Genomic DNA, 72,089 nt, shown 5'->3' with positions numbered 1-72,089 from the left:
AGTTAGTGTGGTTCCCCTGTCAGTATGCGGCCTGCGATTGGCCTCAACTCACCATAATGCCGGCTTCCCCTGATCTTCCTGACGGTCAGACGCCAGGTTCAGTGGCAGGTGGCATGCTGAGTATTCTCTTCGGGGTCTGCTAGGACTTCTATGTGTGCATCCTGGCTCCGTGGTCCAGCCATGGGCGCAGTCATGTTACTCCCTATCACCTGACTAATCCCTCATCCAGTGGTAGCCTTGCCAGCTCTCAGATGACTCTCTCCTCCAATGGATGGCTACCTAGGGGTATAAAGATGGACTCCATGTAACAGGAAGGGGCCTGTTCAACTTTGTTCACTCTCCAGTGTTTGTGGCTATTACATCGCTCCAGGCTCCATGATGAGATATTCTCTGGTGCTTCTCCCCCTTAGGATCTCCAGTGTGCTCATTCAGCGCTCACACTGATTTCTAGTGTCGTGTTTTCCAGCTCTCATGCTGGTTCCTAGTGTTCAGTTCTCATGCTGATTTCTGGTGTTCAGCTGTCACACAGATTTCTAGTATCTTATATTTCAGCTCTCACGCTGATCCCTAGTGCTATATTGTTCCGCTCACACGCTGACCCTTAGCGGTAAATTTACTAAAGTGAGAGTTTTTAAAAGTGAGTTTTAAAAGTGATGTTGCCCGTAGCAACCAATCAGATTCTACTTAACATTTAAATAGCACTGACTAGAAGATAATAGCTAGAATCTGATTGGTTGCTATGGGCAACATCTTTTCTAAAACTCACTTCTAAAAACTCTCAGTTTAGTAAATTTACCCCTTAGTGTTATATTATTTCAGCTCTCACGCTGATCCCTTGTGTTATATATTATTCGGCTGTCACGTTGATCCCTACTGCTATAGTATTTCAGCTCTTACGTTGATCCCTAGTGCTATATTAATCAGCTCACATGCTGATCCCTTGTGTTATATTATATCAGCTCTCACGCTGATCCCTTGTGTTAATTATTTCAGCTCTCACGCTGATCCCTTGTGTTATGTATTTCAGCTCTCACGCTGATCTCCTGTGTTATATTATTCAGCACACATGCTGATCCCTTGTGCTATATATTATTCAGCTCACATGCTGATCCTTAGTTATTCAGCTCACATGCTGACCTCTAGTGTTATATCTTTACTATCTCCGTGCTGGTCTCCTGTGAATTAACTCTGTACCCAATCCTGCGTCTTGATAAAAGTGCACGCAGTACCCTATTCTACGTTTGGATACCAAGTGCTCTCAGTACCCTATCCTGCATCTGGATACTAGTGCCCTCAGTACCCTATCCTGCATCTGGATCACAAGTGCACTCAATACACTTTCTCTAGTCTCAAGTGATTTTCCCCAATGTACCTCCTAGTTATTCTCCACTGGAGAATTGCACACCTACTGGGGGGAGATCATGTCAAACAAATCTTATTGACTTTTTTGACTGGGTGACTAATTAAATAGATAAGGGGGGCCATAGATATAGCTTATCTAGACTTTAGTAAGGCTTTTGACACTGTTCCACATCGCAGACTGTTAAATAAACTGGAAAGCATGGGATTGGATACAAAGATAGTTGAATGGATAAGATCATGGCTACAGGATAGGAAACAGAGAATTGTAGTAAACAGAGTGCAGTCTCAAGAGGGAAATGTTACCAGTGGAGTACCTCAGGGATCTGTACTTGGACCAGTGCTTTTTAATATCTTTATTTCTGACATTGCAAATGGTATTGAAGGGAAACTATGCCTTTTTGCTTTTGACACAAAGGTATGCAACAGGGTAGATACACCAGGAGGGGTAAAACAAATGATTGATGATCTAGGTAGACTAGAGGAATGGTCAAGAACGTGGCAACTACAGTTTAATGCCAAAAAATGCAAGATCATGCACTTGGGTCTCAAAAATCCAAAGGCTAAATATAGTATTAATGGCACTATACTGGAAACTACTGAAGAGGAAAGGGATCTAGGAGTCACTATTTCAGGTGACTTAAAGGCAAGTAAACATTGTAACAAAGCAATGAGGACAGCAAGTCAGATGCTTGGTTGCATAGGGAGAGGAATCAGTAGCAGAAAGAAAGAAGTGATAATACCACTGTATAGGTTGGTACGTCCTCATCTCGAATACTGTGTTCAGTTCTGGAGGCCATATCTCCAAAAGGATATTAATACATTAGAGACTGTACAAAGAAGGGCAACTAAAATGGGGCAAGGTCTACACCACAAAACGTGCCAGGAAAGACTAAAAGATCTTAATATGTATAGTTTGGAGTAGAGAAGGGAAAGTGGGGACATGATGGAAACATTCAAATATATAAAGGGTTTTAACAAGGTAAAGGAAGGAGACATTCTTCAAAGAAAGAGAAATATTAGAACAAGAGGACATGTTCTGAAACTGGAGGGTAGCAGGTTCAGGGGAAATTTGTGGAAAAATTACTTCACAGAAAGGGTAGTGGATAAGTGGAATAGCCTCCCATCAGAGGTGATAGAGGCTAAGACAGTAGAGCAACTTAAACATGCATGGGATAGACATAAGGATATCCTTCAGAAGAAGTAAGGATCAATAAGGGTTGTGGTAACAATATGTTTCAAAATGGGACAGACTAGATAGGCCAAGTGGTTCTTATCTGCCGTCAAATTCTATGTTTCTATTCCCTACGAGTAATCCTTCAGTGTATTTCCTACGTGGCACTCATCAGCGTTTCTTCTATGAGGTATTCTCTAGTGAATCTTCCACGTGCCATTCTCCAGTGAACCTTCTATGTGCAATTCTCCAGTGTATTCCCTACGTGTAATTCTCCTAGCCTCCAGTGTATCTCCTACGAGACTTTCTCCAGTGATACCCTTATGTGCCATCCTCTAGTATACCCTCTATAAGTCATCCTTCAAGTATATTCTCTACGTGTCTCTCACCAGTGTGTTCTCTACGAGTACTTTCCAGCGTGGGTAGTTATCTATCTCTATCCTGCCACCTTGTCTCATTGCTAGTTTCCGGGTACCTGACCTCAGGGCCACGACTTGCTCACTGAGTGCCGCGAAGCCCAAATCCGAATTGGAGGGGTCACTGGTGAAAACCACCAGTGGGTTAGACTCTGCGCCTCAGGTCAGGAGTCGCCAACACTCGGATCTAGCTAATGAGGAAGATATACCTACTTCCTCCTCATCTGCTGTCACTCGACACCGTAGTACTCTGACTTCCAGCCCTCTTTCCGAAGTTTCCTGTGCGTGGTCGTGACATCCCCTATTTGGATTTTGGACTGCGCTGCAGCCCCACCTCTGGTGTAGCCACTGGCTGTATACATACTGTATGTGTTTATGACACAAAATTAAGTAAATGTGCCAGTCTTTAACATTTGTAAGACACTGGACCAAATTAGCTAATTGCTTATCTGTCACATCTCCACTTCTAGTTGAATGAGCCTAACTGGGTGGCAAACGGGCATTGGCATATAGGATAAATAAAGTTGGGACATGTCGATGGCATGTAGACAGAACTGCAGGCTGTGATGAGTCCTGCTTATGCTCTCTTGCCCCATGATAAGGTTGATGCAAGTGTGCACTGAAAATAACGCCAACTATGAAACCAAGCGTATCACGAGGGCAGTGCATTTGTTTTGATGCAAACAACTTGGCACATGGTCAAATATACACATTTACTTCCTTGCATGCAATGGGCATGTAATTGTGTCCAACTTGTGTTCAGTTTTGGATCAGCCCCAGGTTTTGTGGAATGAGTTAATGCACATGAGCGCCTGCATCCGTATCTGCCTTTTTCTCTTCAGTACATCCCTAGCCTGAGGTAAGACTATTCATTTTGTTCATGGAAGGTATATTCAGACACACATAGGCTTTTTAATCAGCCAGAGACAAGCTGAACTATGTGGGATTAATGAATCAAACTAATGCAGATGCCTGTTCAAAAGGCTGTTTGAGAACAAAAATCTTAATAATTTAGTCAATGAAAAAAAAAAAAAAGAGGCAATCTTTCTCCTTTTATATCTATGGTGTGTCTTATGCCAAGTGTAATGTTGCTATGTATTCATGCTCCTTTCACCCTTGACAGGAACTGTTCATTTTTTGGCAGAGATAAGTAAGAGAAATTAAAAAGCTCCCAACATTAGACTATTGTGTTTTGTGCCAAATGATACTTGTACTGTCCTTCCCCTGGAACAGAGGTTAAGTAACACTTTAAAAACTCACAGAAATGTGCTATATTTTCAGAGTAGTTGCTATGGTAATTACTCTTCTAGGCTTATACTTGGTTAAAGGGAAAGTCTCATAGGAGATTACCGTAATTAGTATTATTTGTGTAAATGCTATTGATCAATATAAACCATGCACATTTGTACAGGGTTTAATGATATCATAAAAAATCTATTTGATCTAATTTGTTTAATTATTATATTGAAATTCAAGACTATTTGAGTTAATTAACAACTAGCTGCATTACTTTGCTGGTGATGTGTTAAGGACCAGCCTCACTGACTATTGAACACAACCGCATTTGACATGTATCGACTAGTGACTTTGGGGCCTATTCATCATACCTAAAGTTTCTCTGGAGGTAATTAGGTTTAGAACTCGCATGGAGTTCTACCTAATTACCGGAGGAATTCATCATTCCTCCTCCCTATAACTATCTATTCCGAAAAGCTGTCACTTTTGCAATGACAGAATTTCGGGAAATAGACACACTATATATATATACAATATCTACACTAACTTACCGCAGTTGGAATCCGTGCTTCGCATGCGCTGTTACATCTGTAAAACCAGCGCATGCACAGCACTGCCTACAGATGCGGTAATTTTGTGTCCCCCCCTCCGTTCACCTGCCCCCGCTCACCTCCCCCCCTGTCAAGCACTTACCTGCCCGTGCAGCAGCCTCTGGCTCCATCTGCTATGCTGACATTGGGCCTGATTCAGACCCACTCGCGAGCGGCTGTCCGCTCGCAAGTGGGTCGATGTTATGGACTGAGCATGCGCACGACGGAGGGAGCTCCGTCGTGCGCATGCGCCAGACGCGACGAGCGAAGGAAAGTCCTTCGCTCGTTGTGTCCGATCAAAGGGGGCGTGCTGTCAATGTTGATTGACAGCACGCCCCCTTTGGTGGGCGTTCTGGGGGCGTGCCTCCCTGATGGGGGCGTTCCCACGGGAACGCCTCCCGTCAGAAGCCGGCCCACTGACATCACTAGTGATGTCAGTGGGAGTGATTTTGGCTCTGATAGAGCCAAAATCACTCCGGAGCTTGCGGTTGAAAACCTCAACCGCAGGCTCCGGCTCGCAAATTCGATGGTCGCGATGGTCTCGACCATCGCGACCATCACAATGCACGCTCGTATAGCCTGTGAGTGGTGACCCACAGCTATACGAGCGTCCAGGAGGACGCTCCATGAAAATGGAGCCCGGCCCTCATTCAGAGCGTGCGCTCTGCTCAGAGCGTACGGCTCTGAATGAGGGCCATTGTGTTCTCCCAGCAGAGCACAGTGCTGTTTAGAAAAAAAAAAAAACTTTTTTTTCTAAACTTTATTGTGTTCTGCTGGGAGAACACAATGTCAGCATAGCAGACGGAGCCAGAGGAGAGACCAGAGTGCCTGAGGAAGACGCCGGGGGACCTGCCCAGCTGGAAGCAGGTAAGTGTTACCTACTATATGCCACCTCACAGTGGCGGATAGTAACACCATCAAATTCCGAAAATACATAATTTCAGAATTTGTTGAATGCCATAATTTCCATATCCCCATACTAATGTATGGGGAGTGTGGAAATTAACGCAGGGGGACTTAGCAAGGAGATATCAGTGATATCTCCTGTGCTAAATGTGTTCATGAATACTAAAATAACGTTAATTAAGGAAAATGTCCTTAAAAACGTTATTTTAGTGTTGATGAATAGACCCCTTTAACTTGAGAAGACACTTCATAGAACTCAACGTGCTTACTTGTGGGGAATGTAAATATATGGAGTTGCGATGAAAACTCTGTGCCACTAATGCTGGGTACACACTGGTAGATATATCGGTTGTTCCATTGAACAGCCGATATATCTATAGTACATCGCCGGGTGTGTACACCCAATATGTGGATCGGTCCTGCAGCACGGCAGATGTTCATCTGCTGGTGTGTATGGGCTACATGCCGATCGCCCGTACACATGCTGGGAGACCTGGCGGTGATTAATATCTCAGCTGGGCGGGCATTTGTGACGTCAAGCCTGGCACATTGGGCAGACGATTGGTAAGTGTGTGTAAAAAGCTGCGGCTGCTACATTGTAGCACTTCGTATACAGATTCAGGGACTCAGTCGCTCACAGATATACAAGTGTCACATATCAAATTAATCAGCACAGTGTGCTTGGGCATCCTAGTTGCATCGCATTGCAACTTAAAGTAAATGCATTTTCGGCAAAAATTATGCCCGGCTCTAGTGGAGTCTCACGGGACCTGGCGTGCCTAGAGGGTCTGTTTGGCACAACTGCAGCAAAGATGTGTAAGGACACAGCTGTGTAGGCAACATTTTTAAAATTGTTAAGCAGAAAATTCACCTTACCACATTAGGGATTAACATTTTGCATGTTTCACAAAGCATTGCCCCTGTTGTTTTTGGTCCATGCATTTAAAATAAACCCCAAAAATTTTCAAAAAAATGACCAATCACATATGAACAACAGAACGGAAATTATCCCAGAGTCTCTTTGAAAACCAACAAATCACAATTTTCCTAAACCGAACTCCTGGCATTGATCATTGTGCTTTGGTTGTTTTGGAGTGTGGTTGGGTCATGGGTCAGGGATGTTTCAAGTTTTTTTCCTACATAGACTATGACAGTTCAAATAAGAAGTTTTTCGGTTTGAGCATACCCCCCAACCGTCCTGATAGAGGCAGGACAATCCCAATTTCAAGGCTCTGGAATCTTGTGGGCATGAATCTGTAGTAGTGGGCAGGTGCTGTCTGCTGCGTATGTGACACTGAATGGTGCTTTCAGGAACGAGACAGGGGTAGTCCAGCCCCCATTATGTCTCACCGCGCCCCCTTCTCGTGCGCACAACACAGCTTTATTGTTGTGCATGCTCCCTAGTCTCGATTCGCTCAAGATTAGTGGTGTGGTTTGGGCATTATTTTAGTTATTCAATAAAACTTTAGTTGAAAAATGCGTATTTTTTTCTCTTCTGGTACAATGAGGTGTAGATAAATGAAAGAAAGGATTGGACGGTGTCCTAACTAAGCAGAATATAAAGGGCTATAGGCATTAATAACGCAAGTTTGTAATGTTGATCCAGGAAATTGTCCAATTGCCAGCATAGGATCATGCAGGAATAGTTCCCCTCTTAAGGTAAATTGGAATAAGCTTTATGGGGATTTTGCCTTCCTCTGGATTAAGTAATGTTTCCGAGGATGGAAGGTTGATCTTGATGGACGTCTCCTTCAACTTAAACAACTATGTAACGTAACGTAATAAAATAAGTGGAAATTGAAATCTCTGTTTGCTGTAGATACACAGATGTAGGCATTTAAGGAGGGAATGTATGAACATTCTTGAATATGTTGATATACAGGGTAGGTGATGGCTGGAGCTCAGGCATATATATATATATATATATATATATATCTTTGCCTTTGCCTATGATATGCTGAGCCATACCACCATCTCCCCACCACCAGTCACTCCTATCTGTATAAAGTAAGTTAATGGAAATGATTGTGCTCTATTTCATTGTACAATTATTTTGTAAATATTTAAATATTAATATACAAGATACAAACTCAATACGCATAGCAAAAAAAGTGTGCATTCGCCTAGATTTGTGCGCAAATGGCATTTGGCTTCACTTTTGTTCTTTCATAAATTACCATTATTATCTTAAAATCTAAAATCTTCTCAAGTTATCATAAATCCTCAAACTCTTAATACTGCAGATATGTACAATTGAGAAGTGACAATGTCATCTCCCTAGTATTTTAAATAGAATCTGCATCATATTATGGACATTTACTGAATTTGTGTTTAACTCTCTTTAGATGAGATAAAATACTTTTTTTCCCATTATTTTTCTCTTAGTGAGCAGTCACATCAGATGTTGTTTGAAGCTTGTATAACCCAAACTAAGAAGCCTCGCTCTGAGCCCTGAAGTCTGACAACACTCTGCAGGGCTTAGTTTCAATCCCTTCTAGGAAAAAACTAGATTTAAACATTTAATCTGATGTTGAGCCTTTAAAAGCTTATCAATTAATTCATAAAGCACTGCAGAATCCAGAGGTAAAGCTGCAATGACTTATGAGGAACAATACAGCTGAGTCAAGTTGTAAAAATGTGTCTTCTTGTGGGACGACCGAACGCATTCAGAGTGCTGCTTGGTAAGCCTCCATCTTCTTTGTAAATAGCCCTTGAAATTATAGTGCACCCTTCACAGTGGATGCATGTGAACCATTATACTGTGAACCAATATAGGAGAGTGCAGTCTATACATTTACTAGGACGTGGAACATGAATTTGTTTTGTCACTTAACTTTCTACTGATATTTTGCGATACACATATGTTATGATTTTAATCAATAGATTGGAGGGGAGATGTACTAAGCCTAGAAAAGTTTATTTACTAAGCCTTGGATGGAGATAAACTGGACGGAGATAAAGTACCAGCCAACCAGCTCCTAACTGTCATTTTTCAAACACATGTGACATGGTAGTTAGGATCTGATTGGCTGGTACTTTATCTCTGTTCACTTTATCTGCATCCAAAGCTTAGTAAATAGACCCCAAAGTACCAACCAATCATTCCTAACTGCCATTTTTTGGAGAGAGATAAAGTTGACAAAGATAAGTACCAACCAATCAGGTCCTAACTGTCACTGTACAGGCTGTGTTTGAAAAATATAGAAAATGGGCCTCAGATTGCACACCCTGAACATAAATATATATATACTTGGAGGTGCTACCTGTGGAGACAATTGATATATACACAAAAAGAAGAAATACAAATGCACAACTCCAAATTAACTGATTATATATAAATAAATACATTTTTCAGTAAATAGAGGTTTTTGGCATGATCTTGACCAAGGTTATGGGCCTACCCACCACATCCGGGTAACCTCTGTAGGGTAGGTCCCTAACATGCTAGGGTTCAAATCCAGAGTGCAGGACACCCCCAAACTAGCCCAGCTAAGCCACCCCAAGGCACCGCTATAATAAGAAAAGTGAAGTGTAAAGGAAATAATTAATAGCAGCCGCAGCTGCATATAAAGAATAAAAATAAAAAAGTGAAGTACATATATAAAAAACAGACAGTGAAGGGTTAAAATGTGTTATAAAGGAAAAATGTGTTATAATGCGGTGCCCTGAAGCAGATCGATCAAAGCAATCCGGGGGGACCCACGCCCCAAAAATGAACCAAAGCTGCACTACACAGTCTAAATATTTGCAGGACTTACCTATATTGTGCCCTGACTGGTGAGCATATTACTATGCCAGTCTCCATGCTCTAAACCAATGTGGTAGGGGTGCCTTGGCTGGGCTAGTTTGGGCGTGTCTTGAGCTCTGGATTTGAACCCTAGTATGTTAGGGTATAGTGGGTAGGCCCATAACCTTGGCCAAGATTATGCCAAAAACCTCTATTTATTGCAAAATGTATTTATTTATATATAATCAGTTAATTTGGAGTTGTGCACTTGTATTTCTTCTTTTTGTGTTTGAAGAATGACAGTTAGGAGCTGATTGGTTGGTACTTTATCGATTTTTGAGGCTTAGTACATCCCTCAATCTCTCTACATGGACTATTGTCCCCTCTTACCTATGTGCTCAATATTTTGTTTGTATTGATAAGAAAATGTTATGCGATTGGTGTATATTAAATAGGTACAATATCTAAGCTCATGTGCAGTCTCCCGTATTACAGAATTGAACTATCACCATTCAAGTATCCAACTCTCACATCTAGTCATCTTTAGCATACTCTGCATTCCACACTGCTCTGCCGCTCCATTGCTTATTAATATTTATTTATATAGTGCCGGCACACTCCAGAGTGCTTTACAGCTGGAATAAAGCCGTAATAAAACAAGACAGCATTAACTGGTAGATAAAGAGGTAAGAGTGCCTCAAGCTTATAATGGGTAGGCAAATAGAGGTTTAATACATAAGGTCAAGTTCCACATATTACATATTTGTCCAGCTAGACAGCAAAAGGAAGAAGTGCTTAGTGGGGCTATGTCTATGAACTAGTCACACTGCCATGCTGACTTGGGGATAAAATGATTGTTTGAGTATAGAAGGATTATAAATGTAACTTTGTGTAGAGGGTTGGTTAGGGGTGGTAAAAAGTACTATAACATCTGGATTCTTCTCTCCTGTTCTTTTTAGCGGTGGATATTTCATTGCTTGCACTGTATCAGACCTGCACTGCACGAAGTGCCAGATGGCCAATCCGGCCCTGGTATGTACTAGCCCCTGGCACCCAGAAAGGGTATATATGCATCTCTGTGCCAATCTAGATCTGTTTGCATTTGCAGTTACCCCCTTACTGTACTCACCATGTGTGACAATGCCCTTTCCCTCACCTGTCCCTCCCCTCACTAGTCATAAGTGGCCGCAGATTTGGGCAAATCTATTGTACTGAGAGGTGTAGTCTCTCACCTGAATTGCCCACATTCTGGTGGAATCAGGTCCCTCCAAGGAAGGCTAGAGTGAGACCTGTGCGTTCTGCATTAGCAGTGGAGGTGTGGAATACCAGGTTTTCACATTTACACAGACCCAGCTGGAGTAATCACTGGAGCATAGGAAGGGTTTAAAACTCTCACACACCTGTTGCTCATGGCTCCTGATGCTGGACAACCTGGCCAGGCGATAGGCTGGGGGTGATGGTTAGCATTAGGGTTCCAGGACTTGGAGATTCCACAGACATCAGTACAAAGAGTGCTGAGACTTTTATGTTTGTTTGTTTATTTTCTGTTATGTGCCTGTATGTGTGCAGGCCTAAACTCACGTATGCTAAGGTGCAGTGTTTGCTGCTATTAAAAAGTGGTGATCAGCAGTTCTTATTCTGAGGAATCCGAACCGCTCCGAACAGGTGGAATCCGAGTCCACCCGAACGCAAGTTCGGGTGTTCCCGCCTGACTCGGATTCCACCTCAAGGCCGAACGTCACCCGTCCGGCGTCGGATTCTCGCGAGACCTCGCGAGAGCCCGGTGACGTTCGGCCTCCATAAAAGGTGCGGCGCCCGGCTGTCGGCGCCATTTCACGTGACTGTATCCAGACGGAACAGTCACGCTTAGTTAGGTAGTGATAGAGAGGGGAAAAGCGAGACTAGAGTTAGATTAGTTAGAGAGAGTAGTTCTACTTCTTGCCACTGTGTGCTCCGTGACTGGGCTTAGCCCACTGTGTGTATTATACAAGCTCCGTGACTGGACTTAGCCCACTGAGTGTATTATACAAGCTCCGTGACTGGACTTAGCCAACTGTGTGCACTGTGTATTATGCAAGCTCCGTGACTGGACTTAGCCCACTGAGTGTATTATTTATATTATACAAGCTCCGTGAGTGGGCTTAGCCCACTGAGTGTATTATACAAGCTCCGTGACTGGGCTTAGCCCACTGTGTGCATATTATACAAGCTCCGTGACTGGGCTTAGCCCACTATGTGTATTATACAAGCTCCGTGAAAGGGCATAAGCCCAGTGAGTGCATACAAGCTCCGTGAAAGGGCATAGCCCACTGTGTCTATTATACAAGCTCCATGAAAGGGCATAAGCCCACTGAGTGTATTATACAAGCTCCGTGACAGGGCATAGCCCACTGTGTGTATTATACAAGCTCCGTGAAAGGGCATAAGCCCACTGAGTGTATTATACAAGCTCCGTGACAGGGCATAGCCCACTGTGTGTATTATACAAGCTCCGTGAAAGAGCATAGCCCACTGTGTGTATTATACAAGCTCCATGAAAGGGCATAAACCCACTGTGTGTACACAAGCTCCGTGACTTTACTGGACATAAGCCTACTGTGTGTATACAAGCTTCGTGACTGCTTGGGCCTTAGCCCACTGTATACAAAGCTCTGTGACTCCATGGGCCTTAGCCCTCTGTATACAAGCACTGTGACTTCTTGGGCATAAGCTCTCTGTGTATACAAGCTCTGTGACTGCATGGGCCTTAGCCCAATGTATACAAGCTCTGTGACTGCTTGGGCCTTAGCCCACTGTATAAAAGCTCTGTGACTGTAAATGACTGGAAATTAATGTTATTGAGGTTAATAACACTCTAGGAAGAAAAAAAAGCCCAATTTATGTGATTTTAGCTTTTTTTGCCAATTTTTGTAAAAAATCCAAATCCAAATCCAAATCCAAAGCCAGTCACCGCAGTTTGGCAAATCCAAATCCAAAGCCGGATGATGAATTAGAACCAAATCCAAATCCGGCAAAAATGGTCCGGCGCACATCCCTATTAAAAAGCCACTGCTTTACCAAAAATACCTGCCTGTCTGGAATTCTCATTTCAACTCCCCATGTTACACTGTATACACACATATTTGTGTGGCTTGTTTCTGGCCATTCGCACATCTATTTTATGTTACGCTATATGCAGGAAGATTAAATCTACATCAGTTGTGTTTAACTTTGTGCTTAACTTTGTGTTTAACTTTTTTCGGAGAAATTGCTTCTTTACTATAATTATGTTTAGTTTATTTTTTCATTATAAAGCAAAATGGTTACTCATAGTACCTTTTTAAATAGACTTATTCTATATGATTTGCATGGTATGTAATGCCGACTATCGTGATGCTTCCTGTCAAAATACCGACTGCGGCATCCCGATGGTTGGTATCCCGACAGGGGTCGGGTAAGTATACTTATCCTCCCCCCTTCTCCCCCTAACCCTCCCTTCTTGTAGCCTAACCCTAACACTCCCCACCCCACACCCTAACTCTAACCCGACCCGTTAGTGCCTAAACCTAAGTCTCCCCCCTTAGTGCCTAGCCCTAACCCCCCACCCAGTGGTGCCTAACCCCCCCAGTGGTGCCTAACCCTAACCCCCCCGATGGGTGCCTAACCCTAACCTTCCCCCCAAAACCTATCGCTAACCCCGCTATGATGCCTAAACCTAACCCTCCCCCCTGCGGCTAAAAGCTAAGACACCCTGGGCTTACCTCGTTCGGGCGGGTGTCTGTCTGTGTTCCGGCATCGGGATTAAGATAGGCGTCGGTATTTCGACGCCTATCTTTTTTTTTTTTTTTTTTAAATATCTTTTTATTTTAGTTTTTCAGACAGGAAAAAATACAAAGAAGTAACAAAATACTCGTGTAGGTATAACAGAAAGGAGTCATTAAATATGACTGAGAAAATACAAACATACTGATCATTGACATAAAGACATAAAAGTCGACCAGGAAATAAACAGTTATTACCAAGTATCTCAGACTGATTACAAATAAGTTCAAACAATGCAAAAAATAAGGAACTCTAAAAGAAGTTCCAATCTCAAAAATCACATAAAAACTGTAATGATTGAGAACCTCAAGGTTCCAGATTCTGGTATTCTATTACATAAAGACAATTTGTATACTTAGCTAAATAATACAAAATAATACAATAGTATAAAAACTAAAGTAAATAGAAATAGACAATATATATAATGAAGAAGAAGAAAGAAAGGGAATAGAATAGAGAGGGGGGAGATAAGTACTCATATTTCTAAGTGTCTCTAGGACTGAGTCTTCTATAGTAAAGACCTTTTAATAATTTAATACAGAAAATTTGAACAAAATTCTTCCAAATCTCTCAAGGAAAACAGACATAATATATGATCTAAACCAGTTTTTGGTGCAAGTACCATGATGTGGTTTCAAAAATGTTGTTAATATGGGATTGAGTGGTATTATCCAAATGTGAAATATATAAACCCCATTTTCTCTGGAAACGTTCTACACCCTTCTCTATATCCGGGAGGGTGTCACGCCGGTCAAAATAGAGTACTTGAAGCAACATGCATTTAACAACCCCAAGAAAAGGAGGGGTCTTTACCGTCCAATTTATGAGAATCGCTTTCTTAGCGATCGTCACTATTGTCGTAAGGAGCGGAATTACAGTTTTCTTATTATGTGGGGACACATTCCAATTACTAAAATTCACAAAAATTAAAGCTAAGGGATCTTTTAGTAGACGTAGTGATAGCAAATCATTTATAAAGCACATAAGTTTATCCCAGAATTTGCGGATGTGCCCACATTCCCATATATTGTGCCAGAAGGTGGCTTTAGAGGCTCTGCACTTCACACACTGTCCTGTCTCATCTAATACCATATGGGCTCTGCTACTCTGTGAAATATATTCCCTGTGTAAAATCTTCACATGGACTTCCTGTAGGCGCGCCGATTGTAAAATTTTCAAGGTGGTCTCATAATAACTTAAAAGAATTTCAGGAGAATTTATTGTGGGAATATCTACTGCCCATCTCACCGCGCATATATGCCATAGGGAGTTTGCTTTAGATGAAGTGAATTCAGTTGTCAAAAGTTTAATTTTGTAATTATTTTGCATTGTGAACGTAAATATGGAATCTAATGCATCTTTTGTACCTGGGTCTGTCAAAGCAGGAGGCATATGTTGAATAAAATGTCTGACTTGGAGATACATAAAAAATTGCGAGCTAGGAAGATTAAATTTATCTTTAAGAATTTGAAACGGAAGAAAAGTGCCCCCTGGGTCAAAAACATCTTTGACTTTCTCAAGACCTTTAGCCTTCCAAACAAGGAAGTGGGAGTTATCTAAACTTGGGCTAAACATAGGATTACCTAAAAGGGTGTTGTATTTAGTAGAGCAGGCGTTTCGGTTGAGTCTCCGGTTGATGTTCCACCACGCCTTGTAGGTGTCACGAAAAATTATATTATTTAAAATTAGATTGGGGAGTTTGGGTTTAGGTGTGTGTAAAAGGGCTATTGGAGCAAAAGGAGAAAGTAGTTCTGTTTCTAAAGACAGATCCATATAGACATTACGTCCAAAACACCAATCTAACACATATCTAAAAAATACCCAAACCACTCCTCCCCCTGTCGCTCTGAAGCTTAGCTAGAGCTATTCTGGTTTTCCCGCCACGCCACAAAAATTTGGAGGTTGCTTTTGAGTAAGCATTAATATCGTTTTGGGTAAGGGCAATAGGAAGCATTTGAATCAAATAAGCAATCTTCTGAAAGATTATACTCTTCAGGACCGCCACTCGTCCCATCAGTGACAAAGGAAGATCACTCCAATCCTCTAATTGCTTATTGATTTTCAAAAATATTGGGGAAAAATTACAGTTGTATATTTTAGTAGTTATTTCGGGAATGTAAATTCCCAAATATTTTAAAGTGTTCTGCGATCTTAAAAATTGGGAACAAACAGTGGGAAGGATAGAAGGGGGATCCGTTCCTAAATACAACAACTCAGATTTGTGAACATTTTCCCTATATCCCGAGAAGGATCTAAAGCGTTCAATATTTTCTAAAATTGAGGGTATAGAAGTCTCTGGATGGGAGACAAATAACAACATGTCGTCCGCAAATAGAGCCAACTTGGACTCCACTGTTCCTATCTTGATACCAGAGAATTGCTCATCATTCCTCAAAGTGACCGCCAGAGGCTCCAGTGCTAAGGCGGACAACAAGGGGGACAACGGGCATCCCTGCCTCGTCCCCCTACCTATCGTAATAGGAAGAGACAGATAACCGTTGCAGGCTATCTGGGTTGTTGGACTAGTATAAATAGCTGAAATTAGATGTATAAAATTATCAGGAAAGCCAAAACATCTTAGAGATTCGAAAAGATGATCCCAGATTAGTAAATCGAACGTCTTTTCGGCATCCAGAGAGAGAAGCAAAGGCGTCCCCCGGTTCTCCCTAAGTTCTAATCCCTGCATAATCGAAATAACTCTCCGAATATTGGTTACTGAGTGTCTACCCATGATAAAACCTGTTTGGTCTGTATGTATTACCGCTGGTAGGCATAGCTTAAGACGATCTGCCAAAACTTTTGTAAAAAGTTTATAATCCGAATTTAGTAAAGAGATAGGCCTGTAAGACCCTGGTTGTTCAGGATCTCTTCCTGGTTTTGGGAGCAATTTAAGAATAGCGCTGTCAAAATAAAGTGGCAAAGACTTATTTTGAAGTATATCATTATACATTTCTAATAGAGTGTCTCCACATTGGGGGAAGAGAATTTTCAAATACTCTCCAGTAAGGCCATCAGGTCCCAGAGCTTTATTGGGTTTGAGAGAGCGTATAGCTCTAGAGAGTTCCGATATCGTAATAGGGGTACATAGATTTTCTGCGGTTTCTTGACTGATCTGGGGTAAGTGTAATTGCTCCCAGAATCTATCTCTTTGTGTGTAGTCTATTTGACTGTTTGCATAAAGATCTGAATAAAATGTCTTAAGAGTTTCGGATATTTGTATACCGGTGTGAATTCTATTACCTTTTGGGTCTATTAGGGATTGAATGATATTTGTTGTACGAGGGCCACGTAATAAATTGGAAAGTAGACATCCTGTTTTGTTGCTGAATTTGTGGAATTTAAAATCTGAGACATATTGTGATCTATCATGGTAGTTTGACACAATAGAATCAAAAGTCAATTTTTTATCTAGGTAAATTCTTTTGTGTATGGGAGAAAGAGTCAATTTATATGTTTGGAAAGCGTCAGTTAGCTCTCGTTGGGCCTTATGGTAATTATTATAATAATTCTTCGTATGTTGTTTCACATATAATATTATTTCGCCTCTTATTACTGTTTTGGACGCTTGCCAGAACAGGGTAGGGTTCGTGAGCCTGTGTTCCTCATTATTATTTTTAAAAGATTCATGTTGCATACTAAATACATCATCCTCATCAAGTCGGGGGGAGAGGGGTGGGTTAGCAAGTGGAAAGAGAAGAGAAGAGGGGGAAAGAAGAAGAAGAAAAACATTAAAAAAATAATAACAAAATAAAGATACATATAATTAACCTCCAAAGGGAGGTAATCTATAACGGAAGCCCTCAGGCAACGCATGAAAACCTCTGATATGATTAGCGTCAATACCCAAAACCTCAGGCAAAGAAATAGAAAAAGAACAGAAAAAACAATATAACATATCATACCTTCACCCTGCCACGGCCCTATGATATAGGTGTTGACATTTAACATAAATAGCTAGAAGAGCGTTAAAATACACCAGTAAACGAAAAAACATTTATGAAAATCGTAGTAATTACCATATTCATTATGCACCTTTCATTGACATATTGAAGAAAGTCTCTAGGTCACCCCACTGAAGAGGCAGAGTGGACGGGTGGGGTTGCTTGAGCAGCATCACCCTCTTCCGATAGGAATGCCATCGCATCCGCTGCCGTGGAAAAATCTTGATATGAGGAGCCATCAAACAATCTAAGGCGTGCAGGGAACAATAGCGCAAATTTGTGACCATCCTTAATCAGCCGAGAGCATACTGGATTGAATTCTTTACTGGCTCTGGTGACCTCGGTAGAATAATCTTGAAATAAAAATAGCTTGGTGTTTTCCCACATTAGATTGCGCTTGCGGCAAGAAGCTGACCAGATGGCTTCCTTATGTGCAAAATGTAAGCATTTGAAGATGACCACTCTAGGTCTATTTGAACCTGTATCTCTGACCGGCCCTAGGCGGTGCGCTCATTCAATTACTAAATCAGAGCTAATATCATTCAACTCCAGCAATTCAGGAAGGGTCTGACGTAAAAAATGGTATAAGGCAGCTCCTTTGATAGATTCAGGAAGTCCCACTAGTCGCAGGTTGTTCCTCCTGGAACGATTTTCTAAGTCATCGATCTTATTGCATAGTTGATAATTAGATTTTTCCAGCATTTCACATTTACTTTTAAGGGTTTGTATGTCATGGAAGTTGACCCCCACTCTATTTTCAATTGTGTCCACAAGAGTTTCCACCCGTGCAACATTAGACTTAATGTCTGCTATAGCCTGTGTAAAAATGGTTGCTTGATCTTGCAACATCGGACCCATTGTGTCTTTTATAACCTGCACCATTGATGCATAACTTATAGGCTGTTCGGGGTTGGAATATATAGGCTTAGTAGCGATCAAGTCGGAAGCTTGTAAGTTAGAAACTTTCACTTGAGGGTCAATAACAGCGGCCATGGTGGAATCTCTGCGTCTGTCTCCCCGTTGTTTCTGACCTGATTTTCCTGGCATCAGCGGACGGAAAAATTTCTCCATACAGTGGAGACACTTAGCAAGAGATGTATCAAATAAAGAGGGGGGGAGGGTCACAGATACCTAAAAAGGTGATTAATATATGGTCGGGGTGGCAGTGAAGTTATAACATAGAACTATGCCATATCTCACTGGAGACTCAGGATTAGTAGAAAGTGTTTACTACATGACTGGAGGTAATAAACAGGCTGTATAATGTGTAGCAGGTTGGGTGTGAGAGTAAACAGCATGCACCATATGAGGATAATGACACTGACCAGCAGACACGTTCAGAGTCTGCCTCTAAAATAGGAAGAGTAGAGAGACTAAGAAATCCCCCTTCTCCAGGTTTTGAGATCTGTAGCCGTGAGCAGCGACCAGTGCACTGCTCGTAGCGCTTCTCAAAATGGCGCCGGTGTCTCCTCACAGTTCCCCTGTGCAATATGTTCCGGAGGGTAGCTCCGGATCCTGAGGACCGCCACAAGAAGGTGGAGGTAAGTCTCGGGCGAATCGCTGCAGGGCGGACGGCCACGGTATGCGGCGTGTGTGATAGCCGTGAGTCCCGACTAGACGCGGCCGGAAATCAAGGCCATGGTCTGCAAGGCGGGCGGAGGGCGCAACCCGTGGCAGTGTTAATACTCACTGCCCGATTCCACGGACCTCGCGCGCCCGGTGATGAGTGATCTCTTAGCGAGTAAGGGGAGTAGAAATCAGCCACCAATATGTGCCTTGGGTCGAGTAATCTCCTCAGTCAGTGGGAGCTCAGGCTACAAGCGTCCATCTTCCTCAAAGATCAGGCCACGCCCCCTCGACGCCTATCTTAAGTCCCGTGTCAGATTTCCAGCATCGGGATTCAGACCGGCGGCATGCCGTCTGCCGATCTGCTATCTACAGTACATCCCGTTTTGTATGTTTTTTTTATATAAAGCCTGTACAAAAGCCAAATGAATGGTCCATGTAACTCGTTTAGCCTTTAAAATTATTGATGTTTTAAACCTAGGAGTATATTTACTAAAATGCGGGTTTTTAAAAATGGAGTTGTTGCCCATAGCAACCAATCAGATTCTAGCTATTATCTTCGAGAAGGTGCTAGATAAATGATAAGTAGAATATGTTTGGTTGCTATGGGCAACATCTCCACTTCCAGGGACGGATTGGGCGTAATCTTCAGCGGGATAAATCCTGGTGGGCCGATTGGTCTGTGGGGCTGCTTGTTATCTGTGGCTCGGCCCCCGAATCACATCGCAGGATGCCCCCGCTTTGTGTTTGCATGACAGGCAGCTCGTCGGCTGCCTGTCACAGACAGTAAAGCGGCCCGCCTCTACCATGCAAAGAGGCTTTCCTTTTAGTCACCACCCAGGGAAGGGTGCTGTTTCTTACGCTGGGCACCACATGGGAAGAGCTGGTCTGTGGCCGATGGAGGCAGGTAAGTCACAGGGGGTGGGGGGGCTCCATTCCTGCCAGCTCTTCACTCTGTCCCCGCCCCAGTTTAACTTCACAGCCTGGGGAGAAGACAGAGTGGCGAGGAGACAATCGGGGCTGGCTGCCTGGGAGACTCAGGCAGGGACCATGTTAATTCAACTAGAGGGGAAGCCAGGAGAGGAGACAAACGGGGATAGGGGGGCTATTCTCTTTTTTAAAGACCTGTTGATAACTAGGGTTGGGAAATGGAAATCTATCTCAGGGGGATGGGGGCAGGGGGCTATTCTGTACTAATCTGGAGGGGTGGGGGAATGATGATCTGTCAGTCTGAGAGGGAAGGGGGTTATTCTGTTCTAAGGGGACATGTACTTTCTGTGGGCGAGGGGGCTATTTTGTGCTAAGGGTAGATGATGCACTTGGGGTGGCGGAGAACTGCTGTACTAAGGGGAGATGATGATCTCTCTGTGAGAAGGGGGGATCTGCTGCACGAGGGGTAGATGATCTGTCTGTGAGGGAGGGGGACAGGCTGTACTAGGGGGAGATGATCTGTCTGTGGGGCAGGGCTGGCTCTAGGGGTGTTCGACCAGTGCGGTCGCACAGGGGCGCCACCCGTACAGGGTGGCACCCCTCCCCAGCATCCCGATTTCAGCGGGACAGTACTGTACGCGGCAACCATTCACTGACGGGAGAGGGCTGGGGGAAGCCCAGCCAGTGATGGAGTGCTGGGCTTTACCCCCAGCCTGACGTTATTTGGAGGCGTGCCATGCGGGCACGCCTCCAAATAATGTCACACAGGGGCGTGGCCTATGGTAATTAGGCCACGCCCCCAAATTCTGTCGTGCGCGGTGAAGCCACGCGTGAGGTTAGGGTGCTCTTTCTAGAGCCAACACAGGGTGCTCAGAACTCTGGAGTCGGCCCTGCTGTGTTAAGTCGGCTATTCTGTGTTAAGGGGAGATGATCTATGTGTGGGGTAGTGGAGTATTCTATGCTAAGGGGAGATGATCTGTGTGTGGGGTAGGGGAGTATTCTATGCTAAGGGGAGATGATCTGTCTGTGAGAAAGGGGGGCTATTCTGTTCTAAGGCTGGAGTACACCACTGGGGAGAATCAGGATGATGGCGCTGCGGAGACGCAGCATAATGGCGCTGGATAGGCGCAGAATAATGGCGCTGGGGAGGCGCAGGATGGTGGCGCTGGTGGGGCGCAGGATGATGGCGCTGGTGAGGCGCAGGTTGATGGTTATGGGGAGGCGCAGGATTACGGTGCTGGGAAGACACAGAAGGATGGTGCTGGAGAGAAGCAGAGCGGTGGCACTAGAGATGGCGCTGGAGAAACACATAGGGGGATGGGCTGGAGACACACCAAGGTGATGGTGCTGGAGACACACAAATATGACGGTAGGACCACTGGTACTATTAGAAGAAAATACTGATGGACAGTAATCTTCAGTTAGACAACAATTCTAATGAAACCAAATTTTGATGCAAATGGTCCCAAATGACCAAATTTATTTTATTAATATAAAATTGTTTGATATGGGAAACTCCCATTTTGTCCTTCCCCAAAACTTCTGTTACTATTAGAGATGTGCGCTGACCCCTGTGTTTTGGTTTTGGATCTGGATCTACCCTGGTTTTGGATCTGGATTGGTTTTGCCAAAACCTCACCTCCGTGTTTTGTTTTCGTGTTTTGTTTTTTTAATCTGGATTTTTTTCATAAAAAATAAAAACAGCTAAAATCACATAAAATGGTCCTGTTTTTGTCCCTACAGTATAATTAACCTCAATAACATTTATTTGCAGTAATTTCCAATCAGTTTTGACCACCTCACAATATTATTTGCTTCATCTAGTTAAGACCAAAAGGTTGCATCCAGCTAGCTGGCTGTCTAAGCGAAGTGACACAGTGGGCGGCACTAACATGTGGCAGTTCAGCTTCTAATTTCCAACACGGATACAGTGTGTTATACAGTGTGGGTTGGATACACCAATAGTGCACTTACTGTGACAGCAGTGTCGGCAGAGCGGGGTTGCTGATGGTGTCCTCAGTACATGGAATGGCAGTGCTGCGGTGCTGGCAGTGTCCTTAGTGAAGGGTACCAGTGATGTCGGCAGTGCGGGGGTCTTTGGTGCAGGTTTGCTGGCTGTGTTGGCAGTGCGGGGGTGCCAGCGGTGTCTTTAGTGCAGGTTTGCTGGCTGTGTCGGCAGTGCGGGGGTGCCAGCAGTGTCTTAGTGCAGGTTTGCTGGCTGTGTCGGCAGTGTGGGGGTACCAGTGGTGTCTTTAGAGCAGGTTTGCTGGCTGTGTCATATCATATAGGTAAGAAAATACTCATTCACATGCTTGCTGTGCTTTTTCACTGGAGAGAGGGACTGTGGGCATGGCTATCATCATTTCACATTAGGCCCCACCCCTTGCAACTAGGCCCCACCCACTTTTGTGGATGCGCACTGGAAATTAGAGCCTCTTCCAGAGTTTCTTTCCTAGTCCACTTTCAATTCCCAATCCGCACATCTCCACTTCTAAAAACCTGCACTTTAGTAAATATACCCCCTAGTGTCTAAATCGCTCTGGAGTCTGCAAATTGCAAGCTATTACATTTCAGCCATACAGTAGGTGGTTATGTTATAGATTCAGAGATTACGGAACTGGAGGGATTTGGGCGAGTTTGAAGTTACATTTAAATCAGCAGTCAGTTATAAGACAAAACCAGCCTTATTATTGATTGACACATTAGGCATAACTACCATAGGTGCAAGGGTTGAAGCTGCTATGGGGCCCAGAGCTGAGGGAGGCCCATTTTTCTTGTCAAAGTTACTAGTGTTATATCCATTTTTCACCATTGGGTGGTACATAGGGGCCCTTACAAACTTTGCTATGGGGCTTTCAAATACATAGTTACACCTCTGATTGCCACTTTAAATTTAGCAGTACACTATCTGAAATCACACCGATTCCATAATCTTGGAGCCCATTACATAACCCCTATAGTTTCCAAAGCAGAGATGGCAGAAAGTTACCATTGGACAGTAACCTACAGTATACCCTTACCAAAGTCAGCAACTGACTGTATAGGAGGATGGCTGTAAGAATACTGACATTAAATCTCAGCTAGAAATAGAAGAGAATTCTATGGTCTGATGAGAACAAGACTGGGCATTTTGGCCTCAACACTAAGGGCTCTATTTACTACAATCCGCATATTGAATGCGGATTGTAGTGTGATATTACCGAGTGAATTCGCATTGCGAATTCAGGCAATATCACAGGGATTTACTATAAATCCCTTGCAGGGACAGAGCTTGCGATAAAGCTCTGTCCCTGCGGTTCCCATCCGCACTCTAGTGGCGGTATTTTCTGGAAAAATACCGCGACTAAGAGCCCGCACATGCGCCGACCCACCGTCGCTGCTACTCCCACCGATGCTAAGCCCCGCCCCCCGCGATCGCGGACCCCCGCGATCGCGGACCCCCGCGACCCCCCCCTCCCTTCATTACACTTACCTGCATCCTCCAGCCCTCAGGTGATCTTCTCCGGGCTTCCTGATCAGGTGATCTCCCATACTGCACTGGGACCCGATCACCTGATGACCGGGCAGCAGTGCACTGTGGGAGACCAGCTGACCGGAGAGGAGCCATCACCAGAGGCCCGATCACCGGTCCCTGGATTCCCAATTATGGGACATGCGATCTGCTTTACTAAAAATAAGTGATAATTAAGGGTTGGAGTAGAATTTTACTAATTCTACTCCAATTGCCCTGTAATAACTACAGGTGAAACTAAAATAATATGAAAAGGGTGTGAAAACACCCTTTTTCACTTTATTGTAGTAAAAATAATGTTAATAAATAGAGCCCTAAGTGATCTATTTGGCGCACACCTAATACTGCGCATCAAATTAGGAACACAGCCCCTACTGTAAGTCATAGTGGTGTAATCTAATGTACATCTCATTGCAGATAGTTCATATATCAGTAAACGGGTTGATTTCACAGATGCGGCAAAACAAATCCATAAGGATTTAGAGAAAAAAAAGAGAAATTGATTAAATTGGATTAAAGTGCTGAATGTTAAATGTAATACATCGAAATGTAAAATTATGTATGAATTTAGGGCAAAAATGTGAAAGGCCACTAACATGATGCATGGATTGCTCAACAAAACATTAAAGAGCTGGACCAGTACAGCCTGTACCAGAGAAGTCACAGAGGTGATATGGAAGAAAACATTTCAAAATGTCAAAAGTAATAATAGAATTGAGGAAGGCAGTATTTTCAGCAATAAGAAGGATTTCTTGAACCAGAGGACACGCTTTCAGATTGCAGGGTGGAAAACTGACAGGTAACCTAAGGAAGAACTTTTTTGTAAAATGGGTGAAGGATTAAGAAGGGTTGGTGTTTGTTAAATTAGTTCTACTGTTCAAAAAAATCATATTAAATTTAGAAAAATTAGATAAACTAAGATATTGTAGCTAAACTCGAGCAAGATTTTTGCGCTGCTTAGGGGTATTCCGTGGCAAACGCTAACCTAACACAATGGGGCTGATTCTGAGCGGCAATGCGTGCGGATCTCACAGATTTCAGCTGAAGGGCATGCGTCGGATATCCTCACACTGATTCCAAAAGCTAGTGCAGTTGGTTCCGTGAAATGGACATTTATGGGCAGTAACCGGGCTGCAACCTTGTGGTCGTACTGATCTCTTCTTACTCGTGGGAGTGTTGTAGGCATGTCAGCTGACTTCCATGCTCATTCTCAGTGCGTGGACAGAGATGGGACATTTATTTCAGCTGATTCTTTTGCACCCAGCATGAGGCTGGTGTAAGTCCCGATACTAATGAGGGCGGGTGCAGCAGAGGACGTAAAAAAAAAAAAGGTAACATTAGATAAACTATAATCATTTAAGTTCAAATTTAAGAATTGAATAGCAAAATTCAAACTTTGAACCATCAATAAACAGCTATAACAAAAGCCACCTAACTCCTGCAACCTTAAAAAAAAAAATCACGATTGTATTGGGAATAAGATTGAGGCCTAAAACTGGTCAAAGTCAATGAACTTTTGAATCTGTGAAAATAAGTTAGTGATCTCTATGGAAATATACAGTTGCGATGAGGACTCATGTACAGTAAAATAATATAAGAATACATGGAATAAACATATTGCTGTTGATTAGGGGTGTGCACCGGCCACTTTTCGTGTTTTGTGTTTTGGTTTTGGATCTGGATCTTTCTTCGTGTTTTGGATCTGGATTGGTTTTACCAAAACCACCCTTCCGTGTTTTGGGTTCTGGGTTTTGTGTTTTGGATCTGTATTTTTTTGAAAAAAAGCATAAAAACAGCTAAAATCACAGAATTTGTAGGTTTTTCTGCTCCTATGCTATTATTAACCTCAATAACCTTAATTTCCACTCATTTCCAGTCTATTCTGAACACCTCACACCTCACAATAGTGTTTTTATATCCAAAAGGTTGCACCGAGGTAGCTGGATGACTATGCTAAGCGACACGAGTGGGCGGCACAAACACGTGACCCATCTAGGCGTGAAACTGCAGTGGCAGACAGGATGGCAGTTTGAAAAACTAGGCCCCAAACTGTACATAATGCAAAGAAAAAAAAGAGGTGCAAGATGGAATTGTCCTTGGGCCCTCCCACCCACCCTTATGTTGTATAAACAGGACATGCACACTTTAACAAACCAATCATTTCAGCGCCAGGGTCTGCCACACAACTGTGGCTGAAATGATTGGTTCGTTTGGGCCCCCACAAAACAAGCTGGCAATTAATCTGTCCCCGCACAAACTGGCTCTACGGAGGCAAGATGTCATCCTCATCCTCCTCATCCACCGATTCCTCACCCTCTTCATCAATGTGTACATCCTCATCCTCACAGAGTATTAATTCGTCCCCGCTGGAATCCACAACCATAGGTCACTCTGTACGTTCTGGAGGCTGGTCTCCCTGGAAGAGTTGATAATTCATTTTATGAACATCATCTTCTCCACATTTTGTGGAAGCAACCTCCTACGCCTTTCGCTGACAAGGTTCCCGGCTGCACTAAACACTCTTTCAGAGTACACACTGGAGGGGGGGCAACTCAGGTAAAATAGAGCCAGTTTGTACAGGGACCTCCAAATTGCTTCTTTTTTCTGCCAGTACAGGTACGGACTGTCTGACATGCCTACTTGGATGCTGTCACCGATGTAATCCTTTAACAGACAGACGCACGCTTGTCGCTGCTGCTTTGAGGATGCAAGTGCGGCTACAGCCCACACAATTCACAAAGACAGAAAAAAAAAGAATATTTTTATTGTTTGTGTAGCACACTTTGAGGGTGTCACCACCCTTTAACAGACAGATTCACGCTTGTCGCTGCTGCTTTGAGGATGCAGGTGGAATCTAGACGGGATTTGGAACCGGGGACACACTACCTCCATCAATTGTCTAAATCCCACTGCACTAATGGCGGATACCGGACGCACGTCTAACACCAACATAGCAGTCAAGGCCTCAGTTATACGTTTTGCTTTAGGATGACTGCTGTCGTACTTCATCCTCATCGCTAGGGACTGTTGGAGGGTCATTTGTTTAGTAAAAGTAGTGATGTTCCTACTTCCTCTCTGGGATGATGATCACCTCCCAGCAGCAGCAACAGCACTAGGAGGAAGTGGTTCTTGATCTTTCCCTATTTTATTTTTATCGGAGAAAGTTTGGTCCTCCATTTATGTTATATTGATATATACGTGCGGCTAAAGCGCACACAAACACAGAAAATATTTTTTTATTTTTGCTGGAGAGTAGTGCACTTTGTGGGTTACACCACCCTTTAAGAAATGAGCCAGCCGGCTCTTTACTTATGGGACACAGGCGCACGCTTGGCGCTGCTCCTTTGTTGATGCACGTGCAGCCACAGTGCACACAATTCACAAACACAGAAAATATATATTTTTTTGGTTTGGAGTGTACTTTGGGGGTTACAGCACCCTTTAACGGTCAAGCCAGCCGGCCCTTTACTTATGACACAGGCGCACGCTTGGCACTACTTTGTTGATGCACGTGCGGCTACTGCGCACACAATTCACAAACACAGAAAATATTTTTTTTTTTGGTTTGGACTGGAGTGTACTTTGGGGGTTACAGCACCCTTTAACGGTCAAGCCAGCCGGCCCTTTACTTATGACACAGGCGCACGCTTGGCACTACTTTGTTGATGCACGTGCGGCTACTGCGCACACAATTCACAAACACAGAAAATTATTTTTTTTTTGGTTTGGACTGGAGTGTACTTTGGGGGTTACAGCACCCTTTAACGGTCAAGCCAGCCGGCCCTTTACTTATGACACAGGCGCACGCTTGGCACTACTTTGTTGATGCACGTGCGGCTACTGCGCACACAATTCACAAACACAGAAAATATATATTTTTTTGGTTTGGAGTGTACTTTGGGGGTTACAACACCCTTTAACGGTCAAGCCAGCCGGCCCTTTACTTATGACACAGGCGCACGCTTGGCACTACTTTGTTGATGCACGTGCGGCTACTGCGCACACAATTCACAAACACAGAAAATATATATTTTTTTGGTTTGGAGTGTACTTTGGGGGTTACAGCACCCTTTAACGGTCAAGCCAGCCGGCCCTTTACTTATGACACAGGCGCACGCTTGGCACTACTTTGTTGATGCACGTGCGGCTACTGCGCACACAATTCACAAACTCAGAAAATAATTTTTTTTTTGGTTTGGACTGGAGTGTACTTTGGGGGTTACAGCACCCTTTAACGGTCAAGCCAGCCGGCCCTTTACTTATGACACAGGTGCACGCTTGGCACTACTTTGTTGATGCACGTGCGGCTACTGCGCACACAATTCACAAACACAGAAAATTATTTTTTTTTTGGTTTGGACTGGAGTGCACTTTGGGGGTTACAGCACCCTTTAACGGTCAAGCCAGCCGGCCCTTTACTTATGACACAGGCGCACGCTTGGCACTACTTTGTTGATGCACGTGCGGCTACTGCGCACACAATTCACAAACACAGAAAATATATATTTTTTTGGTTTGGAGTGTACTTTGGGGGTTACAACACCCTTTAACGGTCAAGCCAGCCGGCCCTTTACTTATGACACAGGCGCACGCTTGGCACTACTTTGTTGATGCACGTGCGGCTACTGCGCACACAATTCACAAACACAGAAAATATATATTTTTTGGGTTTGGAGTGTACTTTGGGGGTTACAGCACCCTTTAACGGTCAAGCCAGCCGGCCCTTTACTTATGACACAGGCGCACGCTTGGCACTACTTTGTTGATGCACGTGCGGCTACTGCGCACACAATTCACAAACACAGAAAATATATATTTTTTTGGTTTGGAGTGTACTTTGGGGGTTACAACACCCTTTAACGGTCAAGCCAGCCGGCCCTTTATTTATGACACAGGCGCACGCTTGGCACTACTTTGTTGATGCACGTGCGGCTACTGCGCACACAATTCACAAACACAGAAAATATATATTTTTTTGGTTTGGAGTGTACTTTGGGGGTTACAGCACCCTTTAACGGTCAAGCCAGCCGGCCCTTTACTTATGACACAGGCGCACGCTTGGCACTACTTTGTTGATGCACGTGCGGCTACTGCGCACACAATTCACAAACTCAGAAAATAATTTTTTTTTTGGTTTGGACTGGAGTGTACTTTGGGGGTTACAGCACCCTTTAACGGTCAAGCCAGCCGGCCCTTTACTTATGACACAGGCGCACGCTTGGCACTACTTTGTTGATGCACGTGCGGCTACTGCGCACACAATTCACAAACACAGAAAATTATTTTTTTTTTGGTTTGGACTGGAGTGTACTTTGGGGGTTACAGCACCCTTTAACGGTCAAGCCAGCCGGCCCTTTACTTATGACACAGGCGCACGCTTGGCACTACTTTGTTGATGCACGTGCGGCTACTGCGCACACAATTCACAAACACAGAAAATATATATTTTTTTGGTTTGGAGTGTACTTTGGGGGTTACAACACCCTTTAACGGTCAAGCCAGCCGGCCCTTTACTTATGACACAGGCGCACGCTTGGCACTACTTTGTTGATGCACGTGCGGCTACTGCGCACACAATTCACAAACACAGAAAATATATATTTTTTTGGTTTGGAGTGTACTTTGGGGGTTACAGCACCCTTTAACGGTCAAGCCAGCCGGCCCTTTACTTATGACACAGGCGCACGCTTGGCACTACTTTGTTGATGCACGTGCGGCTACTGCGCACACAATTCACAAACTCTGAAAATATATATTTTTTTGGTTTGGACTGGAGTGTACTTTGGGGGTTACAGCACCCTTTAACGGTCAAGCCAGCTGGCCCTTTACTTATGACACAGGCGCACGCTTGGCACTACTTTGTTGATGCACGTGCGGCTACTGCGCACACAATTCACAAACACAGAAAATATATATTTTTTTGGTTTGGAGTGTACTTTGGGGGTTACAACACCCTTTAACGGTCAAGCCAGCCGGCCCTTTACTTATGACACAGACGCACGCTTGGCACTACTTTGTTGATGCACGTGCGGCTACTGCGCACACAATTCACAAACACAGAAAATATTTTTTTTTTGTTTGGACTGGAGTGTACTTTGGAGGTTACAGCACCCTTTAACGGTCAAGCCAGCCGGCCCTTTACTTATGACACAAGCGCACGCTTGGCACTACTTTGTTGATGCACGTGCGGCTACTGCGCACACAATTCACAAACACAGAAAATAATTTTTTTTTTGGTTTGGACTGGAGTGTACTTTGGGGGTTACAGCACCCTTTAACGGTCAAGCCAGCCGGCCCTTTACTTATGACACAGGCGCACGCTTGGCACTACTTTGTTGATGCACGTGCGGCTACTGCGCACACAATTCACAAACACAGAAAATATATATTTTTTTGGTTTGGAGTGTACTTTGGGGGTTACAACACCCTTTAACGGTCAAGCCAGCCGGCCCTTTACTTATGACACAGGCGCACGCTTGGCACTACTTTGTTGATGCACGTGCGGCTACTGCGCACACAATTCACAAACAGAAAATATATATTTTTTTGGTTTGGAGTGTACTTTGGGGGTTACAACACCCTTTAACGGTCAAGCCAGCCGGCCCTTTACTTATGACACAGGCGCACGCTTGGCACTACTTTGTTGATGCACGTGCGGCTACTGCGCACACAATTCACAAACACAGAAAATATATATTTTTTGGGTTTGGAGTGTACTTTGGGGGTTACAGCACCCTTTAACGGTCAAGCCAGCCGGCCCTTTACTTATGACACAGGCGCACGCTTGGCACTACTTTGTTGATGCACGTGCGGCTACTGCGCACACAATTCACAAACACAGAAAATATATATTTTTTTGGTTTGGAGTGTACTTTGGGGGTTACAACACCCTTTAACGGTCAAGCCAGCCGGCCCTTTATTTATGACACAGGCGCACGCTTGGCACTACTTTGTTGATGCACGTGCGGCTACTGCGCACACAATTCACAAACACAGAAAATATATATTTTTTTGGTTTGGAGTGTACTTTGGGGGTTACAGCACCCTTTAACGGTCAAGCCAGCCGGCCCTTTACTTATGACACAGGCGCACGCTTGGCACTACTTTGTTGATGCACGTGCGGCTACTGCGCACACAATTCACAAACTCAGAAAATAATTTTTTTTTTGGTTTGGACTGGAGTGTACTTTGGGGGTTACAGCACCCTTTAACGGTCAAGCCAGCCGGCCCTTTACTTATGACACAGGCGCACGCTTGGCACTACTTTGTTGATGCACGTGCGGCTACTGCGCACACAATTCACAAACACAGAAAATTATTTTTTTTTTGGTTTGGACTGGAGTGTACTTTGGGGGTTACAGCACCCTTTAACGGTCAAGCCAGCCGGCCCTTTACTTATGACACAGGCGCACGCTTGGCACTACTTTGTTGATGCACGTGCGGCTACTGCGCACACAATTCACAAACACAGAAAATATATATTTTTTTGGTTTGGAGTGTACTTTGGGGGTTACAACACCCTTTAACGGTCAAGCCAGCCGGCCCTTTACTTATGACACAGGCGCACGCTTGGCACTACTTTGTTGATGCACGTGCGGCTACTGCGCACACAATTCACAAACACAGAAAATATATATTTTTTTGGTTTGGAGTGTACTTTGGGGGTTACAGCACCCTTTAACGGTCAAGCCAGCCGGCCCTTTACTTATGACACAGGCGCACGCTTGGCACTACTTTGTTGATGCACGTGCGGCTACTGCGCACACAATTCACAAACTCTGAAAATATATATTTTTTTGGTTTGGACTGGAGTGTACTTTGGGGGTTACAGCACCCTTTAACGGTCAAGCCAGCTGGCCCTTTACTTATGACACAGGCGCACGCTTGGCACTACTTTGTTGATGCACGTGCGGCTACTGCGCACACAATTCACAAACACAGAAAATATATATTTTTTTGGTTTGGAGTGTACTTTGGGGGTTACAACACCCTTTAACGGTCAAGCCAGCCGGCCCTTTACTTATGACACAGACGCACGCTTGGCACTACTTTGTTGATGCACGTGCGGCTACTGCGCACACAATTCACAAACACAGAAAATATTTTTTTTTTTGTTTGGACTGGAGTGTACTTTGGGGGTTACAGCACCCTTTAACGGTCAAGCCAGCCGGCCCTTTACTTATGACACAAGCGCACGCTTGGCACTACTTTGTTGATGCACGTGCGGCTACTGCGCACACAATTCACAAACACAGAAAATAATTTTTTTTTTGGTTTGGACTGGAGTGTACTTTGGGGGTTACAGCACCCTTTAACGGTCAAGCCAGCCGGCCCTTTACTTATGACACAGGCGCACGCTTGGCACTACTTTGTTGATGCACGTGCGGCTACTGCGCACACAATTCACAAACACAGAAAATATATATTTTTTTGGTTTGGAGTGTACTTTGGGGGTTACAACACCCTTTAACGGTCAAGCCAGCCGGCCCTTTACTTATGACACAGGCGCACGCTTGGCACTACTTTGTTGATGAACGTGCGGCTACTGCGCACACAATTCACAAACACACAAAAAATATAATTTTTTTAGCACTTGGGGGGAGCACCCCTGATGGACAGAGCACCCCCTGGACAACACTACAGCACCCCTTTAGGACTGGGACACTGCACAGGACTTTGGAGTGGACACAGCCCCTATGGAGAACTGACTGCACAACACAGTCCAGCCAGCCCCTATGGACTTTGAAGTAGTGGACACAGCCCCTAATAACAACAGCAGCACAGCACAACACAGCCAGCCCCTATGGACTTTGAAGTAGTGGACAACAGCAGCACAGCGCAACACAGCACAGCACAACACTACTCTGCACTACACTACACTACACTACACAGCCCAGCCAGCTTTAACTCCCACCCTCCCTCTTCACTGTCCACAGCCGAGTGAGAAAATGGATCCGACGCGGGTACCTTATATAGGTTCCAAAACCTGCGAGACTCGGAAGGCGGGATGATGACGTTTTGCCTCGATTTCAGATCCGAGTCAGGCGGGAAAAGTCGAGCCTGACTAAGATCTGCCTCGGATCGGGGGGGCTCGGGGGGGTTCGGATTTCAGAAATCCGTACCCGCTCACCCCTACTGTTGATAAATTTAACCCCCTCTAAGCAAAAAAAAACAAACAGAAAGAAGTATAATAAAAGTGAAGAATTAATAACCCTGTAGCTTAAATTGTACGAGTGGCAAGCTGTCCCTGCAAGGGATTTTTAATAAATCCCTGGGATATTGCCTGAATTCGCAATGCAACCTCAGTTGGTAATATCACACTACAATCTACATTTTGATGCTGACTGTAGTAAATAGGGCCGTTAGTGGTACAAAAAATGCAGAATTTATTGAAACAGGTGAGGAGAGGGTGAAAATAAAATGATTGTAATGAGGTGTAAGTTTGAATACTTTGTTTACAAACCTGTATTTATTGTTTGTTTTCACTTTTCAAAACTTTTTTGCCTTGTTTTGTTTTTTTTGCATTCTTTATTTATTGATTGATCTGTATGTAGTTGCACATACTGTAGATAGAGAATGCCAGCACATGTACAAGAAATAACATTGTATTAATAATTCTGCAGATCTGGCTGGCAAGTCTTCAGCGCAGCCACCTGGTGTACAGCTGATTAGGTTCCCACATGTGCAGACTCTTCCTGCCCTTATAAATGCTAAGTTCTCACTTTTCTGTTCAAAGATGTGCTGTTTGCTTGGTGGGTGTGCAATGCAAAATGTCATTTCTGCAGCATTTCATTCTGCCACCTAAATGTTTGTACATGTCCTGTGAGAAATGCAGAAATAATTGATTTCTTTGTAGGTTGCAGATTTGCATAAGAGTAGAATAAAGCACTGGGCGTGCTTTACTTTACTTATTATTATACAGCTCGAGTTTATCTCCACAATACAGACTGCAGATTGGTTTTAGTTCACTTTGAGAAAATCCCAATAGGAAGCTTTCCTGGAAATATTCATTTTCAAGTACTGTGCATTATTATTACTACGGCCAATCATCAGATTTCATGGTTGGGGAGTTTTTCTCTTTCTTGCTCCTATTTAGACACATTCATCTATTTTTCTGTTTCATCCTGACTATAGAGCTGTTCTGAGTCAGATGGATCCCTGTTCACAAGCGCAAACAGTGAGTTTTGGCATACAACACAGATGCAAATTTACTAATTTTTACGTTTGTCTGTCCTTTTCAGAGTCATACACAACGGGTGTGGATTGATATGTCTACATTAAGAAGTTAGATAGACAACAGGTCGATACCAGAATGGTTGACAGTCAGTAAGTCGACAGAGTTAAAAAGTTGACAGGATTAAAAGGTCGACAAATAGTTGACCACAAAAAAGGTCAACACATGATTTTTTGGTTATTTTAGCCTAACCCTAAACCTGACCCTTAACCTAACCTTACCCCTAAAAATCATGAAAAATCATGTGTTGACCTTTTTCTGATGACCTTTTAACCCTGTTGACCTTTTAACCATGTTGACCTTTCAACCCTGTTGACCTTAGTCACTGTTAACCAATTACCTGTCGACCTATTGACTGTCAACCTTCTGGCATCAACCTATTGACTGTCTAACTTCTTAATGTAGACCTACCATCCGGATACCTAATAAAACTTGGACAGACTTGTCTTTCTGTGAAATTGGACGTTACGGAGTGGCAACAATGCGTGCGAACAGAACAGACCTCACTTCTGCCATAGGAGTATCATGGGAGTGTCATTGGCATGTACAGTATGTAAAGCTCTGTGTAATTTCGAGATGAGTTGTACGTGTATTAGGATATCTTGCACCTAGCATTGGACTCGTACAATTGATGATTTTAATGATGATGGTTGCAGCATCTGACATGAAATCAATGAGTGGCATGGGTTTCTGCTTGCAGGTGGATGAACCCCAGCATTAGCTGTATGGATTATCATATTAGCTTATGGTAAATCAGGCTTTGCCAGCTGCCCACAAATACAGCCATATTAAGGGAAAGGTCGACAACTATATGTTATGGCTATTTTCACGCTTAGAAATGTGTGTACCATCTTGAAATCGTTCTGCGGGAATTAATGCAAAAATGTATCACTGAAAAGCAATTTTATTCCCTCTGTACATCAACAAAAATAGCCAGATGAGAGATCATGCAGAAGAGCCAAAAGGCTGTCTAGGAGAAGAGTTCCAGGGAGCAGACACATGTGATCCGAGCATGTGCAGTGTCTGGCTGGGGCTTGGATTGTCAAACATGCTGTGATTTCAATTTCAGAAAAACAACATTTATATTCAACTTGCTTAAATGTTAACACTTTAATATTTGTTTTAAAGCTCTGTTTAAGTGACATCAGGGCTGTTTTAATAAATGGACATACAAAGACAAATGGGCTACCGTTAACAATAATAAAATAATAATTAATAATAATGGAGTCTAGATCAAATAAATCCTAAAACAGTTTCTATCTCAGCTTCCTGGTGTTCTAGAAAGTCTATAGAAGATCTTGTATACTAGAACAGTGTTTCTCAACCTCAGTCCTCAAGGCACACTAACAGTCCAGGTTTTAAGGATAGTCATACTTTGCTAAATCTACCCCCTGGACTGTTAGTTTGCCTTGAGGACCAAGGTTGGGAAACACTGTTTGTCGCGCCTGAGGGTTGGTTTGGGCTGGAACAGGCATGAGAGGCTGAAGAAGAGACTTGGGAGGTATGAATAATCCTGGGTGGCTTGAGCTAGGACCTCCTCATGTATTGCTGTGAGAAGCTAGAGGAGCTGTAGAGGATGATAGGCCCGAAGGTGAGAACAAGAATGGAATGTCTTTATAAAACAGCAGGTTGGAATGAGACCTGGAGATGATAATTCTGAATAAATGAGCAGAATTGGATTAGGACCAATGATGCTGGATTGAGAGCTGGATCAGTTTGAGACCGATGTTGATGATTTGAAGAATTTAATTGATGAGTCCGATATTAATGAAATAATGAAATTGATCGGTTGGGACCAATGCTGATGAATTGAAAAACTTAATATGAGTCCAATGTTGTAAGCATCGAATAAGACAGATGGTTGGAGGTATTGTCTTGAACCAGTGGTGGCTGTAAGAACAAGTGTCAGTGGTAAAAACCAGTCCGGTGTGCAAGATGGTATAGGAGACATGTTTACAAGATATATGAACTGGATATAATAAACTGGGACACTTCAGATACAGAGAACCTGGGAGCTCAGTACTGAGCTGTAACTTCAGCAAGAAGCGACGTTGTACTGGCAACTGAGGCCAGTCTAGAAATTAAATTTATAGGGTAGAATCCCCAGGTATTGGATGCTGTGATCAACTGGTCTGGGAGCAGCGCTCTGAGTGGAGGAAGAATGTCAGATGATAGAGTCCAACATGGCTGCTCCCATACTGTTGTTTAGGAGGGAACTCTGGTGTGCAGCCTGTGTGCCATCATGCAGGGAAGACACGCTGTGAGCAAATGACTGCGAAAACCATCTCCATGCTCAGTAACAGGACACTGAGTGGACGGGGCAGGAGCAGCACAGACAGACCTCAGCACCAGCCAGGAGTGATGTACAGCGTGAACGGACCTCTATGTTATCCTGGACAGGCACCGGAATGGTAAGAAAGTGGTTTTAATAGTTCGGAGCATGACACTGTTCTAGGAGGTTTAGAAGATCTCGGAGTCTGGGTGTTCTAGACGATCTACAGAAAATCTAAGCCTCTAGAACGTTTAGAAACGATCTCAGCTCCCTGGTGTTCTAGGCGCTCTAGAGAAGAACTAATCTATCTGGTGTTATAGAAGGTCAAGAGAAAATCTCAGCTTCCTGGTATTCTAGATGATGTAGAGAAGAACTAATCTTCCTTTTATTGTATAAAGTCTAGAGAAGATCTAATCTTCCTGGTGTTCTAGAAGAACAGAGACTTCTAGTTTTTTTTTTATCTCCTTTCAAGTGAAAAGTATGATTGACCCACTCACCTTTACACAGCTTTAACATTATCCATAGTCTTCAATCTGAACACAAACCTAGTTTAAGTATAAATATTGCTTAATCTGTAAATATATGTTGAGCCTTGTAATAATTGTGATTTCACAAATCGCCTGTACAGCTTCTGCTTGTTCAAGAAACAGGAGAGCCGATTTACCTAAACATGTATATTTTGCGTAAATAGTATTATGACCCTGTGATATTGAACCAGATTGACATACATGCACTTGTGAAAATAATAAATGGGTATTTTAGACTGAGTAAAATGGATTCTGACTGGAAACTGACAAGTTGAGCATGGAACAAAATTCAGTAACATATTTTTGGGACAACTTGATGAAAGAGAATTCAGTAACACATTTTCGAGACGAGACCATATTGAATCTTTTATCAAATGAAACAATATATTCTTAACCACTTAATTGATGATTTTTTAATTTAATATAGTTTAAAAAGTATTTTAAAAAAATTTACTTATATATTTTATTTAAAAAAAAAAATGCTTAAGAGGTGTCTCATACCACCCCGTGTCCATAGGCCCCCATTATAAAATAACTTTCCCCATTGGAAATAGACCCCCTAGTGTTTATAAATCATAATACCACCCCCCACACCCCCTTGGTAGTAAAAAAAATCCCTGTTTTATAAACCAAACCCACCTGTAAAAAGTCAGTTTTTCTGCAATGACCCATCCTCCTCCGTCTTCTGCCCTGTGACAAGTGTAATTTTTTTTATTATTTTACCCCTGGATCATACTGCTTTATTTTATCCCTCCCCTATCCCTCTGTTACTAGATCCTTAAATCCCACTTGGGGTCCCCTCCCACCCCAATTGCCATATACACCCCCACCCCACCCACACACATGCAGAGTGCAGCCAAATAGTGCTCCCCTCCTCGGATCCCTGGCGCGTGTACTCCAGAATGCTGTCAGCACGGCATTCTTGTGGGAGATTCCAGCAGTGATGTCGGCAGTCATAGATCACAGCATCAGTGTGGAGGGGGGGGGTTGGGAGTCAGAGGACTCTTCTTCTAAAGCCGGGGGCACCCAGCAGGGCAGCATGGTCGTATGTTATGCGACCTTGTCAGCTAAAGCACATCTGGCTGTGGTGGCATCACATGTGACCACGCCTGTTGAGCGGTTAATTGAAACCTGTTTATGTTAAAGGTAAGTACATTTGCATTTAAGTGGTGCTATGTGCTTATGGATCACTGGTCACTGACCAATAGGCAGGAAGGAAAGTTAGGGTCTACAGAAAGCTGTGACTTTCCGACAAAGAAATTATGCTTTTCTGTCATTAACGTGAATGCTGCTTCCAGTCACACAAATGATATTTGACTGTCAAAAAGCAGCAAGCAGCACCAGCAGAGTCCCGTTTGTTTTTCTATTCACTATAATGTTACACTCAGTGCTAGATTTACAAAGCGGCAGCTTGTGTTTCAGTGCAAAACATGCCACGCTTTGCACTTAAAACTAGCATCGCTTTGTCTCCCTAGCCCTGAGCGTAGAATAGCCCGGTTTATGGGTGGGACATGTATCAAACCTAAAGAGGACAAGTGGAGGTGTTGACCACCGCAACCATATTATAGGTAGAATCTGTCCTTTTCAGAAGGTCTGATAAATCTGCCCTTTGGCCAGAGGACATGCAACACTGCCCATAGTGCTCATAGTGCTCACACTGCCCATAGTGCTCATAGTGCCCATAGTGCTCATTGTGCTCACACTGCCCATAGTGCTCATAGTGCCCATAGTGCTCATAGTGCTCACACTGCCCATAGTGCTCATAGTGCCCATAGTGCTCATAGTGCTCACAGTGCCCATAGTGCTCATAGTGCTCACAGTGCCCATAGTGCTCATAGTGCTCACACTGCCCATAGTGCTCATAGTGCCCATAGTGCTCATAGTGCTCATAGTACTCATAGTGCTCACACTGCCCATAGTGCTCATAGTGCTCACACTGCCCATAGTGCTCATAGTGCTCATAGTGCTCACACTGCCCATAGTGCTCATAGTGCTCATAGTGCCCATAGTGCTCACAGTGCCCATAGTGCTCATAGTGCCCATAGTGCTCATAGTGCTCACAGTGCCCATAGTGCTCATAGTGCTCATAGTGCTCACAGTGCCCATAGTGCTCATAGTGCTCATAGTGCTCACAGTGCTCATAGTGCTCACAGTGCCCATAGTGCTCATAGTGCTCATAGTGCTCACAGTGCCCATAGTGCTCATAGTGCTCACAGTGCCCATAGTGCTCATAGTGCCCATAGTGCTCATAGTGCTCATAGTGCTCACAGTGCCCATAGTGCTCATAGTGCTCACAGTGCCCATAGTACTCATAGTGCTCATAGTGCTCACAGTGCCCATAGTACTCATAGTGTGATATGTATCAAACCTTCGAGAGAGATCATGTGGAGAAGTTGCCCATAGCAGCCAATCCGCTCCTGTCATTTATCTAGCACAGTTTATAGTTATACAATGACAGTTAGAAGCCATTTCATGGGCCACGTCTCCACTTTATCTCTCTCAGGGCGGGATGCACGACACATGGCATTGAGGATGTGATGCATCCCGCCACTCTTCTCATGCATACTGGCGTTAATTACATTGGTATGCATGTAGAAAAATACAGAGGACAGCTCTCTCTGTATGAGCGATCCCTTGTGAGTGAGCAGAATGACACTTGCACCGCGGGGGTACTGGGAGGGATCCGATTGGATCTCTCCCATCACTCTGCGATTTGAAGCCTATAGGCCTTTCTAGGGTAACGCCATCTGAAGATGTCATTACCCACCGCATCCAAGCCCCATATGAGAAATGCAGTCAATCCCTGAAAACTGCATTTTCAGGGTTTTGACCACATTTCTGGCTTTGCTGCCTCTTAGAATTTGTTCAAGTTGTATTCCAAGCACAACACAACCTGAATATCACAAAGACGTAAGGACCAATGATCCCATCACCTGCACGCCTCTGCTGCTCAGATAGTGCCAACTGCTGGTCAGCTCCATATATGAGAAATGCTGACATAACTTTCCAAATAATCATTTCAGCAAACTCTTATGGTGCATACACACGTAGCGATCAGCCAGCAATACGATATCACTGGCTGATCGCCCTGCACTGTGCCTGGTGTGTTGGATGATCTATATAGATCATCCAACACACCACCAACTGCCCACCAACTCTGGTGACCTGTGTTCAACGATCGTGGGTCCTTATAGTAACTTGCTCGATATCGAGCAAGTTGACCGGCATGCACGGCCGATGGACGATATCGCTATTGTCCATACGTGTCCGCGCATTGCTAGTCGAAGGTAAGTTGGTAGGGACCATATCAAAGGACTATTTGATAGATAACGGTAACGATATACTTATAGTTTAAATCGTCTTTTTAAATCTCTACGTCTGTACGCACCATTAGACAAAAACCAACCTGTGACTATTATTGGTTTTTGAATAAGGTGTTCTACATAATGAGAAGTCTTTGTTTTATTTAAGAAGAACAGTGCTACATTCGCTTAGCTTTTCCTACAGTGCTGCTCCATATGATGAACACCTGTCTGCTCATAGCTCAGATAGCGTTGTGTCTGTGCTCTATTGCTGTGTTTTTATACTTAGTCACTGAAAACTCCAGCTTGCTTTAATTATGACTATTTTTGTAGTATCACATATGCATCTCTATTAATGTGATTCTGTTATAGTGCCATCTGCCAGAGCTTGAATGCTGTGACAACTGTTACTTTCAATTGCGAATTTCATTTAGAGGATATTTAAAACATCTGTCTTGTACAAGTTTGATTTCAGTGACTCAGAGCAATTTATCTGCTATATCTATTACCTTTTCAGAATGTCAGATTTTTTTTTTTTTTTTTAGCATTGCACTTTAGTTTCATATGGCTGTGGTTTTAGTCTTCTTTTTGCTAGTCTATGTTGAATGATATAGTCCAGGGAAATAGGGAAAACATGGTTATGTGTCAAATAGGTTTCCATATTGAAAATCTATTGAGTGTTCTGCATGAGAATACAATGTACTCATCAAAAATGAGTTCAGTATATTATATCAAATGATACGATACACAGGAAAGATAAAGACCACCTACTAAGACCCCCTCACCAGGGCCGGTGCAATGCAGTCCGGGGGGTAACCAATGCAGGGGGGGCGCCAGGCTGGAGAGGCGCCCTCCCTGCTGCTTGCTTTTTGAGCACCTTAACAGCTGCAGTGTGACAGGCAGACTGAGGCAGCCAGTGCAACAGTGTCATGGGCAGGTCTGGCAGGGCAAAACTAAGGGGTCGTCAGGGGTGGACCAAGCAGCCAAGGACATTAATTACATTTACATTAAGGTGGATCGGCAACCTGGCTAATGGGTGGTCTAGACTCCAAACCACCCATTAGCCAGATCACCGATCCGTCTCAGTTTAAATGTAATCTATGTCTGCAGGCCACCCGTCAGGAACTGTACTCATTGCCTGGCATTGCCTGCCCCTAAGTGGGTGGAGCTAGTTCGTTCTCCTGCCCTGTTAAGTTATTATAAGCAGCACCTTACCCCAATTATGTAGCTTTTATTGGGGAAAAAAAAGAAAACAGAGATATACTGTATACATTCAATTGGTAAAATCAGTGGCATTTCCCTGCATTGGTTATAATAAGACACAATGGCCCCTATTTAACAATGAAGCATAACCCCTTTAGCCAGGTTTCTGGATATAACAAACAGCGGTGATCTAAGATTATCGCTGTTTGTCACAACATCGCTCTCGCCATTTTTTTAGATGTGAGAGAGATACGCTCCCCATTGCCGGCAATGGAGACTCAGCGGTGCCTTTCCGGCTTCAGCAAAGCCTTCAAGGCACTGCTGGGTCCCCGTGTCATGCACATGTGCCGACGGACCGTCGCGCATGCGCATTACACCAAGCCCCGTCGCTGGCAGCGTTAGGCTGCCAGCAGCCCAGTGGAGGACCATGCCGAGGACGAAGACTTCATGGGACCTTGCCGGAGGGAAAAGTATTGGTAAATACTAAATACCAGTGAATTTTTTCATTAGTATCACAGTGACACTAAACGAAAATTCAGCCAATATTTGCCTTTCTGGGTAAATAGGGGCCAATGATCCCTATGGCTACATGCATTTTCAATTTCATATTAAGTTTCTCTTGAACACAATACATGAGCAAGCCCTGAAAAGTATCAGTGTGTATTCATCATCAGTACAGTAGATCTTACTAACTGCTTTGGGGCTCAGTTTTATGTATACATGCCGCCTCTCTGGCAGCTCCTTCCGGGAGGGGGCTACCAGGTCGGTGCAGCAGGGAGGGTGGGGGTGGCTGAAGTGGGCGGAGCTGATATTACCGGCATTACAAAGAAGGGGGCGGGGCTACAATAACGCCATTCAGTGCGAATCACATCATCGCCCCTCCAAACCGCCCACTTTCACGTGCAGTCGCAGGGGGTCGCGGAGGGGCGGCAGACAATGCGGGGGACTTGCCTCCTCTTGCGAGGTGTCGGGAGCGGCACCCGATTTTTGGGAGGCTCCAGACAGTCCCGGGAGAGTAGGCAAGTATGGTTTTATGGCACACCTCTAAGATGTAGCAGTCGGGGGCGTATTTATAATGGGTGCAGGGTGTGTGGTGCACACAGGCCCCTGGGCCCAGGGGAGGCCGCACTGCACACCCTGCACCCATATTATACTTACCATTCTGGAGTCTCATGTCAGTACCGGTGTCAGGGTTGTAAAAAACGCCTGGAAAGTGGCCGCCGTGGCCATTTTCCCGGCATTTTGGGCATACGCAGTATGGAAAACACACGGAAAATGGCTGACGCGGCCATTTTCCCAGTGACTTCGCATACGCTGTAGACTCTTGGCACCCTGTAGTGTGCAGAGTGTATCATTGCAGCAGTGCACTGACGGCCGCTGGACTGAGAGGAGGGAGCCCAGGACGGAGACTGCACACAAGTCCCCTCCTCTCTAGAAATACCCCTGGTAGCAGTACACGTCCACTTTACCGCTCAGCTCATAGGTGTTGCTTTCACAATCTCCCTGAAATGCAGTTTCAAAAGTAGGCAAGTATGCATTTACATTTTGTAACATACAGTGCACAGTCAGAAACTAAATTGCTGCAAATATTTTAGGTGCATTACACATATTTCCAGGGTGTTCTGAGATAACTAGAACCTGATTAATTGTGTACACTGTGGTAAATACTAAGGGGTATATTTACTAAAGTGAGAATTTTCAGAACTAGAGATGTTGCCCATAGCAACCAATAAGATTCTAGCTATTATCTTTTAGAATGTGCTAGTAAGTTAAGTAGAATCTGACTGGTTGCTATGGGCAACATCTCCAGTTCTAAAAACTCTCACTTTAGTAAATATCCCCCTAACAGTTGGCTGTGACAATGATAAACTGGGCTAGTTTAAAAAGAGAGAAGGGCATTCAGGGCCATAAAGGGTAAATTAATTAAGGTGGGTGGTTAAATGTATTAATACTACACTTAAGTTGAGATCTCAGCGATAGAGAAATAGGTGGGGAGTTCAACAGCAGAGTGTCTTCTACAGACCAGGGTCAGATCGGAGGGTCAAAACAGATACTCCTTACCTCACTGCTGACTGACCTGAATGTGGTTCACATACCAGTGAGAAGAAAGATTTCTTTCATCCTCTTTCCTTACATAGATCTTATATTCCTTTTAATGCAGTTGTGCCAGGAAACTTATGTTTGTTTTTATAAATGGGATATTTTTGGAGACTTGGGGTCAAAGTATTAGAAAATTACAAAGTTAATGGTGAAATAAAAACAGACTAGTTAGAGGTTCTCAAGGAAATGACATTTTTGTCCTGACTACTCCTGGGACTCTCTATGTTTTTATTAGGCTAACACAGTTATTCTAAGTCTAAAATTTGCTCCAATAACTGGGCGAATAAAGCACGCTAAACATTAATGTCTATAGGATTTGTCTGTGCCACGTCCTGCGTTATTCCTTTATGGCATTAGAAAAATAGAGAGATTTCCTATTCCCCAGCCCAATTCCGTCAGTAACTATCAATCTATCTAGATGAAATAAAACACAAGCATTTATAGCGGGAAACGCTACTGCAAGTATTTTACATTTTTATAACATTTTCCCTCCAAATTGTTACATAGATGAATGCAAAGACAAAGAAGCAATGTAGGAAGTACACTACACTAAGTTCCCATGTCAATAATAAAAGGAAAGTCAGCCGCTGCTTTGGCGCTCATCTTCCAGACACATAATAATTGTAACGTTTCCACCTCGCCTCGTTGCTGCTGTCTCTATCTATTATTTGCCTTTTCCTGGATTCCTATATATCATACATATAGAAATATTGAGCAATATGTTACCAACTGCAAAGTTACAAAACAGCACATCTACCACACGTAACTGTCATGTAACTAATTATCAATTTAATTGTTAACTAGTTGTGGAGTAGACATGATTATTACATATCACCTCAAGGAACAGTACAGTAATACAGTATACAAGACAAAGCTCACTGACATAAAGGGGGGAGGTATCAAGCCGTGGGGAGCGATGATATAGAGACGTTGCTTTTGTGATTTCAAAGACTGTGCTAGTTAAAAGGCAGTTACATGCTGATTGGTTACATTGGGTAACCTCTCCACATTATCGCTCTCCAAGGCTTTGTACATCTACCCCAGAGTGCTGACGCTGGGCTCATTTCACCACCATGACACATAGTGGGATATAGCTCAAATCTTCTAAAAAGGACAAGTGAAGGTGTTTCCCATAGCAACCAATCAGCTTCTAGATATCATTTATCAATTACAGTCTATAAAATGATAGCTAGAAGCTGGTTGCCATGGGGAACTTGTCCACCTGACCATTTTAGAAGGGTTCATACATTTACCCCTAATAAATTAACAGATTATTTCTGCCATAGATATTCATGCTGCCCATGACCAGCTGCATAACTGGGTGTTTTGGCACCATATGCCAGCCACGCCCCCTGAGAGCATGATGTCATGCCAAGGGGAGCGACAGAGCCGGCCCTAGGCATAGACAAACATGACTAGGGTATTTGGAATGCCTAGGGGCATCCAAGCCTGCCTAGGGCCAGTGGAGGTTTGGTGCAGGCACAGCCGGGGCACCTGCTGCTGGCTGGGCAGAGACTCTGGCAGCTGCTACTGCCGCTGCACAGCGTCCACGATCGGAGCTCAGTTGACAGCTCCGATTTGACCAGCAGAATAGCCAGCAGCAATTTGAGGGTGCGGAGCACCTGGACGGTGGCTAAAGGTTAGCTCCAGGCCTGCTCTAAAGCGTCACACAATCAGAATGAGTTGAATGGGAAGGGAGCACCACCCAAGATCTTGCCTAGGGCACTAATTTGGGTGGGGCCAGCTCTGGGGAGCGGAGCCACCACCGGCACGGACTACCACCAGGAACTATATACAAAACCGTAATTAGACTTTCCCTGTGCCAGAGAGAGCACTGGCGCCCTCCTGCCCCCCATTTTTTAAATAGGGACATAAGATAGTGCACCCGAAAAAGGGCCATGGCCTCATGGGAAAGGGCCAGGGAAAAGATAGGGGAGGCCAGGAGATGCTGGGGATAAAAGAAGAGGAAGCTACAAGTGAGAATGATAATAAACAGGAAAAGTGACAGACCCAAACAGCGCCCTCTGCCCTGCAGTGCCCTGTGCCATGGCACAGGTCGTACTACCATAGTTACGTCCCTGACTGTATATGCTGTGGTGTCCCGTGTTCTGTTTACAGACTCAGTCGCACACAGATAAACAAGTGTCTCATATCAAATAAAGACGCCCAAAGTTAGCAGAGTTGCACATGACCTAGCGGCTCACTTACGCCAAGCATGTTCCGCTGCGTGGCGTATTAAGGACATCTGTATAAAAATGGTATTTACATCTTGGTAGTGACTGAAGGTATAAACCAAGAGAAAGGGAAAAAGGACTCTTAGTGGGGGCACACAATAGGTATAGAAATTTGGCCGTATAAGCCTTATAAAATTGAACTTTTATTGTATATAGTTAAACAGATGAGCAACTATGAAAAGACAAAAAAACAAACTATGTTACACATAAAAAAAGGGAGATGTATTTCTCCCATCAGGATTGAAAAAGCCAGGCGAGATAATTCTTTATTGTTGAAAAGAAAAGAATATATTTTTGTGTGCCGATAGCCACAATGTAATATATCGCCAATTATCCACAGTCTAGGCATATTGTGTGTCCAAGAATATTTCACAATACATGCATATATCTATCTCATTTTGTCATCTAAGATTGCAATAGGAATGAAGTGAACTATGGGGTCTATTTACTAAGCCTTGAATGGAGATAAAGTGAACGGAGACAAAGTACCAACCAACCAGCTTCTAACTGTCATTTTTCAAACACAGCCTGTGACATGGCAGTTAGGAGCTGATTGGCAGGTGCTTTATCTTCGTTCACTTTATCTCCATCTAAGACTTAGTAAACAGACCCCTATATGTGAATTACGGTGATGAATTTGTTCAGTATTCAGAAACAAACATGGAGGGCACAGGCCTTCACCTACAAACCTATAAAACAATTGCCATTTAAATTTTCGGCCAACCTCTTAAAAGTTATAGAAGTGTCAGTAACAGCTAAAGTGACCCTGTTGATAACTCAGAGCTGGCATTAGAGGTTTTCATACTGTACATTATTTTGAGATTAGCATTTATTTTGTAAATTATTTCTCTATATTTAAAAATAATTGCAGCTCAGGTACTAAATCAGAGAGGAAGCTGACTGCCACCCTGTGACACAGAAGTTCCCAAACGCGGTCCTCAAGACACCCCAGCAGTTCAGGTTTTAGAGATATCCATGGTTGAGCACAGGTGGTTAAATCAAATTGACTGAGGTACTAATTAAGTCACCTGTGGTCAAGCATGGATATCCTTAAAACCTGGACTGTTAGGGTGATTGGGAAACTCTGCTGTAGCATATGATTCATATTTTTATGTTCTAGTTATGAGTCTTTACATTTATTGCAAACATTTTAAACAGCAAGAATCATATGTGTGTGCTAACCTAACTGCATACTTACCGACATCTGAGATTCCCTTTCCGGAAATAGCCCGAGGAAGAGAAGCAGGTGGGCGGTGTTGGGGGTAATGTCATTAAGCCCCGCTTCATTACGGGAACTCACTGTGAATGCTGCATATTTAATTAGGGGGTGGGGCTGAATGACGCGATTCTCATAGAACCCACTTCCTAGGCACGGACCCGCAGCTCCCCGGGAATATTATCCCCATTCTGCCCACTTCACTAGGAAGTGGGCGTAATGCGGGAGAAGTGCCTACCCTTCCGAGGGTTGCGGGGGTTACCCGAAAAATTGTGAGCCTCCCGCAGGAGGATAGGCATGTACAGTATATCTAACTGCAATATATACTGTATATACATTACTGACATCAAGCAAGCATCATTATTGCAAGTTCTTGAGGCTCAGAAAATCCATGAGATATAACAGGTCTAGCGGAGCATACACACGGTCAGATTTTTCTTCAGATCTGAATGATAACGATTTAAAAAATCGTTCAATCGTTCATATCTGAAGGAAAATCTGACATATCTGACATATCTGTCAGATCTGTCAGATGAACGATTTGAACAATGCGCGTTCCCGATGGTCAGATAACGATATCTGACATCTGATGTGTTTGCAGTCAGACTTTGATGATTCCATTCATTTTAATGCAGTCAAAAATCGTTCAAATCGTTCAAATCTTTGGTAAAATTGTTCAAATCGTTCATCTGACAGATCTGACAAATCTGACCGTGTGTATGCTCCATAAGTTTCAGTCAACCATCCAAGACAGTGTTTAGAGTGTTTGAAAACTCAGCTTTATTGTGAGTATCCTTAGTGTGATCACCAACAGTTATTTCCTGCCTCACTTACTAACACTTTCTTTCTTTTTACCGCACACAAAGTTCAGCATTTAAACTCCTAAAACCTTTCCTCTCTCTCAGCTGCCTTTTGTTACAGAGACCTAACACATCTTTGAGAATTGTTCCAGTTGGTTTACCGGGAAAGGTCATTTTTCTTTAACTACTCAACACTATGCTAATAAATCCATTCAGGCTTTGCCAACCGACATAGAAACAGCACTCAGCTGCAGTCAGAACTTCATCTCCATGTTATTTTGATAGGTACAGGAACACAGAACAAAACTTTCTTTTTATTTCCTAAACTATGACACACGCACCATTTTTTTTAAATCACGTTTTCAATACTGTTGTTTGTATCCTAGTCAATGAACTGAGTAGGTTTAAGATCCAGATATTTAGTACATTACATGCCCACAATCTGTTGTGTCTCAACTCATGGGATGTATTTCCAGGTTTGGATAATCTGTCAGGCCATAAAAAACAAATGACCAACTGCACACAGTTCCACCAACCTGGGAAGCAGGCGATAAATCAAGAATAATTGCTTGTAAATTTCAGATTTCAATATGGGGAATGAGCCAGGTAGGTAATTGGAGATTGGTTTGGTTATAATTCAATAATGAGATGGCACATGCTGATGGTAACTCTAGCCGAGGAGTCTTGGGGACCCATCTATGTTGTGCTACATTCCAGCTCTGAAATTGATAGGACAACTGTTGTCTAATGTGATGTGTGAAGGATACATTTCAAGAAGGATACATTTCATTCCAAACCTTTCCACGTCTTTGTTTAGCAAGATTACATCTTTGTTTTTTACTGCAGACAACAGACTACAGCAAATTCCTGCCACTATTTTATATCTTATTCTTCTACAACTTGGTTAGAGATGTTACTAAAACTATTTTTAAACGCTTGCAACCATGACTATTTTTTTCCTTATGAATAGCTTTTCTTTTTGTTAAACAAGGGTAATGTCTGCATAATAATTCGCGCTGAATCGTGTCATTGTGGCCCTACCCCCTGCGTCACAATGCCGTTGCTCCGCCCCCAATGCTGCATCACTACAGTGCCACGCACCCTTCCTGCCGCGACACCCCCCCACCATGGCAGGAGCGAGCTGAAAGTCAGCAGGTATAAGCTTGCCAGGTCTCTTTCTCAGTTTGCAGGTAAGTGTGTGTTTTGGAGTGCACAAGTGGTCGGTGGCAGTAAACACAGCAAATGGGGCCAGTGGTGCTTGATCATATGTGATGTTGGGAGAGTGGTGATGTTTAGGAGTGCACCAGGGTCAGATTATAGGGAGGATGGACAGGGCGATCAGTACCTTGAGAGTTTGTGACTATACCTCTGGTTATATCTCTGCTGATTGCTACTTGTATACTGAACTTTGCTCTGTTCATTACTACACTAAAGTTATTAACTTGCTGACTGATAATCTGTAACATTATCTAAACAAGTCTCAGTCTCCGGTTATTGAACCTTACAGTTTAAACATAGGTGTCGGAAGGTGGGGGAGGGGGGGCTTGGCGAGGAGGTGACCCAACTAAACATTTGAAAGGTGTCACCAGGGAGCGGCAGCCTCTGACAGTTAGGGGCTGTGCTTTATAGCAAATAGGCTGCACACGCCCTACACTGCTTGGAGACGAGGAGGTGTAATATGCGGTCTTTAATTTAACAGACCGTACATTACACCTCCTCCTCCTCTGTGCAGTGCAGGGGGTTTGCAGCCTAATGCTATAAACAGCCCCTGACCCAGGGTTGGACTGGCCCACAGGGGTACAGGGGATTCCCCGGTGGGCCCCACTGTCTAGGGGCCCCACCCTCTCCACTAGGTGTCAGTTTCAAGACTGTGCACTCAAATTATACATTGTTACTCTATTAGAGGGTCAGTTACCTGGTGGAGCAGGGCCATGGATAAACATGGGTGCTTGATGCACTTCTATAGAAACTACACCAAGATTTGCCTAATGGTTAGCTAAGCAGCTGTAGTGGCTGACCACACCCCCTCTGGTGGCTGACCAGACCCCTTAAGCACGGGCCCCCTAGCACTGCATTCCCCCGGTGGGCCCTTATGCCCCAGTTCGACACTGTCCTGACCGTCCATACCCACTGCTTCAGTGCCTATGCGTCCGTCACCTAGCAATATGTAGTTTGGAGGGAGGGAGAGGGGGGTTGTTGCCAAAATTAAATTATATAATGCCCTTCAACATAAAATCATTTCAATCCCCGAGTGTAATAGACAATTGGAACGAACCTGAGACCTTATATTTGACTGTGTCTGCTAAAAACTTGGCCAATTTTTGTTCTAGACTCTGAACTCTCCAGTCATCATTAAGCTCTGCAGAATTTTATTTAATAAATTATTCTTTTCTAATCACAACCCTTACATCTCAGTTTGTTGCCAGTGCTACATATGTCTGTTGCTCCTTCCCTACTGCCATATATCTGGGCCTATGACATTGGAGTCTTTCCTGAACTTATTTTGGGTAAGTTCTATACCTAGTTCACATAAAATTGGGCCTTGGCTTATTCAGGCTGGCTGGCTTATGAGGCCAGGAAACTGCGTCCGTCGACGCAGTTACTGGCCTTGCCACTTCAGTAAAGCAAGACGGATAAACCCCCGTTTCTGGGAATGCTGGCCGCCCCTGCCCATGCACCGCCACTTAAATGCCTCTGCCTGCAGAGGCTTCGAAGGGGCTGCATATGATTATGCAGGACCCATTCTGCACGCTCGCAGAATGGGTCCTGTGCACATGCAGATTCCCTATAATCAGGAATCTGTGTTCAACATTGCACGCAATCAGCCCCAGAGTTATGTAATAATGGCCCAAGAACATTATAGTGGCTTGTAGGGTTATTAAATATAAAGCTACACCTGCTGGATCACCTATGTAGATTAATTTGTTACGTGGCCATGCACAGGATTAGTGGAACTATATACAGATTTGTTTATTTTAAAAAAGACAAATGTTTATTTTGATCTTCCAAAAATATATAATTGTATTTTGTTAATTTCACAAAATTACAGTAAAACCCACAAAGCCTGCCAGTACAGCAATAGATCTACTTGAGGATGTTTTTGTGTCCATAATCCACAGCTTGGCGGGGTTCACAGAAATGTTTTTGTCTTCTTGTAGGGCAATCATCTGCTGGCCCATCTACAAGGCTTCTGAGGTCCCATGGGCAATGTAGCCCTCCTTCTGCCCAGGCACTTGGTGAGTATCTGTTATTTTAAAATACAAACTATTTCTTAAAGCATATACACACACAGTGATTTCACATCCAGGTCTATTTCAAAGTTTTAACATTACATTTATACAATATGAAATTTGAAGCATAACAAGAGGTACATGGCAATTCTTGATTCTGTTGCTGTCTTCTACAATATACATTTGTAAATCCTCATATCTGGAGTTAAATTCCAGGCCAAGGTCATCTTATAAAGATGTTTAGGGGGGGCTTTATCCAACCTTGGTGATCTATAAAATTGGGATAGATAGTAGCCACCATCAGCGGACCATACATCGGTGCCACAATTCACATGATCATTGCCAATCTATTGGGGAATCAGGGAATTTCTGAATGTTAAATAAAATCCCAGATTTGCCGATCCCGATAAATTGTTTGGTCGAGATTGGCGAAACAGGGAAATCCAACATGTTGGATTTCCTCAATCTCCACACTCAGACAGACAGACGTCAGGGGAATTAGGGAATTGCCAACAATTCATTGCAAACTTTAATAATAGCTACCCATAGTGGCTCAAAGGTTGTAAAACCAAACAAAAATAAAAAAAATTGGTGAGTGTTAAAATAATGTACGTCACCTTAGAGCACTAGAGCCAGTTGCTGGACCTGTGGAATCAGATGACAAAATGATAACTCTGGATTTGTTTGAATCATCACCACCCATGGCATCAAGCCCAACCCAGGTCTCAAGTTGAAGCCCCAGCTCCCACTCATGCAGCAGATCTGGCAGGCACCTTCATGCAAGGTATGGCTGCATTTGAAGAGAGGCACATTGGACTCATGTCCACACAAATCAGACATCTGTCCATTGTGTTTGCGGACATCTCTGAATTAGGCCCAAAGTCCACTTGCAATAGTACGGCATATAACTTTATGCACCAACAATGGCTGCTCTGCTTCAAACCGTACAATACTTTCTTTAATAAATATACTTTTCCCTCTTTGAATATGTCATCGGTATAATGCTCAGAGGGTTTCATATATATCTCTTCAACCAAGTCTCTGTTTAAGAAAGCTGAGTCAAAATACAACTGGTACAGCAATAAATCATACATGTCAGTTATGGCAATTACTAACGCAGTAAACTGTACTTCGCCATAGGCGAGAAGATTTCAATGTAGTCAATCCCGGATTTCTGCGTATATCCTTTTGGGACAAAACAGGCTTTGTAACAGGCAACTGTTCCAACTACATTTACCTTCTTACAGAAGACAGACTTGTTTTTAATTGTCTCACTGTGATTCAACCTGTCAACAAGAGTCCACAAATTGTTGCGATGTAAAGATGCAATTTCTCTGTCTTTTGCTGATTTCCATTCATGCCAAAGAGTAAAGATGGCTGTCTGCACATGTGTAGTAGCACATGAGATTGGAGGTCGGACATCTTTGCAGATTCTAGGTCCTAGTGCCCAGCATGTAGGCACAGAGAGGAGACAGTGCTGGAGCACGCTGCTCTCTAACATGATGTTAGCTGTACCCTGACAGCATACTGTATGCCTCTCTTCCAGTTATAAGTTGCCAATCTGCAATCAATCCAAGGGTAGGCGGATTGCCTTTGGGGGTTGGCTGCATGATGGGTATTCCCTCCTGATGTTAAATATGGCATCCTGTCTCCTTGACGATGGTATCACTATTGGTGCTCTCTGCGGCTGAGGAAGACCTGTGATAAATAAAAAGGAAAGCAGAGCATGACAGTAAGAAAGAGCACATCTGTGATAGTAAGGAGAAGCAGAGCTGGGACAGTAAGGAAGAGCACATATGTGATAGGAAGGAGAAGCAGAGCTGGGACAGTAAGGAAGAGCACATCTGTGATAGTAAGGAGAAGCAGAGCTGGGACAGTAAGGAAGAGCACATATGTGATAGTAAGGAGAAGCAGAGCTGGGACAGTAAGGAAGAGCACATATGTGATAGTAAGGAGAAGCAGAGCTGGGACAGTAAGGAAGAGCACATACGTGATAGTAAGGAGAAGCAGAGCTGGGACAGTAAGGAAGAGCACATATGTGATAGTAAGGAGTAGCTGAGCTGAGCCTAAATCCTGGCTTCCAAATCCACTGCACATGAACCAGTTGGCAGGGTCACGCATTTCCATTTTTATTCAATTTTAAAATATTAATAAAATATTTTAAAAAATAAAAATGTTATTATACAGAACATTTTATTTATTTTTATTTGTACAAATAATACTTAGAGGTATTTTTAGAAGGAAGCTGTTTAATTATGTGATTATGTGGTTGTTTGTATTGTCCTGTTTGTACATCCAAAAAAGGTAACCACAAAAGAATCAAACAGCCCCTAACCATTGTTAAGAGAACTTTTCTAAATGATCAATGAATCAGGAAGAACCAATTCCCAGCAATCATACACAATGCGTAAGTGAACATTTGCCAACCAACCATCCCCCAGCGGCAGAAGACAACCGCTGGAAGTATGTTACGACCGGAAACCGGAAGCATGTGAGCGCCAACCATATGCAAACAGCCGCATATTAAGATGCCAGCTGTAACCGGAATCAGAGGTGAGCACCAACCTTACGCAAATGCCGACTACATATCAAGACGCCAACCAAAAAACGGAAGTCAGCAGTCATGGAAGTGCAGCGATAACAATACTATAGAATTTGCTAATCATACGGGACCACCAACTGGAACCAGAAGCGGGTACCGCGATCAGCACCCATAAGGTTTTTTTTAGAAAGAATATAAGGGAAGGGAGGATGAGGTAACGATACTGGATTAGAACCTCTATACACTCCTTCCTATACCTTCTAATATCCTGCCTATACCTTCTAATATCCTGCCTATACCTTATAAGGATGACGCTAATTTGCGTACGCAGTCATACAGAAAATAAAGACTTCATACCTGGAATCTGCGGTTCCAAAGCACAAATTATTATTCAAGTAAAAGTACAGTCAGTTACACGCTATTGATCCAAACACAATTAGGCGCAAAGGAATTATACAGACCCAAGTACAGTATACATACGCAGCGCTTCCGGACCAGATGTTAGGCATCAGCAAGGAACCTCTCATCAATCAGCATTCAGCACGAAGACTAAAACCCAGTGTTGGAGCACACATATTTATACCCCCCAGAAATAGACAACACAATGAGACGTTTTTTGCTGATGCCATTGGTTCCCAAGGGGGATGCATCTGTTACAGAGCATTTAACAGGCTGATTCAAATAGACACAACCCAGCCTCCAACAACTGGGGGTCTCTGGTTTCCCGCCTCGTGCAACATCCGAACAGTTATTCATATAATATACATTTTGTTGCTTGAAGTCTCTGCGGTCCATAAGTTGAGAATGCATGATGCGATCTCCACACCGATGATACCGGAATACTGTGGAAAGAGTATGCATCAGTACAATACCAAACACGGCTTACTTATCATGTACAAAACCTTAATTACCAAATAATCTTTATTTCACAGCATTTATACTAAATGAACAAACTTAAATCTTATACCTTAAAGCTTATGGAACCTTGTATGTGGATATGTAATGTGTGAGTATGCGGGGTTTGATATAAGGATGCTAGTTAACTTGGGGCAGATGCATGCGCATTTAGCTAATAAACAGCGTTTTCATTCAGGGTCTTATGCATTCGCTAATATGCGACGAGTTAACAGCACAATTGTGCGTATTAATGTGTATATGAGGAATGGTGAAAGATGCAATAGCATGGTGCTAATAGTAATATCGCCATATGTACTTAATTGTGAGTTTAGCTAAAATGGCGCTTGGGCGGGAATTCGCAAAATGGCATCTTGCAATCTCATTTCCAAGATGGCGTCTTGCGGCCAGTCACAAGATGGTGTCGCTGCAATTCAATTTTAAACTGATCTTGTCTCAGCCAATAATCCAGCTTCGACAGTCCACCCTTTGATAGCGAACAACATGCTATCACTATCTGATTTTAAAATATAATTTAGGCTTACATTTATATACTATTTAGTGTTATTATGGGATGGCACAAGGTGATTCTTAATCCATCAATAATGTGTCTCTGGGTGGGGACATAAAACTACTATTATACACACACTGCGGATCTTGGAAGATCATGTGAAAGGTGTGGGGATGCACCAGTCTTATAAAGGCAGTCTTGAAGGGGAATTGAGACTTTACATTATCTGAGGTGTTTTAAAAATAACATTTCAATAGTACATTCTATGCACGTCTAAATATCATGCATAAAATGATGGTATTTCCTAGTTCAGGGTTGTAATGCAGTTCTATATTTACCTCGGTATTCATATTGTTATTACTGACCACCATCATAGTTTCGTTCTTGCATTTTACTCTATTTTTACATTTTCCACACTTCAACACAATAGGAACACACCGGACGCATATGCCAATTATTATGATGACAATCAGTATAAGGATCAAGAATTTGCCTATGCTGGCGATCACTTCTTGAACCCATTCCCCTAGACCTGAGAACCATTTCACTGGGTTCAGCCATGAAACCCATCCTTCTATCTTTTCCCCTACTTCAGCCACTGAAGCGTTATGGTTCTTACAAAACTCCCATTTTAGCTGCAGAATTTCATTCATCTTCCGGTCTATCACCTCCTTGGGGTCGCTGGAATCATTGGTGACATAGGTGCAACATTTTACTCCAAATTGGGTGGCCAACATTATGCAATACCCTCCAGTAACAGCAGTTAAATAATTTAACACTAGCCTGTGTAGCACCAGTTCTTTCTTGTATGCTTGCAATTCTCTCCCTGTATACCTGAATGTGTCATCGTACATCTCGGTGATATTATCTATCAATTTAGCAAGTTCCTGAATATACCTAAAATTTAAAGTACCCCAAGCAATCCTGGTGAGATCCAGTGCGACTAAAACTTGAAAGCCAGTTGTCTCACTAATTAACTGAGTGGCTTTATGCACGTCACCAGGTATCATATTTCTTTTGCCTCTGTGTTCATATTGTGTGTGAAGATATGGTGATGGTGTGTTTTTATGTATACCAAGCATTTCAACATGTGTGAGGGTCATTTCTTCCACATATGAAATATACATTATCAGGGAGAACATAAGGGATGGTATGCATCATTATCATTAAGCACATTTCTCTTGCAAACAATCCTATTTCTGGGTCTTCCATCTGGTTCATGCAAGTCTCTGGCTGTATTATTTTAGCACAATAACCATCTGGCACCTTACCAATAATTTCTTTGGTGGAACTCAATGTATACCGATACCTAAAATGTTTCCCACCAGATTTAATTGAGCGTAACAGATCATGGTTTATGGACTCATTATAAGTTCTTTGTGAGAAGGTCATTGTCTGATTATTCCCCGTCACTTCCCAACTGCCGGGTTTATTGGGGTTGGTTATGTTTAAACACAAAAGTGATCTATCTACTTGGAAATGACAGAGTTTGAAATGAGGTGGTTTGGATGAGAGGAATTTTCCATCCAATGTTTTCCCTTTTTGTAATTCTAAAATTTCCGTGATATTCAGCGGAATGGCACCAACCCTACATTATGCTGTCCCTGTGGCACATGTGAACACACCCAGCAATCAGTTTGATTTAACACTTTGCTTACCATGCTATGATAATCCTCTAAAGGATACCCACCCCAGTATGGGTTATATTTAGGTTGGCACCATTGGATACAGTTCTCATCAACTAGGGACCCACAAATACAGGAATCTTCATATGATAAACCTCCACACCGTCCCCGATTATCTGGAATGACAGCTCTCTTAACAGTAACAGTACTAAGATTGGTCAGACACTCCCCTGATTGGCATTGCACTCCTCCTGACTCCACTCCATCAGCACTGCCATCAGCTCCCATTTCCTCAATCGGTCTCCCATCACAAAAACTGGATATTCCCGAACCGACGAAGATGGTGAATACTCTAAAAGAGAATATGAAAATGAACACAGCAGGCCCGTCCATTGTCACAACAAGACCTGCAAATTTCTCTCAGTTCAGTATCTCACTACGACCTTTTCAATCCTCCTGGAACAAGCTCGCGATCGTCAGGTCCACGTTATCAGCCTTGTCTCTGCCTTGTTTCTCCACCGGTTGGTTGATCTTTTTGCAGTGAGTGGAATGGACCCAGGTATCTCTCTCAGCCACCTTCAAAGATGTAGTACTTGTCAGCAGCACCTGGTACGGACCTTCCCACCGATCAAACAACCTGAATGCAAGAAATTTCTGATCATAACATATTCTCCTGGTTCAACATCATGACAGTTAGTTTCAGGCATATCATGGGACAACAATTTCAGTTTCTGCTGCTGTTGCTTTAACTGCTTACTCATTGATATAAGATACTTTACAGTTACCTCGTTGTTACCCTTCAAGTCTTCCTGTGGACTTATAATCAAATGAGGTTGTCTACCGAACAGTATTTCAAATGGGGACAGATTTAGCGGAGGTCTAGGAGTGGTCCTTATGCTATGTAGTAACGCTTCTGGCCATCCTAGTCCAGTCTCTGCCATGATTTTACTTAACTTATTTTTAATAGTCCCGTTCATCCTCTCTACCTTGGCACTGGCTTGCGGTTGGTAGGGGGTGTGATGTCGGCTATTAATACCCATCAGCTTACACATATTTTGAAAAACATCACCTGTGAAATGAGTACCCCTGTCACTCTCGATGATTTTAGGGATACCGTACCTGCATACAAATTCCTGAACTATTTTCTTGACAGTAAATGCAGCAGTATTAGTGGCCACTGGGTAGGCCTCAACCCAATTAGAAAATACATGAGTGCACACTAATACATACTTTAGATTCCTGCAGGATGGTAATTGGATGAAATCAATTTGTATCACCTGGAAAGGTCCATCGGTCGGTGGAATGTGGGACGGTTCGGTAGGGATCGCTTTCCCTATGTTCTTACTCAAGCAGGTCAGACAGGACATTGCTATCTTTTCTGCTTGTGAAGGAAAATCTGGTGCACACCAGTATGCTCTCACCAACGTGCACATACCTTGTTTTCCCAGATGACTCAGACCGTGTGCTGGGGTAATATGCCTTGGGGGCTACTGGTTTACCTTGTCCGTCCCTCCAGAGCCCGGAGGCCTCCTGCCCACATCCCTTGGACTTCCAAATGGATTTTTTCTGAATTGAACACAAATTTTGCATCTCAATTAATTTCAGCATATCAATTGTTTGGAAAGACATAATTTTTTCAGTTGGAGAAAACATTTTTAACCCTGCTGCCCATTTTGCAGCTTAATCGGCTCTGCTGTTGCCCAGTGACACAGGATCATCCTCACATGTATGGGCTTTACATTTAATTACTGCAACCGCTTTGGGCAGTTGGATTGCTTCTAAAAGATGTTTTATGTGTCGGGAATGTGCAACTGGTGTGCCTGCTGCTGTCATAAAATTTCTCAGATGCCATAGAGCCCCAAAATCGTGCACCACCCCAAACGCATACCTCGAGTCAGGGTAAATGTTAGCAGATTTGCTTGCTGCCAGTTCACACGCTCTAGTTAGTGCTACTAACTCTGCAACCTGGGCTGAGTGAGGATGACCAAGAGGTTTAGCTTCTATGATGTCTGTGTCATTTATAACAGCATGACCTGTACATAATTCACCTGTGTCTGTTTGTCTATGACAACTCCCATCCATATAAAAAGTCACATCCACATTCTCTAAAGGTGTGTCATGTATGTCAGGTCTAGCAGTAAAGGTCTGATTCAGATATTTCATACTATCGTGCATATCATTATGTCCGCTGAACTCACCTCCCGCCAGCAACTCACCTCCTTCCACCCTTTGTACATCATGTTGTACATATGGTAAATACATTGCTGGATTCAGCGTGCTGCAACGTTTAACAGTGATGTTTGCAGGTGCGATTAAAGCTAGTTCCCATTTGGTAAACCTAGCCAAAGAGACGTGTCTGGTTTGAGCTGAGTTCAACAGAGCAGATACAGCATGGGGAGTGTAGACAATCATATCATGACCCAGTACTACGTCCTCACTTTTACTCACCAATAGAGCGGTAGCTGCTACACTTCTCAAACAAGTGGGGAGTGATCTTGCTACAGTGTCCAATTGGGTACTGTAGTATGCTACGGGCCTACTGGCATCACCATGTTTTTGTGTAAGGACACCAGCAGCACAACCATCGGCTTCCGCACAATACAAATCAAAAGGTTTTTCATAATCAGGTTTTCCCAATGCAGGAGCTCTTGTCAGACTATCCTTAAGATTAAGGAAAGCCTGCTCTGATTCCTCTGTATGTATGACACGATCGGGCTTTGAGGAAGAGACTAATTCCTGTAAAGGTAAGGCCAAAATAGAAAAACCTGGGATCCACATTCTACAGTATCCACACATTCCCAAGAAGGTACGAATTTGCTGTTGATTCTGCGGCAGTGTCATGTTTTGTATGGCCTGGATTCTATCATTTGTAAGATGTCATAACCCCTGGGTTAGGCAGTGTCCCAAATATTTTACTCTGGATTGGCACGGCTGTAGTTTGTCCTTAGCCACCTTGTGTCCTGTATGCGAGAGATGAAGTAACAAAAGTTTAGTATCATTCATAAACGAGTCAGAACATAGCAATAAATCGTCCACATATTGAATTAGAACAGATCCATTGGCAGGTTGAACAGATTGTAAACAGTTGTGCAATGCCTGGGAGAAGATACTGGGGCGGTCTATGAAACCTTGGGGTAACTGTGTCCATGTATATTGTACACCTCTGTATGTAAATGCGAATAGATACTGACAGTCAGGGTGGAGAGGCACAGAGAAGAAAGCAGAACAGAGGTCAATGACAGTGAAATGGGTTGCATTTGGTGGGATCTGCATCAGGATGACAGCTGGATTTGGCACTACAGGGAATTGGCTCTCTACCACCTTATTAACACCTCTAAGGTCTTGTACCAGCCTATAACCCTTCCCACCACTCTTCTTCACTGGAAAGATGGGACTGTTGGCTACACTAGCTGTACGAGCTAAAATTCCCAGTTGCAATATTCGCTCAATTATTGGAAAAACCCCTATCTCTACCTACTGTTTTAGTGGGTACTGGGGAATTTTTGGAGCTTGCCTACCGCTTTTTAAATTTACCATTACAGGGCTTACGTTTGCCATTAATCCAGTGTCCTGTCCAACCTTAGTCCAAAGGGAATCTGGAATTTGGGACAACATTTCATCTACCTGAGATGAATTTTCATTTAAACTTGTAGAGTGATACATTATCCTTTGGGGAGTGTCCAACATATCCCGAACCTCGTGTGCAACTCTCTCTGGGATATCTAAAAATACACCATCAGGGGTGCAATATATAACACATCCCATTTTACATAACAGATCTCTACCCAGCAGGTTAATAGGAGTCGCAGCAGCCAGAAGGAAAGAATGCCTGGTATGCAACGGCCCAATAGTAACCTCTGTGGACTTTGTTAAAGCGGGTCGATGGTGCCCTAGTGTGCATGTGCACGATGGAGGGAGCTCCCATGGGAACACCTGGGAACGCTCCCATGGGCTCCCATGGGAACGCCTACCGTCTGGGTCCGGCCCCACTGACATCACTAGTGATGAGCCAAAATCTCTGATAGAGCCAAAATCACTCCAGGGCTTGCGGTCACCGAGACCCTACCGCAGGGTCTCGTTGCAAGCCCGATGGTCGCGATGGTCTTGATGGTTACTGGTAACCCACAGCTATGCGAGCATCCAGGAGGACGCTCCAAAAAAACCCCCAAAATGCCCTGATTCAGAGCGGGCGCTCGTTCAAAGCGTCCGGCTCTGAATCAGGCCCAATGTTCCACTTTACCTGTTCCACCCATTGTTGGTACAGTCTCGTTGGTCACCTGTAAATTAACGGGAGATTTTATCACTGACCTGGTCGCCCCTGTGTCTACAAGAAAAGGATATTCAGTACCAGCTACATCAACCATCATGACCGGTTCTTCTCTAGTACTTCCCATTAACCTGACTATCTGTAGACTACAGGTATGACCTGACCCCTAGCGTTGGCTACCATTCTCCAATAAAGCATTTACGGCTACAATTGGAGCTGGTGCCTGCTGGACATTTGCTGGTCTCTGTGCATATCCCTTATGGGGATGTCCAGGTCTTCCCTGATTTGGGGGTCCTACCCTTTTTACTGTACAGTTTCTACTTAAGTGTCCTTGTTTGCTTACAATTAAAACATGTTCGTGGATCGGGTGAAGACACGTGTTGTTGTGAGGTTTGAGCAGAGGGTAAAGGTGGTGGATATGGGTAAGGATAGGGAGGGTAAGGGTATTGTGGGGGATATGAAGTTTGTGAGTAGTATGGGACCTGTGGTTGTATTGGGTTAGTGGAATAGAGCTGTGTTTGTTGTTGCATGGGGTTAGTGAGGGCATATAACTGTTCAGATGTAAGTGTGTGTGCAGGTGCGAGTGTGTCTGTTGGCTGTGATGTTACCGTCATTCCCTCCAGAGCTTGGATACTGACAGCCATTAGTTTTTCGCTCTGGGTCTCTCTCCTCTTTGAGATGTTTTTATCATGTTCTATGGCAGATTCTATGAGGGTATCTATTATGAGTCCCCTCCAGCCAGGCTGTGAGGTCTAAACCAAAGTCTTTAAATTGTCTTTCAGGCCGTCCATGAGTACCATGACTATCATTCCCCTGTGGTGAGTGCTATCTTTAATGTCTTCTATCCCTGTGTACTGGGTGATAGCCTGCAGAGCCAGGTCACAATAATCTTCTGCAGATTCACTCTCCTTTTGCTTAATGGTGAAAATTTTGTTCCAGTTAACTACGGAAAATATATACCCAATTGAGTTACAATGTGGGAAATGTTACCTTGGTTTACTTGGTCTGTTAAGGGAACGTCACCATCCAATACACAATCCGTGATAAATTTTGTCACGTCGGTATTGCATGGTAGACAGGCCCTTAACACCACACGCCAATATTTATTAGTTGGCTCATGTGAACTACCCAAATTTCTCAAAAATCTTTGACATTTGGCTACTTCCTTTTTGGGATCGGTGAAATCATTTATGATGGAATTTAGTTCTGCTCTTGTCCAAGGACAATGCATTACTACTTCCCTCGTGGGCACTACACCGTTTGCATCTGCATTTCCATTCGGAACAGTTATCGTCCGAATGGGATGCAGACCGGTAGCACTGCTACCTTTGACCTTGTTACCTGGCTTGGGGTTTAATCTGTTGCTGCTACGTATGGTATTAACAACTTCCTCTACGGGTGCAGAGGGTGTTAGCACTTCCCTTGCTGTTACCGATGGAGATGGCGGCACCACTCGTGATTGTGGTGATGCAGTATCTATCATTTGCACAGCATGGGAAATGGCAGACATTACAATAGGCTCATCATCCACATCATAAACAATTTCTTTATGGTTGCTTAAGAGAGGGTACAAGTTGCTTGTTACATTTTTATGGGTATTTTTGGTAACTGTACTTGCATCTCCATCCACATAAGGTGGGGGAGGTGAGCGTGAACTGCTGTCAATACTCTCCACAATGCTACCTTGCAGCACGTGCGCGCCATTTTGCGGCCCGCCCACATTGCAATTTACCGTTGCGGATGTATTCTCTGGCAATGCGCTCACAACGCTAGTTTGCGTCGCTTGTGCATTTTTAAGCCACACATCCCCTTCATGCTGCCACAACTTTAAACATTCATAATATTTAACTTTTTTCTCTCGGGAGCGCATCAGACTGATGTGATCCCGGACATTATCTAGTACATTTTTATCAAAACTACCTATTCTGGGAAACGGTCTAACACTCTTCATCGTCATTTTAAACCATACATCACAATACCTTATCACATAAGTATCGTACTTAGTATGCATAATACGACGGGTCGATCCAATTGGCGCTTCCAGTAGCAGCACATCATTGTCTAACATCTCTACTGTTTGCCGGCTCCCATTCTGAGACAAAGCCTACGCTTTTCAATAAAGATTTAAACTGGTGAAAGACAATCAAGATACTTTCACTTACCTGTGGACGATTTAAATAGCAGCGCCCACACACCTGGATAAGATTTGAAAAAGGCAACTTCCACACCCGGATAAGATTTAGTAAGGCAACTTCCACACCTATGGAAGTTTATGTTGGCTACTTCCACGCACCTCTCTACAACAAAGACAACATGTACACCTGCTACTGTGTATAGAACGGTAAGCTGCTTACCGAGCGACTAGCACTTAGCCCTTAAAGGTCATACGGTACCTCTAACTGTAGGGAACAAGTTACCCCTACCAACAAATACTCACTGTTAAAAAAAAATTTAAAACCTCAACGGCTTTGTTTAAACACGTGGCAGCACAACCGGAAGTACGTATACGCTATTGTGCGACCAGTCGCATACACAATAATGCAACTACCACACAACCGTATGACAACATTTTAGCTGCGTATGCAAAAGTGCATCTTTGCTGTGCACAAAACTGTGACTCAGCCGCGTACTCAATACTGCGGCACCCCTTTAAACGTTAGGTTCTATCAACAAAGGAAAACAAACTTTTTCCTCTCTTGTCCCTGGATTCTAGTCAGCTTCCTTGGCTCACACGAAAATGGATAGCGATCTTTCAGCACAAAGCGCTTGCAGGTAAACCCTGCATGTGGCCACTCCACCCTTTGCTGAGACATCGATAGTCGTATGTGCCGTGTGAGTAGGTAAGTGACTTCACTACGAGCCCCCAACTAACGATACTGGATTAGAACCTCTATACACTCCTTCCTATACCTTCTAATATCCTGCCTATACCTTCTAATATCCTGCCTATACCTTCTAAGAATGATGCTAATTTGCGTACGCAGTCATACAGTAAATAAAGACTTCAGACCTGGAATCTGTGGTTCCAAAGCACAAATTATTATTCAAGTAAAAGTACAGTCAGTTACATGCTATAGATCCAAACACAATTAGGCACAAAGGAATTATACAGACCCAAGTACAGTATACATACGCAGCGCTGCCGGACCAGATGTTAGGCATCAGCAAGAAACCCCTCGTCAATCAGAAGTTTGTTGCTGATGCCATTGGTTCCCAAGGGGGATGCATCTGTTACAGAGCGTTTAACAGGCTGATTCAAATAGACACAACCCAGCCTCCAACAACTGGGGGTCTCTGGTTTCCCGCCTCGTGCAACATCCTAACAGTTATTCATATAATATACATTTTGTTGCTTGAAGTCTCTGCGGTCCATAAGTTGAGAATGCATGATGCGATCTCCACACCGATGATACCGGAATACTGTGGAAAGAGTACGCATCAGTACAATACCAAACACGGCTTACTTATCATGTACAAAACCTTAATTACAAAATAATCTTTATTTCACAGCATTTATACTAAATGTACAAACTTAAATCTTATACCTTAAAGCTTATGGAACCTTGTATGTGGATATGTAATGTGTGAGTATGCGGGGTTTGATATAAGGACGCTAGTTAACTTGGGGCAGATGCGTGCGCATTTACAGTAGCTAATAAACAGCGTTTTCATACAGGGTCTTATGCATTCGCTAATATGCGACTAGTTAACAGCGCAATTGTGCGTATTGATGTGTATATGAGGAATGGTGAAAGATGCAATCGCATGGCGCTAATAGTAATATCGCCATATGTACTTAATTGTGAGTTTAGCTAAAATGGCGCTTGGGCGGCCATTCGCAAAATGGCACCTTGCGATCTCATTTCCAAGATGGCGTCTTGCGGCCAGTCACAAGATGGCGTCGCTGCAATTCAATTTTAAACTGATCTTGTCTCAGCCAATAATCCAGCTTCGACAGAGGGAAGGCACTTCTACCTGTTCCTGAGGAAGCCCTGTCACAGGGTGAAACGTCAAACTAGGAAGTACCGTGTCTGTCGGCAGACCCCACATCGTTCATATCCCCTAGAAGGCAAGCTCACAACTCCAGGAGAGGTAAAACTCTTTTACTCCATATATAAATGGAACGGTGAGGCTGCTATATCAGAAGAACTTGGGGTAGCATAGCACCTAAGGAGTGTCTCCCCCATTATTGAACACAGATTTTGTGAACTTTTATCCAGCATACACAGTGTTAATTTACTAATTCAAGAATCACCACTGCAAACATTATTACTCTGCAAGACGTTATTGTTGGACTGAAGGTGCAGTAAGTACTTCTCTCTCAAGTGTTTTCCTGCACTTCGTATTTATTTAATTAATGTTTGTCCCATTTGTTTCGTTTACATGTTGTTTTTGAAGTTTACTAATGTATGCTATTGATTTGCCACTTTTTTTTAAATTTTATTGTGTATAATACACACAAATAAATATTCACCTTTTTAAATATACCATTTACTCTCATTCCTTATATACACACTATTTTTGCGCTGGAAGTATCTTCTTTACGCATTTCCACAACGACTGGATTGGCGAAACATAAGTCTACTCCTACTGCTGTCAGCCAATTATGCTGGGCAGCGCAGTATCACTACCACAGCGATATTAAATCATGGCGATAGGAGGTTTTCTGTCACTACTATAAGTGGAGATAGAAAACCAACCCAAGTGGCACTTATAATAAAAAGTCCTGAAAATGTGCTATCCCGTTTTCCCCAGCCTAGATACAGTATTAATGTGGCGCTTGTTACCTCTGATTGCTCATGGTTGTTCTGACCCAGCATGCATTGTTTCCCTCAGATATATCTAATCTGCATGTAATGTCTTGGGACATTGTATATGCAATTGCTGTCAAAGGAGGAGAGAAAAAAAAACATAAATTACTATTAAAGTACAGAATATTTATTTCAGCAAGTCAACAGAAATCTGATTTCAATATGTAAATATAATATATACATATGTAAAGTTGTGTAATTATTATATGGAGAAATAGTGCCCAGTGACTGGGCCACTGAGGCGGTCACAGGATCGGGGTACTGAATGGGGTGTGGTCAAATCTAGGAGGTCTGACCACTCCCCCTTCAGAAAACAAAACTATGACAAATACTCTGTGTGGTGCTGTGCATGCTGTACTACTCAGCAGTTGGCCCAGGCCCCTCCAACAGACCCAGGCAAGTAGTACCCACTCCCCCCTCTCGGTGTCCCTGCCCAGTGATAACACCACTTACTGTGTTATTACCAGAGCCTAAAGAGGTCATCAGTATGGCAATTATTAGACCCCTTCTTGCAGATTATATATATATATATATATATATATATATACAGATGTATATACAACTTTCCAGTGCTATATTATAGGTTATTCTTTACAGAGAGGTTTGTGGGTCATATCACTGTTAGTAAAGCCCTTACGGTCCAGTAAGGTGCAATGTTGCACTGAGTGATACTGGCCCAAAGCGAAACAGTTAACTTACCAATTTGCGGGTCCTGTCTTAGGGAGTTTCCACATAGCTAGACGGTTCACACGTCCGCAGTGGAACTGAACCCCTAGAGGTGGTCTTTCAGTTCCAATGTGTAAGGAATAAATAAATAAACTGTAGAAATATATTAGATGTGGTGCCAGACACACATATATAATATTACAAATACCATTTATTTAACTTCCAATAATAAAAAAAACATGTAGTCTAAAATGCAAATGTATGGAGAAATGTGCATTGTATAAGTCTAACACAAATTTGAGAATTCTCAATAAAAAAGGCCTTTCAAAATACCTGACAAGATCAATATACTGACTAATACCCAGAAACAACTGTTGCATAAAGGATTGAAATTTGCACCTACTGTGAAAACAGACAAATTCCAGACTTATCTGGATATACACAAATTTATTTGGAAATTAACACTGGCCAAGTATTATCAGAATCAACCATTAACACACAAAAAAGTAGAGGATTCACATTTCAAACATTCAGATCTAAGACCCAAATCAAAATTTTATCCCCAACATCTGAGAGGGCACTTCATAGACACGTTTGATCGATTAGTAACTAGGGATGTAGACAAAATGCAGGATAAAAAGAATGGTAGAAGCATGAATGTTGCTAAAGCAGAGAGGACAGCACTTGAGGAACTAAGTCAGAACAAAAACATCACAATAAAGCCAGCTGACAAAGGGGGCAGTATAGTTATACTCAACACTACAGACTACAACATAGAATCCAACAGAATCCTGGGGTATAAAACTACTTATGAACGATTATCAAAAGACCCCACAGCACTATACCAGAAAATCTTAAGACAGATACTAGAGGAAGGACTAGAACAAGGGATCTTAACCAAAAAAGAACATGAATATTTGGATATCCAACACCCGGTGACACCAGTGTTCTACTACCTACCAAAAGTGCATAAAGATGCCATACATCCCCCTGGCCGCCCCATAATATCGGGGATAGACTCAATAACTTTGAGTCTATCGAGATATGTAGACACCTTTCTGCAGCCCCATGTGAAGAAATACGAATCCTTCATAAGGGACACAACAGACCTATTAAGAACACTTGAACAGGTACAATGGGACGATGATCTGTGGCTGTCTACAAGTGATGTCACGTCCTTGTACACAGTCATATACCATGAACAAGGCATGGAGGCGATACACCACTATCTGACGAAGGACGATACTATGCAGCAGCAACAGGCACAATTCATCATGCAAGCCATAAGATTTATATTGAAACACAATTACTACTGGTTTAGAGGTGACTACTTCTGCCAGATGACAGGCACTGCAATGGGGACTAGATTTGCGCTGAGCTATGCGAATCTCTTCAGAGTTACTGGGAGGACAAAAACATTTGGTCCGGGCATAGCTTTGGCGCAAATCTAGTCCTCTGGAGAAGGTTCATTGATTATGTAATTTTTATATGGAAAAGGGACGAACAAGACTTGAAAGAATTTCTAGAACACATTAATAACAACAACCTGAATCTCAAATTCACAACAGACTACAGCAAGATACAGTTGAACTTCTTGGATATCACAATATACATTGAAGATAACCAGTTACATACAAAAACCCATAGACGTGAACAGCTACATTCTCTCTAGCAGTGGGCATCACCCGTATTGGCTCCGAAGCATACCTGTGGGCCAATTTACTAGGCTGAGGAGGAATTGTACAAAATTAGAAAACTATGAGATCCAAAGTCAGGATATGAGAGAGGAATTCACAGCCAAACAATATGACAGTAAGCTGGTAGATGAAGCACGTAAGAAAGAGAGAGAAATGGATAGAGGCACACTACTGAAATATAAAGAAAGAGAGAAGGGGGACAACAAACAATTCAAGACAGCCTTTATCACTAAGTATAATAAAGGCACAAAAACTTGAAAGAGATAATTAACAAACATTGGTATGTATTAATGGAAGATGAAACCCTTGCAGACATCCTACCAGACCATCCCAGAATGATATATAGGAAAGCCCAGGATTTACAACAAAAACTGGTAAAAAACCACACAAGAACAGATAAGAGATTAGTCCAAACCACATTACATCACAGCACCCTAAGGGAGGGATTCTATTACTGTGGCACTTGTTCCAATTGCAAGAGCAGTGTAAGTACAACTAAGAGGGTAGAGCATTTCCAATCCACTTCTACCAATTTGACCTACAAGATCAAACATCATATCAGCTGCAACAGCACAGGAGTGGTATACCTTATCCAGTGCCCCTGTGGTTTGCAATATGTAGGCCGAACCACAAGCACACTCAAAGTGAGAATCTCAGAACACATTCGTAACATCAAGAAAGGGGTAGATACACACAATCTTTCGCTCCATTTCAAGGAAAAACACAACCATCATCCACAGGGTCTGAAATTCATAGTGATTGCTCTGAGCAAGAAGAATTGGAGGGGAGGTGATTTTGAGAAGGTGTTTAACCGCAATGAACTGAAATGGATCTTCACCCTAAAAACCCTCAATCCCCGAGGTCTGAATGCAGACAATGAAATCAAAGCAGTAATCATGAATGAATGATCAAACAGCCACACAGTAATGAGTTTAATATAACAAGCCACAAACCTTAAATAAATAAAAACTAAAATCTATAATAATTATCAAGGGATTGACCTGCATTAAAAATCAACCACTACAATAAGGAATATCCTAAATATTATCATGTGCTAGATCCCATTATATGTATCTGACCAAACAGTTATAAATGGAATGACCATTATATAAGCAACCGATTAATGAAGAAGATCATCTACTCCACCTTGATGACAACAGCAAGCTGGCATACAACAGGTATTTGCCCTTCACCAAAATGGCCCCCATAAAGAAATACCCAGAATCCCCAGAATGGAAGAATGAATATAGCTATGCCACAACAAAGATGGCGCTGGAACATTAACCCCATAAATAGATACCACACCAAAGATGGAGCTCATTCAACTCCCTGAGGAAGGCCAATTAGTAAATTTTAAAATTCATCTAATATAACCTGGTCCATGATCAGAACGGGAGCAGTGTGACTCCTAAGAAAATTAACTTATTTAGCAATAAAAATGAATACACAATTTTGTGGAGTTTATCAATTTCCTATCTAATTCACAAAAAGAAATACCAACATACACATTCTACCTACAAATAGCGCAGACCTCCCAATTTTCATTTTGATTTCTAGTAATAGGGATGGGGTTCCCTATGTATGTCCAGCAGCTGAGAAAACTAAAACCCATAATATCTAGAGAGCACATGCCACAAGTATATAATCAAGATCAATATAAAAGCATAAAAAAGTTATGTGCTGCTCAAACTCTAACATCACAGAGCTGATGAGTGTTGTTCCTAGGATCTGTGCACAGTATTCAAAAAAAGGTTAAATTCTTTAAATAGAGATGGTGTGCAAAAAGATGTGCTATACAGTCCCTGCACACTGCACATCTGTATCCGTGTCTTGCGGAGATAAAATATACTCCATATAGTCCTGGTGAACACTGTCAGGTACATAGCATAAGTAGCCTATAATAATAATCACTGAACCAGTCTCCAGTTTGTATGCAGTAACCCATCTGTGCTGCGTATAATTAATTCAGAGCGGCGTCCTGCTCTTGTAATGCTTACCGGTAAGCAAGGTTTTCTTCCTGTTTTTTTCTGCCGTCTTTGGCTTGTGTGGCTTATTCGCCCCTCTGCCGGCTCTGTTCCCCAGCTAGGAGCTGGTCCGGATCTCCTCGAGGCGTTCACAGTAGGTCGGCTGTGTGATGTGATGACAGTTTACATGGTGGGAGATCCCTTCTAACGTCAGAGGGTGCCTCCTAGTGATCCACGTCTGTAGCTTCTGCAAAAATTCTAACGCATTTCACCCGCTGGGCTTCGTCAGAGAACATAGGAATAGCTTGTGGAGCTAGTTTAAATCCTTCCTTGACAGCAAGAGTTTCCCTTTAATTAATTGATTTATTGTTTTTATTGTGGAGTTTAATCCCCATTGTGTGTGCATATATTGCGGCTACATCTGTATCTTCGTAGAAAATGTATATTGCAGAAAGGTATCAGTTTCTTATGTTTTTGAAAGATTACACTCATTTAAGTTATAACTGTTTGCACCATGACATTACATTAATACATCATTAATTGTTTAATAGTTATCCATTGACGATGTTTATCAACTCACTAGTTGATGTTTAATTAACACATGTGTCTAGACATGTGACAGAGTGTTGCACAGTGTTATCTATCATATAGGAACTAGGAGTGCTATATGTTTCACTTTTCCATACCATTTTCATACACTTGATCTTCGCTATTCTGATGCCTGCTAATGTGTATGGCTAATAAGATAATAAAATAAATAAATTAATTAATTAAAAATAATAAATAAAAAATAAGAAAATAAAAAATAAGAAAAAAAAATTAGCACCTAACTTTATTTATGCTTTTATGTTGATTTTGAAAGGTCTTTTTTACTGAGAATTCTCAAATTTGTGTTAGACTTATACGATGCACATTTCTCCATACATTTGCATTTTAGATTACATGTTTTTTTTATTATTGGAAATTAAATAAATGGTATTTGTGATATTATATTTGTGTGTCTGGCGCCACATCTAATATATTTCTACAGTTTGAACAAATAAAGGGGGGGGGACTGTCAGACTTAAGATGGCCCTCTATGTCTTTGAGAGCAACGGCAGAGTGAGCGCACGCCGGTTTAAAGCCGCCCACTTTTCTTTCTTAGCACACGTCATCTCCAGGAAGTGTATGATTAATCAGTAACAGCGAGAGCCATCGGAGCTGCATGCAGCACTTGAGGTAGACCCTAAACCATCGCAAGCACTGCGATCAGTGCATTCTGAAATACAACCAAGTGACGTGTACAATGACGCTTCCATGCTAATTATGGATGCCCATTAAATGCCGTTTTGACGGCCAAACACGCCTGCGTTCACAGCACCACTCCCACGTTTACAAGCATCTTTACCTGTTAACACAAACAAACGGTGCTATCCGTCACTCAAAGTAGCGTCCTGTCTGTGTACTACGAGCGCATGATTCCCGGACGCAGCGACTGGTTCGCGCATGCATATTTTGCCACATACACATGCGCAGACGGGCAACAATCACCCATAGCGTGCATCTGCGGCTTAGCGAGCGGGTCTAAATCGGGCCCAAAGTTCTGCATTGTTACTATCTCAAGAAACTATTTATTACTGCATTCAGTGAGGGACTGGGGTATAAAGGGACCATGCCCTCTCAACACAAGAGGTGCAGAGGCCCAGAGAGGAGTGCACTCAGCAAATTGGTTGGTTGCAAACAATTACTAGGTGTAGAGTAGACCATAAGTCTTTGCTTTGTGTAAGCTGGGTAGTGTGCTGGGAGGGCGGCTATGAGAGCTGTCTGACTGTAGGAATAGGAGCCGTAGATGTGCAATCTATATTAGTGGCTGTGACCACTCCCTACAAAAGGTGGAAGTGCAGTGGAGCCTGGGGCAAGTTTCGCTCAGGCCGCCCGCTGGTACCCCCCACCACTTCCAGCACCTAGGGCACATACTATACCCAACCTGCCTAGCTTTGTAACTGTCTCCCCTTCCCTGAATAGCATGGCAGTGGAGCTGATGTCATCACCCCTGGCACATGGTGATGCGGAAGCCCCTGGCCTGCAGACAACAATCTGTCTCTGAATAGAGAGTGAGGAGTGGAGCAGGCACCAGGTTATTGGCCATGTTTGTGGGACCTGAGTGGATGTAAATATAACTTCACTAAGGAGAAAGTCTGCCATGGTCAGTGTAAGTGCACAGGCAGAGATGGGATTAACTACACATGTGTACTGGGTACAAATCTATTACATACATGTACAATGCAGAATCTCCCAAGGATTAATAGTGAATTAAATGTACTGTTTTACGATGTCCTCCATGACAGGCGTATATCAGAATTATCTTGCATGCAATGACTGAGAGGTGGATGTATTAAGGAAATCATTATTATACTTTTACAATATCAGGATAAAAGTACAGTAGTCATACCGTCCCTTATGTTTTAGCTACTGGCAAGAAGCAATACAATATATAGTGTTCCCAAGTCCTGTAGTTTTCTACAAACATTCTTATGAGCAAACTTACTATGTTGCACCTTTCAAAGCCGGTGCAGCTTCAGCTGATTTGGACGCTGGCATTAAAGAGTTAATAATATTAAACACAAAACATGCCTGATTTTGTATGTAATATTATTACACCTTTAAATCAAGCTGCCAAAACGTGGTGACTCTGAAAAGCACCACATAGTAAATGTGCCCCTTAGACAGGGGCGGATTGGGATGGAAAACCAGCCCGGGAAATTTTTGAAAGCAGCCCTCGAGGGGATGGGTCTATTGAGGGGGTGGGGTCTGTGGAGGGGGCGGGATACTGCCGTCTCATAGGGCCTGATTCTGAG

This window comes from Taudactylus pleione, unplaced genomic scaffold, assembly GCF_031769625.1.
Source record: "Taudactylus pleione unplaced genomic scaffold, aTauple2 ptg000032l, whole genome shotgun sequence".
In the NCBI taxonomy this organism is placed as follows: domain Eukaryota; kingdom Metazoa; phylum Chordata; class Amphibia; order Anura; family Myobatrachidae; genus Taudactylus; species Taudactylus pleione.
Note: the sequence above shows the minus strand (reverse complement) of the source record.